The sequence below is a fragment of the Rattus norvegicus genome, chromosome 5 (genome assembly GCF_036323735.1).
Source record: "Rattus norvegicus strain BN/NHsdMcwi chromosome 5, GRCr8, whole genome shotgun sequence".
NCBI classification, from domain to species: domain Eukaryota; kingdom Metazoa; phylum Chordata; class Mammalia; order Rodentia; family Muridae; genus Rattus; species Rattus norvegicus.
Window position 1 is genome coordinate 34,351,188 of NC_086023.1, and position 72,089 is coordinate 34,423,276.

General features: G+C 41.9%; 1 pseudogene; it reads right to left on the reverse strand.

The window, feature by feature from the left end:
- Positions 1-41,852: 41,852 nt before the first annotated feature.
- Positions 41,853-50,848, reverse strand: Gabpb2-ps1 (GA binding protein transcription factor subunit beta 2, pseudogene 1; annotated as a pseudogene).
- Positions 50,849-72,089: the final 21,241 nt, after the last annotated feature.

Sequence of the window (72,089 nt, forward strand, 5' to 3'; positions counted from 1 at the left end):
ATATTCTACACATGCAACAAATTAGAACATTTATATTTTTAGTGGTTTGGCTCTGAATCAAGATGTTGTTAAGTTTGGAGACATACACATGTAAGACTTGCTATATCTATCTATATAATTTATATGTATACAATATACATATACACATATTTATGTGTAGAATAGTCTCTCAGTCCCTCTGACATTATAGTAGTGGTGCCTGATTCCGGGAGGCCGAGTGACAGGAAAGAGCTATTAGCCTTTAGAATTACCAACATCTGATTTTACATGATGACTCCTAGCTAATGAATCATGGGAACTGATGTCTCTGAGTCCCTGTTTCATATCTGGGAAATGGCATTTATCTGATGGTCACTGAAGCACCGTAGCCCCCCCAGCATTCTGGGACGTTATCTGTCCATGGGCAAGTGAGGCTTGCAGATTCATCTGTCCTTGGGCAAGTGGGGTTTATGGTTTAGAAAGAGAAAGTAGTAAAACTGAACATGGACGACAGAGCGGACTTGGTCAAGAAGAGGAGAGGGGTAGGAAGCAGCAAGAAATAAAGGCAGAGATGATACCGGCAAGGAAGACCAAGGAGGGGCAAGAAAAAGAGGGCAAAAGAACACATGGCTGGGATAGTAGGTTTTATAAAGGAAGGAGAAGCTGGGGCAGGAATGGCAGGGAGCTGGAGAAGTAGAGGTTAGGGAGGAGGTGAGGAGAGCCAGGTACTTGAGGGGCTGAGGAGGTCTGGAGGCCAGGAAGTGCTTTGGTATGCTAATAGACACTACTGTAGCCATGTTCCTTCTGACAGTCATAAACAAATGGCTGCTTTGGTAGAAGGAAACAATCACCAGAATTTTGGGGAGTGGAATTTACTTTGGATCTGATAGCTGTCCTCCAAGCCTCATGTTCTCTTTTCCTTTAATGGTTATTGTATCCATTGCCCTATGTGTATGTACATACATCTTCTTAAACCTGCTCAGTTCATCTGATGTTATTTGCATTGAAACATGACAGGCAGCCTTAACCTTATGGCCTGCTGTATCCTAGTCAATTAATGACACTTCCTGAGACTGCTTGGACCTGTGTAATAATTCACCCATAACTCTCGAGTGGTGGCTAAAGAAGCTTCGTATGAAGACGGGCAGGCATCCGGTTGCCCTGGAACGCCTGTGAAAGCCTAGTGGCCTGCAGGTGAGAGAAGAGTAAGATAAAGATGTTCCTGCTTTCTGCTTTAGAAAACTTGCTTATTGTTGTGGGACTGGAATAAAGTGGTCTTTATATTACAACACAACAGGAAAGAGTAACACAAAGAGTAAAACAATTTTCTTGTCCAACTATGGGTCCCCTAGACAATTGTAATGTGCACCTTGATGCCCACTTTTATAAACCCGCCTTTAGCTCCCTTCAGCATGGCCACTGTTTGGCTCTAAGGCTTTGGTCCTTCTGTTACAAGCAAGAATAGATTTGTTTAATCTAAATGTGAATCAAATCTATCTGCTGAATCCAGAATGACCTTGGCAGGGATAGACTGCTTTCGTTCCCTGGTACAGGGCCAACAGGAATGGGCCTTTATGAGTGTTGATGGCTGCTGTGGGTATGAGGCTTATTTGTATAATAATAAACGTTTTTTTCCATGTCTTTCCAAGGAATGTCCTCCCTGTTAAACATTAATGACTCCATGACAATCAGAAACAGCATGAGTGTAGAAGGCAAAAGTGTGACTATGTCTCAGAAAATGGCAAATGCTGGAATCTTCAGGTCAGCTCCTATGACTGCATAAAAGAACTGCATAGGGCCCAGATGGAATGCTAAGGCCTAGACAACAGTTACTTGCCTGGCCTATCATTATAAGGAAACTTCCTCATATGTTTCTTTTGTTACTAGGAAACTTTCTAATGCCAAAATTGATTACATATTCTGTTATGTTCTGTGCCTTGGAAACCAGTCACAATAAAAGTCAATAGAACTGTTTGTATAGTTACACACAGTAAGCTTGGACCTGAACCAACCACCCAACAGCACTTCCTATACCTAGGTATACACTTTTATGGTATAAGTTGCCCCTGCCCAACATAAGAGAGACATCTGCCCCAATATAAGAAACTATTTGAAAGAAGACTTCCATTTTGAGTAATGGTCAAGTAGAGTTTAAGTTCCCAAGATCTCCCTTCCTGGGAACTGACATCCTATTTGGCAGAAAGAGACATGTATGTGGGTAACTGACATTCTGGTTGCCAAGTTAAGACATGAATGTTAGACAAGTCCCATTCTGGTAGACAAGATAGGACATGAATATTAGACAAAGCAAGTTCCCTGTCACAGTGAATACCCCAAACAATGGGAGCAAGAGAAATACAACAAAGACATATTCCTAAAGATATCCACCTATCCCCATGTCCTGATTGGTGGACTAACTTGCACAGGTGTTTTTTAATTTGGGGCTTAAAAACCCTGTAGAATCTTAACTCAATGTCATGGTTTAGTTCCTGAATCTGGACCATAGCTCTAGTCAACCAGTCCTAGGGCATGTGTTCAGTAATTATCTCTGCCTGATAACAATCAGCATCTGTGTGGTTTGTGAGACAATTCCTGGATTCCAACAACATGTTAATAAAAAACCTGGTTTTTTGGTTTGTATGAGATGAACTAGGAGAAAGTGATAGCAGTTCTTTTTGAGAATTTTTTTTCTCTGTTGAGAGCTGAGCTGTTTGAAAATCTCTGGAGAACAAAACAGCTCTTCAAGAATTTTTTCTAACAGGATTTCTGACTTTGATTGGGAAATTCATGGAGAGCAAAGCATAGCTCTGTTAGATTTTTTTTCCCAATTGCTTCTTTGACTTTTGGCTAAGATCAAGTGCAGAATTTTTTCCAAGAATGACCAAGACCTTGGTCAGAAATCCCAAGAATGACTCAGAAAGCTGACACAGCTCCTTTAGAACACTTTCTAGCAGCTACCCAGAGAAGGCTGCCTGGAGAGCGAACACAGCAGCTCTTTATAGTTTCTTCTGGCTTTCTGATTTTGATCGGAGAACCCAAGAATTCGTTCAGACTTTTTCTAACAGGATTTTTGACATGGTCGGAAGATCCAAGAATTTTTTATAGCAGCTTTTCTAACTTTGGTCAGAAAACATATGAGTTAAAAGCCAGAGCTCTTTCAATCAGAGAGTTTTAACAACAACAATAACAATAAAAACAACAACAACAAAAGTTGTCTAAAGCAGAGAAAAACACAGAGTGAGACCAATCTAAAAAGCCATCTCAGCACAACATAGGCCACCAGTTTGGACCACGATTTGACTTTGTAAGATCCCTGGCCCTCAGTCAGTGGTATTTACTTTTAGACACCCCCCTCCCCCAGTGAGACACCAAGGTGCAGATCAATGCAAAAGTAAGAGGTTTATTTTCCAGCGCACTGGGATTGACCCTCAATTAGTCCCTCGAGGTGAATGACTAGAAGGCGATCGGGAATGGCTATAACAAGCAATTTTTATACTTTTTAGGGGTACCTGTTGCATCAGCAAGGTTACAGTTTAAACTTATTGGCTAAACATATTAACTTTTAAATTTATTGACTAGCAAGCATGGGCAGATCATGATATGCATTTGAACTCTATTTGGAACTTTCCAGAGAGTCAGGCGACTATCAGTAGGTACATTCTGTGGTTTTCTAAGAATTTTCCTGCTCTTTCCCAGAACTGTGGGTCAAGAATGGAACTTGGCCTAGCCTTGACCAATGGAGGGTGGTTATAAGGCTGGTGAAAGCCCCTAGGGTCCTTCATTCCACTCCCCAACCTTTTTGTGTGTGTGTGAGCTCCAATCATCGACCTCTTCTTTCTTGGTAATAAGGCTCTGCTAGCTTATATTCTTCCTTTCCTAATCTTAGGGATTCATATTGTTGCCTTAAAACCATCAGCTGCGGGGTTGGGGATTTAGCTCAGTGGTAGAGCGCTTGCCTAGGAAGCACAAGGCCCTGGGTTCGGTCCCCAGCTCCGAAAAAAAGAACCAAAAAAAAAAAAATCAGCTGCACAGTACTTATTCTATCTTTTACAAAGACGATCAGCTTGTTAAAAATGCAGGCATAAAAGGTTAGCACGAGCAGCAAAATAAAAATGGGACCCAATAAAGTATAGATTAGTGTTGTCATCCACGGGGAGGAATTAAACCGAGATTCAAACCAACTTTGTTTCTGGTCTTTCTCTCTCCCTTCCATTTGGCTAGCCCTTCCCTACTAACCTTGGCCATGGAATCCTAAACCAACCCAAAATGGTCTATGTAAAAAGAACATTTTTCATTGAGGGCAGCGCACAGTCCTCTCTGTTGAAGGAACAGTAAATCTAACCCTCTTCTATTCTGTAGGGCCACTTCTGACAGAGACTTCTGTAGGTGGGAGATCGCTGTTTTGATTCTCTCAATGTCCAGATCTATAGCAACCCTAAGGTTCTGGAATTGGTGACCTTGAAGCACCAAGGAAAAGGTGCCAGCCACTCCCAGCCCCAAGAGCTACAACACTGTGAGAACCATGGAAGGTTCCCTTCTTTTTCAATGGAGGGTACTGTCCCATCTATCTAGAAGCTCTCCATAGGGGTGGTAAATAAGCCTTCGGATCAATTGGACCAGTACACAGAAATCAGAGGACTGGTTCAGGATGTTAGAGTGCACACAAGGAGCCAATCCTAGGGCACAAGCCCACCATCCATATTGTGGGGCAGGAGTAGACAAAAGAGTCACTAGTGGCTATGACTTGTGAATATTGGTGGAGGTAGGTTGGTGGGACCTTACACACAAAGCCCTGCCCCTGTTACAGTCAGTAACTTTTGACAGCTTGATCTTTTGCTGTCATCAGCACAGTGAGGCATTTGTTGATGAGGTTATGGAACCATTGAAGGCTATTCCTTCATAATATGGTGGGGCCACAGCATAGCAAATCCAAAAGGAATAGGTAGTGTTAAGGTGGGGTGCTAAATCCTGAGGGTTGTTGATATCCCTCCCATTGGCTCTTAGTGAGTCTGGCCTATGATTCCTTCTCACTGTGATCAGATCCCATGAAGAGATAGGTCTCCAACATGTGCTTCCCAATGTTTCACACCTCCAAGTAGCACAGAAAAAGTGATTGACCCTCCTACACTGATAGGCCTGCTGCTGGCTTCTCCCATTTCCGGGCACACATATATGGGTATTTCTTGCAGGTGTCTGCACCCTAAGCCCCACTCTCCAAAGTCACCTCTGGGACATGGTTTAGATTCACAAGTCCCTCATCCCCCACATTTGGGTAATCCCTCCCCCTGTATCTCTAGGGTCTGGATATCCCCGGAGTCAAGGCACACTGCTAACTTACAGAGATCAAAGATCAGGGATAAGGTGTTCCTCTGTAGTGGACCAAGCTATATGCCCAGTGGCTGAGTCAAGGGAGTGGGGAGGGGTGTCCCATACAGGATCTTGAAGGGAGTTATATTAAAATGATGGGTATTTCTGACCATAAGCAATGCCATGGAAAGGAAGCACCACCCAGTCTGCGCCAGTCTCTAAGGACGATTTGGTTAAGGTCTTCTTCAGGGTCTGATTCATCCTTTCTACCTGCTCTGAACTTTGGGGATTGTATGCACAATGGAGTTTGCAATCTGTTCCCAGAAATTTAGCCACTCCCTGGCTTGCCTGAGACATGGAGGCTGGCCCGTTATCTGAGCTGATGATTTTAGGCATGCCAAATCTAGTATCTTCTTCATAACCACCCGGGCAGTTTCTCTCTTTGGTGGGATAGGGCTTCTACCCATCCAGACAAAGTATCTACAAAGGCTGGCAATACTTACAGCCATATTTTTCCCGGTCTGACTTCAGTAAAATCAACTTCCCAAAATACTCCAGGGTGATTATTCCTTAGCCTTTTTCCTGATGGTGCCTTAGTAGGATAGGCATTTACCTTCTGACAAGCCTCACAATTTCTAGCTATCATGTCTGCTAGTTTTCCTAGATTAAGAAAACAAAAAACAACCCCACCCCCAAAAAACCAAAAAACCAAAAACCTACACCTGACCCCTTGATCACCTGTCCTAGTTTTCTACTTCCAAGGTGGAGTATATCTGTGTATTTGTGTAAACAGTTCAAGGGCCTGATGTTCTGGTAGAGTGGTTTTTGCCTCCAGTGTCTTCCAATGTTCTCTTGTTTAAATAGTTAGTGGGACACACTTTAATCAGCTTAAGCTCATGACCAGTATACCCAGGTGGTGACCAACAATTTCTCAAGGTCCAATCTGGATGGTTTGTCAAGAGGATAGTCTTTATTTCCTTCATTGCTACTTCCCTTGCCACTGGGTCTGCCAGGCAGTTAGTTCCCACTAGCTATGGGGTCCTCACCCTTCTGATGCCCAGAGCAATGGATGATACTCACTTTTGCCAATTTAAAAAGGGCCTGTAGTAGGGCAAATATCTCTGGTTTGTTCTTGATGATCTTGCCTTCTGAGGTTAGGAGTCCCCATTGTTGATAAGTGACCCAGTGCATGTGTGCAGTTGTGAAGGCATACCTCTGTCTGTGTAGATACTAATCCTCTTTCCAGTCCTGAGGTCCAATGCCTTGGTGAGGATGATAGTCCTGAGTACCAGGCTTCTTTACAGGCAACAGAGGTGTGTTCCAAGCAGAGTGGCACTTGCACAGGACTCCCAGTTGTAGCAGCCTGTCAATGTGAGGCTTAATACCTTCTCATGCCTGCTGTGACATCGGGTACAGGCACACCAAGTCAGGATCTTAAACCCCACATATATAGGGGCCTGTAGACATGCATGTCCTAGCCCAGTTGTTTCAGTCCAAGCAAGAGGGAACTTTGTCAGCCACCAAGCAATATCCTCTGTCTTTTGGGTTTTGGTCTCAAACAATTTGTATCTGTCCTAATAGTAAGTACCTGGACATGTTTTCCAGTGGGCCCCATGAACTGAGGGCCCTCAGGAAGGAAGTGGATCTGAGCCCCCATCTTGGAGAGCAAATCTCTCCTGAGCAAGAGATAGGGGCAGTCAGGGATGACCATGAAGGAGTTGGGTACATCCTATGCCCAGGTCCACAATTCTTCTGGTAGTCCATGAATATTGTTTAGTCCCAGTGGCCCCTTGGACCCATGGTTTTGTTTGTTTTGCTCTCTGGAGATGGGCCCATCAGCTTGTAGGAGGACTGAGTATTGGTGAGTTTTGCTTCCACTTTCAAGGTTACTCTGGGCATGGGAAGGGGGTCCAAACTCAATTCTCCCTAGTCACTGTCTTCCCCCATTGCTAATACCTTTGCCTTTTGGGGCACTCTCGGGCCCAATGGCCCTTCTCCTTGCAATGTGTGCACTGGTTCTTTTAAAGGGGTTTTTCTGTCTTTCTTTGGTTGGAGTCTGTCTCTCTGCTTCCCCTAACTACTGTAGCCAAGAGTCTCTGTAAATTCCTTTCCTGTTGCTTTTCTTTTTTATCTTCTTCCTTTCTCTTTCTCTGCTCCTCCTCCTCTGTTTCCCTGTTATGATAGACCTTCTTAGCAACCTGCACTAAACCCCCCAACAGTTTATCCTGTAGTCCTTCTAGCCTCTGAAGCTTTTTCCTGATATCTCTACTAGTCTGGTCTATAAAAGTCATAGTCACAGTAGATCTGTGCTCCTTGCTGCTGGGGGTCACAGGGTGTATATGGCAAATGCCTCCATGAGCCACTCTAGAAAGGCAGCAGGTGACTCATCTGATCCCTGTCTAACCTCATGTACCTTGGTCAAATTTGTGGACCACTGTGCAGCTGCCTTGAGACCTGACTACTGAACCTGGCTGTAGACCTAAAGGTGCTCCTTACCTTTGGCTAAATTAAAGTCCCAGTAAGGTTCAGTTAAAGGGAATCCTGCATCAGTGAATGCTGGGTTTTCCAAGGGAACCCCCATGTCCGAGGGCACATTCTTTCAGGCCTCATTGAGGATTCTTTTTCTCTCCTCAGTAGTCAAGAGGACCCTCATAAGCTGTTGTATATCATCCCAGGAGGACTGATGGTTAAACAGGACAGTTTTTTTTTGGGGGGGGGGGGTTCTACTGATTTTTTTTCATCTTTCTTAACTTGGGTATTTCTTATTTACATTTCGATTGTTATTCCCTTTCCCGGTTTCCAGGCCAACATCCCCCTACCCCCCCTCCCCTTCTATATGGGTGTTCCCCTCCCCATCCTCCCCCCATTACCGCCCAACAATCATGTTCACTGGGAGTTCAGTCTTAGCCGGACCAAGGGCTTCCCCTTCCACTGGTGCTCTTACTAGGCTATTCATTGCTACCTATGAGGTCAGAGTCCAGGGTCAGTCCATGTATAGTCTTTGGGTAGTGGCTTAGTCTCTGGAAGCTCTGGTTGCTTGTCATTGTTGTTCATATGGGGTCTCGAGCCCCTTCAAGCTCTTTCAGTCCTTTCTCAGATTCCTGCAACGGGGGTCCCGTTCTCAGTTCACTGGTTTAATGATGGCATTCACCTATGTATTTGCTGTATTCTGGGTGTGTCTCTCAGGAGACATCTACATCCGGTTCCCGTCGGCCTGCACTTCTTTGCTTCATCCATCTTATCTAATTTGGTGGCTGTATATGTATGGGCCACATGTGGGGCAGGCTCTGAATGGGTATTCGTTCTGCCTCTGTTCTAAACTTTGCCTCCCTATTCCCTCCCAAGGGTATTTTTGCTCCCCTTTTAAAGAAGGAGTGAGGCATTCGAATTTTGGTCATCCTTCTTGAGTTTCATGTGTTCTGTGGATCTGGGGTAATTCGAGCATTTGGGCTAATATCCACTTATCAATGAATGCATACCATGTGTGTTTTTCTGTGATGGGGTTACCTCACTCAGGATATTTTCCAGTTCCATCCGTTTGCATATTAATTTCATAAAGCCATTGTTTTGAGTAATATTCCATTGTGTAGATGTACCACATTTTCTGTATCCATTCCTGTTTTGAAGGGCATCTGGGTTCTTTCCAGCTTGTGGCTATTATAAATAAGGCTGCTATGAACATAGTGGAGCATGTGTCTTTGTTATATGTTGGGGCATCTTTTGGGTATATGCCCAAGAGAGGTATAGCTGGGTCCTCAGGTAGTTCAATGTCCAATTTTCTGAGAAACCTCCAAACTGATTTCCAGAATGTTTTGATCTTAGCCATTCTCACTGGTGTGAGGTGAAATCTCAGGGTTGTTTTGATTTGCATTTCCCTTATGACTAAAGATGTTGAACATTTCCTTAGGTGTTTCTCAACCATTCAGCATTCCTCAGCTGTGAAGTCTTTGTTTAGTTCTGAACCCCGTTTTTTTTAACAGGGTTATTTGTCTCCCTGCAGTCTAACTTCTTGAGTTCTTTGTACATTTTGGATATAAGCCCTCTATCAGTTGTAGGATTGGTAAAGATCTTTTCCCAATCTGTTGGTTGGCGTTTTGTCCTAAGAACAGTGTCTTTTGCCTTACAGAAGCTTTGCAGTTTTATGAGATCCCATTTGTCGATTCTTGATCTTAGAGCGTAAGCCATTGGTGTTTTGTTCAGGAAATTTTCTCCAGTGCCCATGCGTTCAAGATTCTTCCCCACTTTTTCTTCTATTAGTTTGAGTGTATCTGGTTTTGAAGAAGATCTCAGAAGATGGAAAGATCTCTCATGCTCATGGATTGGCAGGATTAATATAGTAAAAATGGCCATTTTACCGAAAGCAGTCTACAGATTCAATGCAATCCCCATCAAAATACCAATCCAATTCTTCAGAGAGTTAGACAGAACAATTTGTAAATTCATCTCTAGTTCCTGCTTCTTCTGTGCTCTGAAGACAGATCCTTCTCAGTCAAAACCAAGAGCCTTACTAAGAAGAATAAAGTAAAAATGCTACTTGCAAGCAAAATACTGTGTTTTCTGTCAGCTGCCATCTTGTCCTGCCACGGCTTCTCCCCTCTCTTTGTCTTCTCCTAAACAGGACAATTTTAAAGAGATTAATCAAACCCTTGGGATTATCTGAGAAAGGGGGATGATGAGACTTCCAATTGTACAGGTCAGCAGATGAGAATGGCCAATATTACATAGCCTGATTGCCCTCATCATCTAGAGGCCTACATACCCTCAGTGGGAGAGCCACTGCGGTATCAGGAGAGGTAGCTTTCCAACTTTGGGTCCCCATGGAAGAACCAGGATGTTGGAGGTCTCCTCACACTCTTTCATCTTGTAAAGGAGGGGTACAATGGCTCTGGTCCTGGTCTCAGTCCCATACATGCCGAGGATCCTAGGACTGGTGCTGGCACTGGTGGGGCCGTGGGGACAAGGGTACGGGGATATGGAGAAGAAGAATTTTGGAGCAACAGATTTGCTGTTGAAGGGTCTTGGAGGATTGACTTCTCAGGTCCGGATCCCTCCTCCCGTGTTGCATTTTTCTTGACAGCCAGAACCTGTGAGGTGGGTCTCAGGGAAAGAAAGACTTTTATCCACAAGAGGAGGGTGGGGTCCTCCACTAGATCTTCCCAGGTAACTACTAGGGCACTTGGTCTGGGTGCATGAGGAATCCTGGCCTAAAGACTGTTTCCTTTACTGCTTTGATCATCTGCAAGTCGAAGGTCCCTACCAGTGGCCACCCTACTCCAAAGGTGGGTCACTTGGAGGAGCACAGAGTAACTAACTTGCCTTTCTTTATTACTACTGACCAGTTTTCTCCTCTTTCCCTAACTTCCCTCCAGTGGTTAACTAGGATGTTTAACAGGGTAGATTCAGTCTGTCCCATGTGCAAAAATAACACCAGTCCAAGTCCAAAAACATAGAGAAAGAGAATCAACTCACACTCTGCCCCTGTATAGGCATAGAACCATAGGTTTAGCAAGACTGCATGAGCTCCTGCCGATACTGTGTCTTGCCATTTCCAAAGGGAGTGGAGTCTTTCCGACTTCTTCCGGGGGCCTGAAGCATCCTCTAGACTCCCCATGGTCACGGCATTAAGGCACGGCAGGTCTGCCTGCTGCAATTGACTACACCAGACTAGAGGCTTTCCAGTTGACATCATGCACAAGTGCCAAAAGTGAAAGCAAAAGGCACCTGTCGCTGCGCTTGGTCTTTTCCCTCCGATCAGTCTGTAGTCTCTGGGGGAAGGGGGGGTGTCCTCTTTGAATTATGGACAAGCCCCCAGATGTAAAACATCTCTCCAACCTGACCCTCAGTCAGTGGTATTTACTTCAAGACACCTCCAAGTGAGACACCGAGACACAGATCTATGCAAAAGCAAGAGATTTATTTTCGGGCACATCGGGATGGACCCTCAGTTCATTCCTCAAAGTGAGTGACTAGTAGGAGGTCCCAAATGTCTATTACAACAGTTTTTATACTTTTTAGAGGTACAGGTTACATCAGCAAGGTTACAGTTCAAACTTATTAGCTAAGCATATTGACCTTTAAATCTATTAGCTAGCAAGCATGGAAAGATCATGACACACATTTGAACTCTATCTGGGACCAGAGGGTCAGGCGACTATCAATCAGTATACCCTGTGTTTTTTTTTTTCGAGAATGTTCCTGCTCCTTCTGTGAACTGTGGATGGAGAATGGAACTTGACCTTTCCTTGATCAGAGGTGGGTGGGTGTAAAGGCCCTGGTGTCCTTCAACTTCAAGGTGTTTGTTTTCACTGCTTCTCTCAGGAACCCCTTTCCAAGCCAAGGTAGATTTGAATGCTTGCATGTATGTTTTTTAGGGCTTACCATTTGACACTGGACAACCACTAGTTTGCTAGCAATGTAATCCCTAAGAACAATCTATAAACACTTGTCCTTATACCCACAGATAAATGCCATCTTCACCTCTCAACAAGGAAACTACTCTTTACAACAGAGAGACTACTACAGAAAGCCACAGCCAGTAGAAACGCAGAGTTGTGGAACCCAGTCCCAAGGGATACATCCACAAAACATGTCTGCTCCTAAGTCTTAGGGAAGGTTGCAGAAGAAGGGATGGAAAGGCTGTAAGAATCAGAGGATCTGGGAGTTTGCTGTAGATTTTGTCACTTGATAATGTCTGGCCAGTTCATTTAAGAGCTTCCACACAATTACATATAAATCTAGCTTGCTGTATACAACAATAGGTTGTTTCATATAAGAAAGGATTACGTGGATGAATTATATCAAAGGGGGCTGAGTATGTAGCCCAGTAGTGTGCCTTTGTAGCTTTTATGAAGCCTGAGCCCAATCTCAGCACTGAGTAAGCTAGGATTGCTGATAAATGTTTATAATCTCAGCACTAGGGAGGTGAAGGCAGATAAGTTCAAGGCCATCTTTAGCTACATAGTGAAGTTTTGAGGCCAGCCTGAAAGATGTGAGAGTCACTCAAAAGCAAAAGTGTTGAAAGATCTCCATTTGATTACCGTGATGTAGACAGGACAGTGCTTCTGTTCTGAGAGGTTGGTGAAGAAGACCTTGGAAGTGGTAAATTCTCCAGCATAGGACAAGAGAACAACGATAGGGTTAGACTGAACATCTGGCTACTCGTTGCTTGTGTCATCCCAGTGCACAGTAGGTCTTCTCCAGGGCAACTGAACAAATATTTAGAAAAAGTTTAGAAAACGGTTAGAAAAACTATCTAGTAACCATTTTACTTTACTGAGCGTTTGGATTCTGGAAGTAAGTTCAACACACTTCCCCCTTTATAGGGGAGTCACTTGTTTAAGAATTGAAAACAATGGCCAAAAAGCTAATGCCCTGACAATCTACATTGTCTTTACCATAACAGGTGCATGGAACCAAGCGTGCACACGTTTCTTCCTGTTAGTAGGATGATCTAAAATGTCTTCTGTACTCTAATCCTTTCCTTTCTTTTTTGCCTCCTAAAACAAAGAGTAGATGATGAGTTATGGAAGTAGCAGCCAAATGCCTCTTTCCTGAAGTAATCCTCTCATGCCTCCCAACTGCAACGCCTGACAGTGTCTCTTCTGTATCTCCATGGCATAGGTCCTTCATAGAGAAAAGTTTCAATAAATTTAGCAAAGACTCAGGTTGATTACAGCCACGCACTGTGTTACGTGCTTGATAAGGTGCAGATGAAATCGATTGTATAAAACGTCAACTGTTATCCTTGAGTAACTCTATCCACCTGTTAATTATGTTCGTCCTCCCTGCAAACTGACTCTGCTAGACTGCATTTTGCTTAATCTAAATAAAAGCCTCTTTTCTGTATCTTTACTGTGTGTTAGGTCTGAAGAAAAGAAAGCATTAGACCATTAGTCACCTTGATGAATAGTTTTTGCATAATAGTTAATTTAATTTGGGAACACAACTCCCAACAAGTGGGACACAGCGGTGTTTCCAATGTGCCATGCCATGCTCCCAGCTCGCCACTATATGTAATATTGCCAAAATTCCTCAATTTCCATGTCCCCTTCTACAGTTTCAGTTACCTGTCCCTAACCAGAGTCCTGTTGTCCTTCTGAGGCTGCCACTTTGCCAGGTCTGTTTACACTACACGGGGGTTTTTACATTTGTCAGCTAGTAGTAGTTAGATGGGCTGCAGAGTACAAGCAGTGCACTGGCTACAGTCAAGTAACATTTGTTTTTGCAGTCATCACTTTAAAACACAATGCAACTGCTGGCTGGAGAGGACACGGGGCTCTCAGATAAGTGGTGGAGAAACCAGGAATGTTAATCAATCGTACTGTGTGTGTCTACTCAGTGGAGGACATGAATACCTGTTTTCCACCCACAATGTGGACGCCATCCACCGTATAGGTGGGCTGTCCTTCCTCAAGTAATCCCTCATATTAAGTGTCACTCCAAGGCTTCTTTCCTTGGCTCTGCCAAGTTGACCATTACAATAACTTTCAATGTTTAGACTGTTAGTCTGTTTAGTTCCTTACCCCACCCACAAACCTCACACCCTCTTCCTGACTCCGATCAGTCCATGTGCCCCTGGAGGAGTACCAGGTGGACACTGGCAAATAGTAACTAGACTCTAGAATTTCAAGAAGTATCTGTGCCAAGACAAGCACAGAATAAGAAAGCGTAAGAGATAACAGGACAAGCACAGACATCCGAAACCTTGGAAATGTGGCTGTGCTGGTTAGTTTTTTGTCACCTTTTTTTTTCTTTTTTTTCAGAGCTGAGAATCGAACCCATGGCCTTGCGCTTGCTAGGCAAGCACTCTACCACTGAGCTAAATCCCCAACCCCAGTTTTTTGTCACCTTGACGTAAGCCAGAGTCATCTGAAAGGAGAGAAGCTCAACTGAGAAAATATCTCCGTGAGATCCAGCTCTGAGACATTTTCTTAATTAGTGATTAATGGGGAGGTAGGGCCCAGCCCATTTGGGGTGATGCCAACCCTGGACTGGTGGTCTTGGGGTTCTAGAAGACAGCAGGATGAACAAGCCAGGGATAGCCAGCCAGTAAGCAGCATGGTCCATGGCCTCTGCATCAGTTCCTGATTCCAGGTTCCTGCCCTGTTTGAGTTCCTGTCCTGACTCCCTTCCATTTTAAGCTGCAATGTGGAACTGTAAACAGAATAAACCCTTTCTCTCCAACTTGCTTTTTGGTCAGGGTATTTTGTGGAAGCAATAGAAGCCTTAACTAAGTGGCTCACTGTTTGACCAGAGACAAAATTGGGCTCAGGCAGGACTGATTGCCCTTGCTCCCCTCTCCACAGCACAAACACATGCATTCCCTATAAAGCCTGAGGGCTGGATCGGAATGTAGGGCAGATTTTTTAGGGTATTAGTCCATTGTTTTCTCGCTGCTAGCTCTCTGAATACAGCACAGCTTAAAGACTCAATTTCTGTCTCTTCTCAATGGTGATTTGAGGAGTGAAGCGTTATGAGCGCTCTGGTGTTCTGCTGACTGTGATAGCCTCCGGACTCGCTAGTAACTTCCTGAATTATGGAGAAGCCAAGGAGTCCAGGAGTCACAGTGTCACAATTGCTGCCTAGACTTGCCGGGGCCTGGAGTTCTGGGCTGGAAACCTCCCCTGCAGCCATCATGTGATTTTGCTTGGAGATTTTCCCTGTCCTGGTTCTCTCCTGGCACCATCTATCACTCTCATCTAACAAATTGAATTGCCGACTCTCTGATTCGGTTTCTGGGTTAAGGCTTGTTTGACCTCTGTCCTAAAGTGCTTTCTGTGTAGTTCTCAGTCCTGGCTATAGGCTGTGTGACCTCTTTGTTAAAGATGCCAGCCTATTCTGTTTTCTCTGTTTTATTTTATAACTCTTATTGATGCAATGGGTGTCACAGCCCGTAGTCCTGATGACAGCCCCTTGGAATATATTCTGAAAATTGGTATGATTATATTATACTTCTATAAGGAAAAAATTTCATCTGTTTGGTATCTCTTACCCCCATGTATTTTGTGTTTGAAATGGCGGTTATGGATTAACATATAAAGATTTTTTTCACTCTTTGTATTTTCTCTTCTTTTTCTCTTATATAAGATGGTTCATTGCTTAATGTCACTGATAGTTCTGTCATTTTGGCCTGCCCTGGCTGGATTGTAACATTCTGTAAGTTTCAGACTGCTGTAAGCCAAGGGAAAAAAAAACTAAGCAAATTGGGCTCTTGGGAGGCAGAGGCGGGAGGACAGACCTCTGTGAGTTTGAGGACAACCTGGTTTATATGGTGAGGTCTAGGACATTCAGAACTACATAAAAAAAGAAAAACAAGACAACAAACAAACAAAAACAATACAGAATGTGGTGGAGTTGGGCAGAAGACACCAGATACCTACCAGCCTTGTGGCCCACCCAAAGTAGGATTCCCCCCCCCCGCCCCCACACACACCATGTGCAAGCATGTTCTGTGACAGAGACAGCAGAGAAAGAGAAGCAGAACAGTTGAGTATCAGGAGAGTCAGAAGGTGAGGAGGGTGAAGAGGAATAGCTTGCTGTGAGTAGCCTGCCCTGCCATCTGAGGCCATGGTGACATCCTGGCCTGTGCTGCCACGGCAGGCCATGTCTCTCTCTGTGGCCATGCAGTAGCAGTGGTATGTAGTGACATCATGGTTCATATTACCACTAAAGGCCTTGTAGATGTTCCTGATCTGTGCTGCTGTCTGGGACCATGTAGATGTCCAAGATGTTCAGAGATGGCCCTGTCCCTCACTGGCTGTAGCACTCTGAAGAGCTGGCCCCACCCTTCATCAGCTGAAACCAGGAGAATGGGCCCTGTACTTTGCCTAGGTAGCAGGGTAGAGCTCACCCTGGTATCGTGAGCACAAGAGAGCTGGCCCTACCACGAGTCTACTGTTTGGTCGTATGGTTGAGGGACAGATGCCTCTCCCCATCTCATTCCTTGGCTGCAGGCAATAGAGCTGACTCAGAAGTCATAAGAGTGAGAGACCTGGACCTGCCCTATGCAGGCTGCGACACTCAGGAGAGCAGGCTCACATCTCACCTGGGAAGTACAGTAGAGCTGGCTCTGATAGCTTGGGCACAAGTGAGCTGATCTGCAAGGGCATGAAATTAGGGGACTCTGACTCTTGCTTGCTGTGGCATTTGGTGAGTTAGCTAGAGCAGTGCTGGAGAGCTGTCCAGGCTGACCAACTTAGCTACTGCCCAGGATCAGATCCAGGGCTTGGAGTTGTCCCACCCCAACATCTTACCTCATCTGTGAACTGCTGGAGCATTCAAAGGGGCCCGTTCTGTGGGTCCAAAATTGCAGGATCTCCATGATTGATGGCAATAACAGAATATCCAAGAGGTATCCCAGTGATGCTTCAGTATTGATAATGTAGCAGAAGCCTGGAACCAGACCACTGCAATGAACATATACAAGTAAAGATGTGTGGACAAAAGGGTATATACTCTGGGGCGCACTGTGACACATTACAGCTTCCACAGTGACAGTCTATTTTGTTTACTTTATTTTTGTTTTTTCTTTGGGCTAGGGTTACAAGGGCAGAGGACAGATATGAAGGGAATGGCAGATGAGGGGGGTTGGGGCGCATGATGTGAAATTCATAAAGAATTAATAAAAAGTTTTAAAAACCTCCAAGCAGCAATAAAGCCTGACTGGGATGACAATGGAGAAGTGCCTTATAACTTGACAGTTTGTGAAAAGGTGGCCTCAATTCTTGGCGTGGCGTCATAAATATGACTTGGATTCAGCTCTTGTTCAATAAGTTGATAAACTTGTTTATTTTATTACTGTGTCTCATCTCATTAAGGAGGGAATAAAATGAAAAAAGGAATCACTGTGTAGGAAAGATAAGTATAAGGAGACAATATAAGGATATAAGCGGGTGCATCTTGGGTAGGGCAAATTAAAAATAAAATAAAATAAAATACTTTTTTTAATAATGAAGGGTTTGGTTTGGTAAAATAAGATTTCGTTCCAAGGCAAACATGACTAGATTTTTCCAAAACAGAAAAAGAAAGGTGAGAGAAGAATCAGAACCCTTAGGTCTATTGCAGAAGATCCAAGTAAATCACAAAGGGTTTATGGGGGATCAATCACGAAGGTGGTATATGCATGGTAGCTAAAGGTTAAAGGTTATCAGAACTAAAAGGGTCAAAGTTCAACATGCTGACGCTAAAATGTAGTCCTCTGTTTAAAGTCCGTGAAAGTCTCTTAAGATTCCGTGTGAAATTTCTGAACTTCTACAATGTTTTATACCAGACAATTTTTTTTTAATGAAAATATGAGGAAGCATATATATATATATGTTGGCTACATAGAAAGTGTTTGCAGGAGGGAGTGTCATACAGGAGCAGGAAGCTATGGAAGACATGATGCCTGTTCTCAACTTCGATATCACCTTTCCTGAGAAGAAAGTAGTTTTCAAGGTTCTGCCAAAGAAAAGAATTAAAATAAAAGAATCATTTCTAAAGCAGAAAATCCAAGTCACTGACAGAGTCATTCAGTAAGAGAAGAGGCTGCCTTAACGTGTGGTAGGACTCCCTGTGGGCCATGAGACGTTTATTACCACGGTAGGTGAACGCTCTTGTCCAACGAGTGTCCAGGAAAACAGAGGGACCAGAGAGGACAAAAGCAAATTTGTGTCGGTAAGAGGTAGACAACCCTTTCCAAGTGACTGCCAGAGTCAAGAATCTGCCATTTTATCGGTGTCCACATTTCCATTAAGATACGCAGATTAGCGACAGTGTTTCCTGACTCTCCCCACCGGAAGTAGGTGTAACACGGGGAAATCGCTCTTGTTGTGCTTTGTATCTTCTTCCCTAGGCCTGAAGCTTCAAAGGTTGTATATGCAATTGTCTTATTTTCTTAATTTTTATTTACAGGCTCCTTCAGCTCAGTTCTTATGAGATCTAGAATACCCCTGTACTTTACAAAATCCCTTAGCTCCCCACAAATTAACAAAGATTTGTCGTCGTTGCTGTCGTTTTTTTTTTTTTTTTTTTTGGAGCTGGGGATCGAACCCAGGGCCTTGCGCTTCCTAGGCAAGCGCTCTACCACTGAGCTAAATCCCCAACCCCGTTGCTGTCGTTTTTTAATATCTCATCTAATCGTTTTAAAAGCACAGCCCCGATATGCCACAATAACTTGTGGGTAGGAATAGTGGTGACGAATAGACGTCTCCCTTGGTTTTCTGTTGCTTGGCTTTTAGCACATGTTTCTTAAGTAACAAGTCTATGAATGGTTCACATAATAAAGTTATTACAGAGGTAAGATGGTGGCTTGCTCCAGGCCAGCTCTTGTCTCTGTTGTCACTGCCTTGTCTGCTCTGCACGACGCTTTGATCTTTATCCAATTCTCTGTTCATTTTGTGACCGCTGCAAGGAGTGCCAACCTCTTTGAACCTGCATTCAAAGACATGTTTGTGTCATTTTGACACTGGCGCCACAGAGATCAAGGGGTTTATACTTGTCCTAAATACAACAAAAAACAAGTGAACTCATAAATTCAGTCACTTCTATTTTCTGAGGAAAATACGATTGTGTGTGTGTGTGTGTGTGTGTGTGTGTGTGTGTGTGTGTGTGTAGGCTTTTTATACACATTGCAATGGGATACAAACTGCAGTTTTGATCAGCAGTGGCCTGCATGCCTTTAGAACACAAATTAAGCATTGAGCACCCTCTAGTGACAAGAATATGGATACATTTAAAAGCAGTATGGCTTGCACATCTTTTGCGTCCAATTATTTTTAATGTTATTTCATTTTGTTTTACACAAGAGAAGGTCTTTATGGAGGCAGAAATCTTGAGTTCCAGGACCACGTACTGAGACCTCATACATTTCTTTCTCCTGCTCTAAATTTCTAGTTTAATAGCTTTGTGATTGTAAAGGGATACTTTTATTAATGTTTGTTGATTTAAGCTTGTAAAATGAGTTGTCTTGTACCCTGGTAAGGTCTACACTGTAGGCTGTTTCAAGTGCATTAGGACTGTATATTTTGCTGTTGGCGAGTGGAGCAGTCTGTATATGCCTGTTAGGTCCATTTATTTTAAAGTATACTTTCAGTCCGATGTTTCCTTTTACTTTCTCTATCCGGATGGTCTTCTCAGTGTCTCCTATTGTTAATTTAATATAATGAACGCCTCCTTTCTGATAGTTTAATATTTATGTTATGTGCTTAGTTGCACTGATGTTGAACGCATACATTTATAATATTGTTCTTCCTGACACACTCCTTTATCATTTTGTAATGACCTTCTTTTACCTCATTTTTTAAAGCTTTGATTTTTTTTAAAGATTTATTTATTTTAGTTATAGAGTACAATGTTGCTGTCTTCAGACACACCAGAAGAGGGCATCAGATCCAAATACAGATAGTTGTGAGCCACCATGTGGTTGCTGGGAGTTAAACTCAATCTCTGGAAGAGCAATCAGTGCTCTTAACCGCTGAGCCATCTCTCCAGCTCCTAAAGCTTTGATTTGCACATATTTTTACATGTTATGTATATTGGTAACCTTATTCTTTTCCTCCTTGTCATACCTTTAAAAAAGATTTTTTTAAATATTTATTGTGTTTGTTTTATATAGTGAGTACATGGTTGCTTTCTTCGGATCCAATGGATGAGGTTATCAGATCCCATTGCAGATGGTTGTGAGTCACCATGTGGCTGCAGGGAATTGAACTCAGGACCTCTGGAAGAGCAGTCAGTGCTCTTAACCGCTGAGCCAATTCTCCAGCGCCCCTTACCCACATCATACCTTTTAAGATTCAGTTTAAATATCATTCCATCAATGTATTAGCTACTTTTCTTTTTTTACTGAGACAAAATACATGACAGAAGCAACTTGAGAGAAGAAGGAGTTGCTCTGGCTCATGGTTTTAGAGGATCTCTGCACATAATAGCAGGGAAGGCTTAGTGGAGCATGTCGTAAGGTTTTTTTTTTTTTTTTGGAACCGACTAAGAAGCAGAGACAGCAGCCTGTACCAGAAATGGGTATAACTTCAAAGCCTCATTCCCATTTTCACCAGCTGAGATCCAGTCTTTGGAATAATTGCACATGCTGGGAACATGTAGAAGATATTTATGACTCAAACCTGTACCATTCTGCCACAAGTGCCCGGGAGATCTGTGTCATCTCATGCAAAGTACATTCGGTGCAACTTTAAGAGTCCCTGTACTCTTAACAGTGTCATCACGATTCAGAAGACTAAATCGTGTTTATAATCATGTTTGTCATCAGACTCAAGAGATCTTTTAGCTGTGTAAAAGCTAAAAAGCTGTAAAAGCTCTGTAAAGCAAAACACCAAAACCAAAACCAAAACCAAAACCAAGCTACACTGTACTCATATAAATAAAATTTAATAAAAAAAATTAAAAAAAAACAAAACCAAAACCTAAACCAAAACCAAAACCAATGAATAGCTTTCTTTCTCAGTGTGTAGAACAAGTGGTCCTTATGTTCCAGAGAGTCGCCATTCTCACCTGAAACCTCATGAGTACACTCTTTACTCTTCATATTCCCACCAGCATTCTGATCTTCCAAACCCCCACTGGGCTTCCCTATTAAGCTCTGCTTAGAGTCTGCTAGTGTTTCTCTAGCCCACACCTCCAAACATTTTTCTTGCAAACCAGTTCCAGGGCCCAGGGCTCACAGCTTTACAGCAGCAAGAACCCTAACTCCTGGAAACAATTTTGTGTATTTGTTACTGTTGTGTTTTATAAAATGGGAGGAGCACTTCAGCCGGCCCTGCTAAGGTGAAACCCTGAACAATCAAGCCATGCAACAGGCCTAATATGAAAGAAAGTTTATTTGGGACCTGGAAGAGGGCATAGAGACAGAAAAGGGAGGGGGACAGAGATGGACAGAAAGAGGAGAGAGGAAGAGAGAAAGAAGGGAGGAGGCCAGGTGGGAATGTGGGGAAGACAGAGAGAGCTCTGGAGACAGTAGATGGAGAGAGAGAGAGAGAGAGAGAGAGAGAGAGAGAGAGAGAGAGAGAGAGAGAGAGAGAGAGATGCAGAGACACAGAGAGAAGCCAAACAGCCCTTCTTACAGCGAGCCAGGTTCCTACCTGGCTCTTGCTCGGTAACTGTTAGGCAGAGCCTAGATGAAGTGCCAATATTCCTCCATTTGGGTTTAATTAAAAAAGAGGAACTAGAAAGAAGGGATGGTGGGGGCAGAAATGGGGTCATCATGTTCTTTAAGTACTACCTGCTGACTTTGAGGTGACTGTTGTGTCTTTTGAGAACCTAAGAAAATTGGGATGGGGATGCTGGTTCAAATCCTGGGAGAGCTGGCTGTTTGATTGCTGTCCAGGGTCTGTGGAACCATCTGTGGCTAGGAAAGTGCAGGTCCAGTAGAGAAGTGTTTGTGAAGGTGCTTTTGTGACCGGATGCTGGATTGCTGTTTGCCATGAGTTGTCTCAATATTCAGGCTGCCCACACATTCCACAAATCTCTGACTTTAATATCCCTAATGGGCCCAGATACTTCTAAAATTATAATAGAATAGGATTATTTTTAAAATGTACCCTTGCATAGTCTACCACTTAAAATTAAGATTGCTAAAAATTGCCACTTCTTATTGATGAATATACACAAAGAAAATTTATCTTTAAAATTTAATGTGACAATTTTTGCTTTTTTGACTTGTACCAAGATTTATATTTGCCTTTTGGTTTCCCCTTTCTCACAAATCTGAAAGAATTCTTTTTCAAGTCGACCTTAAGTGACCGCGAATGGGAATTAGAGAACCGTTTCTAGACTTTTCCATTTCAGATGGAAGTTAGCTACAGACCGGACATCTGTCATGGAGACGCGTGTGAATCATCATTCATTTTGGTGGTCTAAGAACTCTAATGTCAGAAACTCGAAGTGAGGTTAAAGGTCTTCCCACCTTCATTTGTGACCTTTTCTGGTTATTATTGTCATTCAAATATTATCAAGGACGCAAAGTATGGGGGTGGAGAAAAGCCATAAGAACAAACAGAGAAAATTTATAGCCAGGTAAAATGTAAACTAGAAAGCTTGGAACTGGAGCAGGGATGCTAAATGCACCATTAGCTGTCTCAGAGTTGAGTATGATCCCATGAGTACTTTATTGCCTGTCAGACAGAGATGTGATTTCTCCAACGCTCTATTTTCAGCATTTAGTGGAGAATTGTTTCCAGGTATAAAACAGTTAAATTATACTTGAAAAGCAATGCTCTCAGAAGATACAAGAAGATATCAATGAACACGTATTATCTATCAGTGGTGCTGGGAATACGTCGAAAGACCTCAAATGAGAGCGAGCACATAAGTGACTGTTGCTTAAACTGCACTGTGTGGGGGGACTTGTTTATACCTGACATCACCGAGACTTCTCAACTGCCCCACGAGGTGACAATTATTTTCACTTTACAGGTATTGTAGCTGAGATCCCAAAACAATTATGTAATTGGTCCAGGGTGCCCAGCTGCCAAATGACACAACTGGACAACAAATCTCCCGGAGTTTCAAGTCACAAGTCTTTCTCTCCTTCACCTCTTGTGGATCACCAGTGACTTCCTTGAGTAACATTTTACTGAATGTTTTCAGCATGCTGCGACTGCAGTGGGTTCTGTGGAAACCCTGATGTGCAAGAGTGACTTTAAAGATGGGAAGTCACCAGGCAGCCTTGAAGCAGTGTGATACCTGCTGGGATCTGCCAGTGTAAGAGCTTAGACAACTACAAGGCAGTGTGACATCTACTGATATGAGCCAAGGTAGGCCCTTAGAGAAGGGACTGGCTAAGAAACCCTTCCCCCTTCTATAACTTCTTTGAACTCTGAAAATCATATAGGGATCCAGCTAAGTGCAGGCGAGGCAATGACTCTCCCAGCCAGAGGAAGCATGATGTGTGTCATAAATCTACGCTTTTCCGCATTTGCCCATCACTGTAGTCTCTAACCATCCTTTCACAGTTTGGCAGTACTTAGTAACCAAGAAAAACTCCCATATCATTCTTAAGTGAATTAAGCTTTTTCTTATAGATCCTTTTATTTTTAATTAAAAAATAATAATTTTAGGGGCTGGAGAGATGGCTCAGCAGTTCAGGTGGCTCACCTCATTGGCTGTTCTTTCAAGAGGTCCTGAGTTGAATTCCCAGCAACCACATGGTGGTTCACAACCATCTATAATGGAATCTGATGCTCTCTTCTGGCATTCAGGTATATGTACACATAGAGCACTCATCTATAAAATAAATCTGAAAAAAACCTTATTGATTTACTTATTTTATGTTTATATGTATCAGTGTCTTACCTGCATGCATGTGTACCTGTTTATGCCTATGGATGGCTGTGCCCAGGTCTTTTGAAAGAAAAGCAAATGTTCTTAATCATTGAGCTATCTCTCCAGCCCCTCCCTGATGCTCTTAAAGACAGGCTTTATGTTAATTGTCATTGCTTAATTACCATTTAGTAAATGTTGAGAATCTATTGCTTAGTTTCTGCTGCTTTCGGCAATAAGAAGAGGTTATTCTTTAAGAAGCTTACAGTTTATAGGGAAAAGACAAACACAAAATTTGTACACGTGGCGTACGTTTCTCTTAGCTTATTTTTCTGCCAGTCGGTCACTGGTAGGATATAACTGTCATCATACAATGTTATGAAATAATTTATTAACTGGCTTGCTCACATCGAGCATGCCATGTGGCTGGCCTTGCCGGGTCTACCAGCCCAAAGCCTGCTCACGGAAGGAAGTGAAGTAACTGAGGCCTCACTTGTGCTTCAGGGATTCATGCTGACTTGCAGTGATCATGGCTTCCCCTTTTTAAAAGGCCATGGATTATTTTAAGTGTTTAACATCTTCCCTTCATTCTAGGGACTAAACCCAGAGCCCAGCACAAGCTAGGCAGGTGTCCTATAACTGAGCTAATCCGGGCTTCAAACTTAAATAATCTTAGAAATCTCTCGTAGTGTTCAACACCCATCTTTTTTTTTTATTAACTTGAGTATTTCTTTTTTTTTGATGTCTTTTTTCTTTCCTTTTTTTTTCTTTCTTTCTTTCTTTCTTTTTTTTTAATTTTTTTTAATTTATTTAATACGTAATAATAATTCTTTGGTTTCCGGGTAAACATCCCCCTCCCTGCTCCCCTCCTTATGGGTGTTCCCCTCCCAACCATCCCCCCATTGCCGCCCTCCCCCCAACAGTCTAGTTCACTGGGGGTTCAGTCTTAGCAGGACCCAGGGCTTCCCCTTCCACTGGTGCTCTTACTAGGATATTCATTGCTACCTATGAGGTCAGAGTCTAGGGTCACTCCATGTATAGTCTTTAGGTAGTGGCTTAGTCCCTGGAAGCTCTGGTTGCTTGGCATTGTTGTACATATGGGGTCTCGAGCCCCTTCAAGATCTTCCAGTTCTTTCTCTGATTCCTTCAACGGGGGTCCTATTCTCAGTTTAGTGGTTTGCTGCTGGCATTCGCCTCTGTATTTGCTGTATTCTGGCTGTGTCTCTCAGGAGAGATCTACATCCGGCTCCTGTCGGTCTGCACTTCTTTGCTTCATCCATCTTGTCTAATTGGGTGGCTGTGTATGTATGGGCCACATGTGGGGCAGGCTCTGAATGGGAGTTCCTTCAGTCTCTGTTTTAATCTTTGCCTCTCTCTTCCCTGCCAAGGGTATTCTTGTTCCCCTTTTAGAGAAGGAGTGAAGCATTCACATTTTGATCATCCGTCTCGAGTTTCATTTGTTCTAGGCATCTAGGGTAATTCAAGCATTTGGGCTAATAGCCACTTATCAGTGAGCGCATACCATGTATGTCTTTCTGTGTTTGGGTTAGCTCACTCAGGATGATATTTTCCAGTTCCAACCATTTGCCTACGAATTTCATAAAGCCGTTGTTTTTGATAGCTGAGTAATATTCCATTGTGTAGATGTACCATATTTTCTGTATCCATTCCTCTGTTGAAGGGCATCTGGGTTCTTTCCAGCTTCTGGCTATTATAAATAAGGCTGCGATGAACATAGTGGAGCACGTGCCTTTTGTATATGTTGGGGCATCTTTTGGGTATATGCCCAAGAGAGGTATAGCTGGATCCTCAGGCAGTTCAATGTCCAATTTTCTGAGGAACCTCCAGACTGATTTCCAGAATGGTTGTACCAGTCTGCAATCCCACCAACAATGGAGGAGTGTTCCTCTTTCTCCGCATCCTCGCCAGCATCTGCTGTCACCTGAGTTTTTGATCTTAGCCATTCTCACTGGTGTGAGGTGAAATCTCAGGGTTGTTTTGATTTGCATTTCCCTTATGACTAAAGATGTTGAACATTTCTTTAGGTGTTTCTCAGCCATTCGGCATTCCTCAGCTGTGAATTCTTTGTTTAGCTCTGAACCCCATTTTTTAATAGGGTTATTTGTCTCCCTGCGGTCTAACTTCTTGAGTTCTTTGTATATTTTGGATATAAGGCCTCTATCTGTTGTAGGATTGGTAAAGATCTTTTCCCAATCTGTTGGTTGCCGATTTGTCCTAACCACGGTGTCCTTTGCCTTACAGAAGATTTGCAGTTTTATGAGATCCCATTTGTCGATTCTTGATCTTAGAGCATAAGCCATTGGTGTTTTGTTCAGGAAATTTTTTCCAGTGCCCATGTGTTCCAGATGCTTCCCTAGTTTTTCTTCTATTAGTTTGAGTGTATCAGGTTTGATGTGGAGGTCCTTGATCCACTTGGACTTAAGCTTTGTACAGGGTGATAAGCATGGATCGATCTGCATTCTTCTACATGTTGACCTCCAGTTGAACCAGCACCATTTGCTGAAAATGCTATCTTTTTTCCATTGGATGGTTTTGGCTCCTTTGTCAAAAATCAAGTGACCATAGGTGTGTGGGTTCATTTCTGGGTCTTCAATTCTATTCCATTGGTCTATCTGTCTGTCTCTGTACCAATACCATGCAGTTTTTATCACTATTGCTCTGTAATACTGCTTGAGTTCAGGGATAGTGATTCCCCCTGAAGTCCTTTTATTGTTGAGGATAGTTTTAGCTATCCTGGGTTTTTTGTTATTCCAGATGAATTTGCAAATTGTTCTGTCTAACTCTTTGAAGAATTGGATTGGTATTTTGATGGGGATTGCATTGAATCTGTAGATTGCTTTTGGTAAAATGGCCATTTTTACTATATTAATCCTGCCAATCCATGAGCATGGGAGATCTTTCCATCTTCTGAGGTCTTCTTCAATTTCTTTCATCAGTGTATTGAAGTTCTTATTGTACAGATCTTTTACTTGCTTGGTTAAAGTCACACCGAGGTACTTTATATTATTTGGGTCTATTATGAAGGGTGTCGTTTCCCTAATTTCTTTCTCGGCTTGTTTCTTTTTTGTGTAGAGGAAAGCTACTGATTTATTTGAGTTAATTTTGTACCCAGCCACTTTGCTGAAGTTGTTTATCAGCTTTAGTAGTTCTCTGGTGGAACTTTTGGGATCACTTAAATAAACTATCATATCATCTGCAAATAGTGATATTTTGACTTCTTCTTTTCCGATCTGTATCCCCTTGACCTCCTTTTGTTGTCTGATTGCTCTGGCTAGAACTTCAAGAACTATATTGAATAAGTAGGGAGAGAGTGGGCAGCCTTGTCTAGTCCCTGATTTTAGTGGGATTGCTTCAAGTTTCTCTCCATTTAGTTTAATGCTAGCAACTGGTTTGCTGTATATGGCTTTTACTATGTTTAGGTATGGGCCTTGAATTCCTATTCTTTCCAGGACTTTTATCATGAAGGGGTGTTGAATTTTGTCAAATGCTTTCTCAGCATCTAATGAAATGATCATGTGGTTTTGTTCTTTCAGTTTGTTTATATAATGGATCACGTTGATGGTTTTCCATACATTAAACCATCCCTGCATGCCTGGGATGAAGCCTACTTGATCATGGTGGATGATTGTTTTGATGTGCTCTTGGATTCAGTTTGCCAAAATTTTATTGAGTATTTTTGCGTCGATATTCATAAGGGAAATTGGTCTGAAGTTCTCTTTCTTTGTTGTGTCTTTGTGTGGTTTAGGTATAAGAGTAATTGTGGCTTCATAGAAGGAATTCGGGAGTGATCCATCTGTTTCAATTTTGTGGAATAGTTTGGATAATATTGGTATGAGATCTTCTTAAGGTTTGATAGAATTCTGCACTAAACCCGTCTGGACCTGGGCTCTTTTTGGTTGGGAGACCTTTAATGACTGCTTCTATTTCCTTAGGAGTTATGGGGTTGTTTAACTGGTTTATCTGTTCCTGATTTAACTTCGGTACCTGATATTTGTCTAGGAAATTGTCCATTTCCTGTAGATTTTCAAGTTTTGTTGAATATAGGTTTTTGTAGTAAGATCTGATGATTTTTTTAATTTCCTCTGAATCTGTAGTTATGTCTCCCTTTTCATTTCTGATTTTGTTAATTCGGACACACTCTCTGTGTCCTCTCGTTAGTGTGGCTAAGGGTTTATCTATCTTGTTGATTTTCTCAAAGAACCAACTTTTGGTTCTGTTGATTCTTTCTATGGTCCTTTTTGTTTCTACTTGGTTGATTTCAGCTCTGAGTTTGATTATTTCCCGCCTTCTACTCTTCCTGGGTGTATTTGCTTCTTTTTGTTCTAGAGCTTTTAGGTGTGCTGTCAAGCTGCTGACATATGCTCTTTCCTGTTTCTTTCTGCAGGCACTCAGCGCTATGAGTTTTCCTCTTAGCACAGCTTTCATTGTGTCCCATAAGTTTGGGTATGTTGTACCTTCATTTTCATTAAATTCTAAAAAGTTTTTAATTTCTTTCTTTATTTCTTCCTTGACTAGGTTATCATTGAGTAGAGCATTGTTCAATTTCCATGTATATGTGGGCATTCTTCCCTTATTGTTATTGAAGACCAGTTTTAGGCCGTGGTGGTCTGATAGCACGCATGGGATTATTTCTATCTTTCTGTACCTGTTGAGGCCCGTTTTTTGACCAATTATATGGTCAATTTTGGAGAAAGTACCATGAGGAGCTGAGAAGAAGGTATATCCTTTTGCTTTAGGATAGAATGTTCTATAAATATCTGTTAAGTCCATTTGGCTCATGACTTCTCTTAGTCTGTCTACGTCTCTGTGTAATTTCTGTTTCCATGATCTGTCCATTGATGAGAGTGGGGTGTTGAAATCTCCCACTATTATTGTGTGAGGTGCAATGTGTGTTTTGAGCTTTAGTAAGGTTTCTTTTACGTATGTAGGTGCCCTTGTATTTGGGGCCTAGATATTTAGGATTGAGAGTTCATCTTGGTTGATTTTTCCTTTGATGAATATGAAGTGTCCTTCCTTATCTTTTTTGATGACTTTTAATTGAAAATTGATTTTATTTGATATTAGAATGGCTACTCCAGCTTGCTTCTTCTAACCATTTGCTTGGAAAGTTGTTTTCCAGCCTTTCACCCTGAGGTAGTGTCTGTCTTTGTCTCTGAGGTGTGTTTCCTGTAGGCAGCAGAATGCAGGGTCCTCGTTGCGTATCCAGTTTCTTAATCTATGTCTTTTTATTGGGGAGTTGAGGCCATTGATGTTGAGAGATATTAAGGAATAGTGATTATTACTTGCTGTTATATTCATATTTGGATGTGAGGTTATGTTTGTGTGCTTTTCTTCTCTTTGTTTTGTTGCCAAGATGATTAGTTTCTTGCTTCTTCTAGGGTATAGCTTGCCTCCTTATGTTGGGCTTTACCCTTTATTATCCTTTGTAGTGCTGGATTTGTAGAAAGATATTGTGTAAATTTGGTTTTGTCATGGAATATCTTGGTTTCTCCATCTATGTTAATTGAGAGTTTTGCAGGATACAGTAACCTGGGCTGGCACTTGTGTTCTCTTAGGGTCTGTATGACATCTATCCAGGATCTTCTGGCCTTCATAGTTTCTGGCGAAAAGTCTGGTGTGATTCTGATAGGTCTGCCTTTATATGTTACTTGACCTTTTTCCCTTAATGCTTTTAATATTCTTTCTTTATTTTGTGCGTTTGGTGTTTTGACTATTATGTGACGGGAGGTGTTTCTTTTCTGGTCCAATCTATTTGGAGTTCCGTAGGCTTCTTGTATGCCTATGGGTATCTCTTTTTTTAGGTTAGGGAAGTTTTCTTCTATGATTTTGTTGAAGATATTTACTGGTCCTTTGAGCTGGGAGTCTTCACTCTCTTCTATACCTATTATCCTTAGGTTTGATCTTCTCATTGAGTCCTGGATTTCCTGTATGTTTTGGACCAGTAGCTTTTTCTGCTTTACATTATCTTTGACAGTTGAGTCAATGATTTCTATGGAATCTTCTGCTCCTGAGATTCTCTCTTCCATCTCTTGTATTCTGTTGGTGAGGCTTCTATCTACAGCTCCTTGTCTCTTCTTTTAATTTTCTATATCCAGGGTTGTTTCCATGTATTCTTTCTTGATTGCTTCTATTTCCATTTTTAATTCCTTCAACTGTTTGATTGTGTTTTCCTGGAATTCTTTCAGGGATTTTTGTGACTCTTCTCTCTAGGCTTCTACTTGTTCTCTAAGGGAGTTCTTCACGTCTTTCTTGAAAGCCTCTAGCATCATGATCAAATATGATTTTGAAACTAGATCTTGCTTTTCTGGTGTGTTTGGATATTCCATGTTTATTTTGGTGGGAGAATTGGGCTCCGATGATGCCATGTAGTCTTGGTTTCTGTTGCTTGGGTTCCTGCGCTTGCCTCCTGCCATCAGATTATCTCTAGTGTTACTTTGTTCTGCTATTTCTGACAGTAGCTAGACTGTCCTATAAGCCTGTGTGTCAGGAGTGCTGTAGACCTGTTTTCCTGTTTTCTTTCAGCCAGTTATGGGGACAGAGTGTTCTGCTTTCGGGCTTGTAGTTTTTCCTCTCTACAGGTCTTTAGCTGTTCCTGTGGGCCTGTGTCTTGAGTTCACCAGGCAGGTCACTTGCAGGGGAAAAGTTGGTCCTACCTGAGGTTCTGAGGCTCAAGTGTGCTCGTGGGGTACTGCCTAAGACCTCTCCGCGGCGGCAGCAACTGAGGAGATCTGCGCCGCTCTTTCCGGGAGCCTCCGTGCACCAGGGTTCCAGATGGCGTTTGGTGTTTTCCTCTGGCGTCTGGATGTGCGCAGAGTGCAGTCTCTTCTGGTTTCCCAGGCGTGTCTGCCTCTCTGTAGGTTTAGCTCTCCCTCCCACGGGATTTGGGTGCAGAGAACTGTTTATCCGGTCTGTTTCCTTCAGGTTCCAGGGGTGTCTCAGGCGCAGGGGTCCTGCCGCTCCTGGGCCCTCCCCTACGGGAACCCAGAGGCCTTATACAGTTTCCTCTTGGGCCAGGGATGTGGGCAGGGGTGGACAGTGTTGGTGGTCTCCTCCGCTCTGCAGCCTCAGGAGTGCCCACCTGACCAGGCGGTGAGGTCTCTCTCCCACGGGGTTTGGGAGCAGAGCGAGTATTTCTTATTTACATTTTGAGTGTTATTCCCTTTCCCGGTTTCCGGGCAAACATCCCCCTAATCCCTTCCCCTCCCCTTCTTTATGGGTGTTCCCTTCCCTATCCTCCCCCCATTGCCACCCTCCCCCCAACAATCACGTTCACTGGGGGTTCAACACCCATCTTTATTCTGCTTTTATAGGTTCAGAAAGTCCAACTCCTCAGAAAGTCTACAGATACTAAATCTACTTATCTTGGCACTTTAAGTGGTGATCTGTGTTGTATTTCTGCAGTGTTCAGTTCTCCTTTTTGGTGCTTTTCATTTCTCCTTCATGGTTGGTTGATTGTAGAGGACACAAGTTACAGAGAGCCGTAGAGAAGTCAATCAGTATTGTTAAACACCACCCCCCCCAACATAATATTTGTATTGATTATTTGGGAATTCCACATAATGCACCTGATTGCATTTGCTTCTCAGTCCTCACAGGTCTACCTCCCCGAACCTTGTGACACCCCTCATTTCCCTCACCCCCCCCAAAAAAAAACAACAAAAAAACCCGAAGAAAAATAAAAACAAGAAAACAAAAGTCCAATTTGTGTTGCCCATGTACTCACTGAAGCAGGGTCAAACACCCAGTAGCCAGTCCCTTAAAGAAAACTGAGCCCTTCCCCAACATACTCCCACCAGAGCCATAAATTGTGGAGAGCTACACTTCAACATACTTATCACAAAATTTAAGAGTTCTCTTTGATGACTTCCTTTCAAGGCTGTTGCTGTTTTGGGGAGGTGGGGTTAGGGGTTGTCACAGAAGCCTTCTCTTAACTGTGAGTCTGCAGTCATTGATACCACTGCAAAAACAAACAAACAACAACAAAAACAAACACACCTTCCTTGCAATTTACAAGCAGCAGCAGCGCAGATCACAGACATCCACAGCCCTCTTCAGTGACAGTACAGAACACTAAAGCATGGGCATTAACATGGGCCTCTGATGCAGCGTGACCCACCAACTAATAGCTATTGGAAGCAACATAGGACAAGGACATCAGCACAGCCTCTGAGGCAACATGGGTCATGGACCCCAGGTTGGTCCCCAGTGGCAGCCTGGACCAGCCCCGTAGACATCCACATGGTCTCCAGAGGCAGCACAGACAACAGACATCCCAGTTTACATATTGACGTGAGGTGACTACAAAATTCTGTTGGGAAAATATTTTACTTTCAAAGTTCTTTTTTAGGGTATAGACTTGGGGTTCATTTAGCCATTATGTACCAGCATCAAGATGGCCCATGAAGTTCTCAAGATTTTCCAAAAACCCCTTTAAATTTTATAAAATGTATTAGGTTTATTTTCTTCAATTTACCTCCTCTGCCATATCTGTAGGATTTAGGAAGAAGGGTGAATGTACATAATGACAACTTTAGTGGGAAATTACAGAAGCAATTATCAGTGAGCTCTATGGTGGCTCTCAGGAGCCTCATTCAGAGAATTGTTCCTAGAAGAGGATTCCTTCCCTGTTCTTTCATGAGAACAGCCAGTGTTCATTTCTTTTGCACTTCTCCCATTCTTTGTTATTTATTTTAGGTTGTGATAAGTTATTTCTCTGCTGGTGAAATGAGACAATTAGAGTCAGGTTAGGGTATATAAAGGCAGCTATTCTCGAGCTGGTTTACTGGTCCCTCCTAAGGACAGAGGACAGGGAAGTGGCCAAGAAAGTCGCCATGGAGAGGGGGCCAAGGGAATGGGGAAGTGAAAGAGAAAAAGAGCATGCTCCAGGAGGGAGAGAGAAAATACAGAGAGAGGGAGGGAGGGAGACACCAGAATGTCTGGATTATATAGATAGGAAAGAGCTTCTGGGGAAGGAGAAGCCCAGGCTATGGGCTTGAATGTTCATGGCAGAGGGCACAGTATGCCCTGTAACATGTAGAGACTGGAGGATGCTAGGAGAACCTAGAGGCCAGGTCTGCTTTGGTATGTAAAATATGCACCTCAGTTGTCAGTCTTGGGTCTGAATCCCAACAGGTTAACAAGAGCATTTGTGGCTGATGTGGGTAATTCCTTTTAGAGCTCTTTACTTTAATAATGAAAACAACTAAATGGCCTTGTCTTTTCTCAGCTACCAACAGGACTTCAATTCCTTCTAAACACATATTTTATCTTTTGAGTCTTGGAACTTTCCACTAGAGATCTTTTCTTAATAGAAAAGAAGCATTTTAGATGTAGTAAACAAAGACAATTAAAAGAAACATTTTGCAACTCAATTTTTCCTCCTATTAAATACTGTATTACCATCACTAACAATAGGGAACTCCCTTTGTCTACTGTCTCCAACCTTGAAGGGTTCTTCACGAGTCAAAGGTCATTCACAGCTTGGCCTTGTTGGTATTTTTCAATGGTCTGTCCACGAATCTCAATGTACTCTTGATTTTACTCCTTTCCTTCAAGTTTTTGTGAATGTGCTTTGAAACATTAAAGGTTTTGAAATTGCTCCCTAAAAAATGCCGATAGCGCAAGCACGTTTACGTAGACAAGGAACTAAATGTCACGGTGTGAGTGCAGTTTGGTAGCAAATTCCAAAGAATGTGTCGGGGAGGCAACTCATGATCAATCATAGCTCCCACTGCTGAGGAGTCACGGCCGGCGGCTATGTGGGAACTCTTCTCAATTAAAAGACACACCCCAGTCTAGACCAGCGACTTCCTTCTGCATTGATCACCTACCCAGTGCTCACTGGTTGCAGCGCTCTTTCAGATAAGCTACTGTGCTTCCATTTTCTTCTTATTAACCTATTTTAAAGGAAGGAGAAGAGACTCCATTTTTAGGCACAGAAGAAAGAGCTGGGAGAGGAGAACTGGTGTGACGGTTGGGTGGGAACAGGCAGCAAGTACACTTTTATTTTTACATTGATGTGAACCGTCCAAGACAGATAAATCCATGTTCACAGAAAGTGCAAAGGTGGTCGGGGGGGACCAGAGTGAGGGAAGAATAGAGGGCAATGGACTAGTAGCCTTCTTTCAGGCTGCATGGTAACTAGAGGTGATGGTTACACAACATTGTGAATAAGCTGATAGCAACTTGTTACAAAGAACTGTCCACACACCGATAGTGACTTCATTCTTACGCAGAGCTGTGACTATGCTGATGGTGACTTGATTGTTGACTTTGAAATGCTCACTGTGTCTCTGCCCCACAGTTACCTGGCAACAGCCAGGTATGCCTGACTCACTATGAAAGGGGATGCTTGCCCCCTCCTCTCTCTTTTGCTTTTGCCTTCTTGCTCCCACTCTCTCCCCAATTCCTTTCCCCCTCTCTCCCCATTTCCTCCCCCCTTTCTCCACATACTCATGGCTGGTCTCTACTTCTCTCTTCTCTCGTCTCTCGTCTCTCCTCTCTCTCTTTCTCTCTCTCTCTCTCCCTCTCCCTCTCCCTCTCCCTCTCTCTCCCCCTTTCTCTGTCTCTACTACCCTCCTGACTCCCCTCTCCATGCTGTGAATAAACGCTATTCTATACTATACCATTGTGTGGCTGGTCCCTCAGGGGGAAGGGATGCCTCAGCATGGGCTCACAGAGGCAACCCCTTCTCTCATACCTGACTACACTTCCATAGAGCACATCCTCCCTCTCTTTATCTTTTTACAAACACGTCTCTTACAGAGAACCACAGTTTAACTTTTAGCACCCATATTGGGTGGCTTACAAGCACCCGTCACTCCAACAGTCTCTGCAGACACAGAAGCTCTTTACAGGAGTTTTCATTAACCACATCATGGGTGGGGGGAGTGCGGTGGAAATCCCTTCTCTGGCATAGATCAAGAAACAGGCAGCAGACGGTTGAAGCAGACTCCTACCCTGTTGAAGAGTATAACCTGTAAACGGCTTGAGGCTTGCTTGAAACCTATTCTCTCAAATCAGCACCATAGCCCATGGATCAAGAGCTCAAATACATGAACCTCTGGAGAACATCTCACATATAAACCACAGCATAATGAGGTGGCTTTTTTCTAGGTTCCTCATGGTGCTTTGGGCAACTCTTCTGTTTTCTTCCTTCAGTAACCAGTTAGCCTCAAACCATGTCCACTCCCAGGCTTTTCCTCTAAGTGCACGTGATCTTAGAGAAAAGAGTGGTGTCAAGCTACCACACTTCCTCCATCACTGATATTCCGCAACATCGTCGTCTCCTCTCTTCCATTTCACATCACAGAAAGGACCTTTTATATCTTTCTGAGTCAGAACCCAAGTTGATGTCTTCATATGAGGTCTTGAACAGGCTTGTTTTATTTCCTTCTAAAGGCTGTATTTGGACTTATGAATTATGGTTACATTTAATACTCTTTAATAGTTCTCATCCTGTGTTTCATAAGCCCTTTGATCCAAATGACCCTTTCACAGGGGTCCAATATCAAATATCTTGCAAATCACATGCTTATGATTCATAAAACTATTAAATTAAGTTATGACATGCAACAAAAATAACGTTATGGTTCCACAAAACGAGGACCTGTATTAAAGGGTCATAGTACTAGGAAGGTTGAAAACCACTGCACTTTAATCTGTAAGGATAGAAATTTTAGGAAAATCCAGATAGCAAGGAAGGCCTGGGCAAAGGTCACATCACTAGACACAGCTGGATCTTTGAAGACCCAATTCTAATGCTTGTTTCTGTGCGCTATAATGCCATGGATGTGGAGCTTGGTTCAAGAACAGCCTTTATGGCAAACACTTAGGTTACTTAGAAATGTAATGGAGCACGACAAAAGCTCGCATCATGTTATTCTGCTGAAATGTTGAAGTTCCTCATTAAAGGGATCTGCTGGATGACAGTTGAAAGGTTGGATGATTCACCATAATTGTTTATAGATTTTTTTCAAAGAAAGATGTTAGGAACTTCCACAGAAATTTCTCTTTTTCTGTAAGTCTTTTATTTTATCTCCTAATCTTTTTATTTCTCTCTCTCTCTCTCTCTCTCTCTCTCTCTCTCTCTCTCTCTCTCTCTCCCTCCCTCCCTCCCTCCCTCCCTCCCTCCCTCCCTCTCTCTCTCTCTCTATCTCTCTGTGTGTGTGTGTGTGTGTGTGTGTGTGTGTGTGTGTGTTTGTGTTCTCATCTATCAGTAAGAGATACTCACTCAAGAAACAAAGTTGATGCCTGCTGACAAACTCAGTGGGGACTTTTGGCCTGTATATACTTGGTCACATATGTATATGCATTCTCTCTGTCTCTCTCTTTTCTTCTCTATCTCTCTCTTCTCTTCTCTTCTCTTCTCTTCTCTTCTCTTCTCTTCTCTTCTCTTCTCTCCTCTCCTCTCCTCTCCTCTCCTCTTCTCTTCTCTTTTCTTCTCGTCTTTTTTTTCCCAGAGAAAGGTAGCCAGGCTGTCCTGGAACTCTCTATAGAACTCTCTATGGCCTCCAATTCAGGACTCAGCTCCTCTTCCTCCAGAGTACCGGAATTAAAGGCACATGCCAACACATCTGACTTTTCTTTGCAAATTTTCATGTCTGTGATTTTCTAGCATCAGTGAGGACACGCGGTTGCATTTCTGTGTTTTCAGTCTTATTAATAAAACAATATATACACAGATTCCAGAGGAAATCTAAGGAGAATTTATTAGAGATTAAGAGAACACAGGAGGGCAGGCAAGCTGGAAACCTCAGCAGCTGCCTGGACAAAAGAGAGAGAGAGAGAGAAGGCCATGCCTTTGCAGTGGAGGCTGGCAAGGGGTGGTGTAGCAAAAGTGGAACTGGCAGAACTAGTGAGAAGTCCCCAAATGTCAGAGAAAGCATGCCCAAGCTTTGGCCAATAGCCAAAAAAGAAAGGAAAAACAAAGGGCATGAAGGTTGTGAAAGACTCAGAAGAATGGTCAGGCTGCATGGCAGGAGGCTTGCAGTTTCGCCTCACCAGAAACTTGGAGAGCATGGTGGTGGTAGTGGCGGGGCTTCTGATAAGGAAAAGTGTATTGTTTCATACGGAGATGCTCATTCTTTCCATTGTCTTAGCATGGCTCAAGGAAAGGAAGGTTTCCTGAGAGGAGGATGAAGGAAATCAAAGGCTTTAACAGTCCATTAAGTTTTAGACAGCACTGCCCTGGTATTGGTATCTGGAATAAGTCAACTAAGATGGTAGGAACCAGATGTTCAGGGAACTGTGAGTCAGCAGTAAACATGACTATGATATAACTTATAATAGAACCATTTCAGATAAAATGCCATTTTTATATGACCCTGTATATATAAATATGTTCTTGAGAGCAGGGATGAGGGTCAGGATCTGAAGTGAGTAAAGTACGGCTCCTTTGTATTTTCACTAATTTCCTAGCCTCTCAAATCTCTCTTCCCAATGACTTTAGAACTCAGACTAGTCATGGTGGTAGATATTCAACCAGGTGATTGATAGGTTCGTCTGGATTAACTAAGATTTTGTTCTCCACCCAGGATATGAGTTAGAACCTTGATTCTGTTCTTTTTGAACAGGAAAAACTAGCTTTGTCTTACTGGGCCTGAGAAAAGCCCAGACACCTTCACCTTTTCATATGGTAATTTATAGCAAAGATGGTGTTTACCTTTCTAGTTTTACCTGGGAAACCTGAGGTGGGGTTTAAGCCCTCAACTTCTAAGGCTACTGTAACACTATGAAGTCATTTGGTGGGTAATGAATCTTCATCTACGAGGGAAAGGGGGAAGTTCTGAATTGTTCTGGAAGCATTGCTAAACACACTGAGATGTATGTGCCTAGACTTTGAAGGGAAGTGAAAGGGGAAATCCTTTCATTTTACAAACTAGGCGTTTGCTCTCTTTGACTGGTTGCTCTCCCCTGACTAATAGTGCAATAGGAAAAGAGGCGGCTTTTAGATTTATTATTAGAAAGTTTTTATAAATATAAAAGCCTCTTTAAAAAAAAAAGGGCACACAGACTCCCAAGAAATACACAGGACAGAGACATTCCTCTTCCCAGTAACCAGATGGTTATGTCAGTGTGGGGTGGGAATAGCATTAAGTAGAGGGCATACAGGGTGAGCCTCAAGGAAGAACAGAGAACAGAAAGAGAAATTACAGCCACCAGGAGCCCGCTCTTTTGGTCCTACTCCTTATCCTGGTTAGTTTTATTTTCCCACTCAGTGGGAGGTACTTACAGGTATAACCAGCGTGTTCCACATTACTGCTTAGCCATACCTTGTATGTCAGTGATTAAAAAAACACAAAACAAAATAATGAACTTAGACATTTAATTTTGCTCCTGTCGTGAGTCTGAGCTGATCATGACATATAAGAGGACCCTAAACACAGGCTGGAAGACATGACTCAAATGCCTGCAGGTAACCCCTAGGCCTGAAATCTTTCACTTGATCTGCACCTGACCTTGAAAAGCACTGAGTGACTGTGAAACTAAAATGTATTCCCTTCTATCCTCAGTTATCTGCCTAGAAGTAGATTGGGATTAGTAGTAGCATTTTTCTTTCCAGTTTAGCAGCATAGAGTACAAATAGCTCGATAAACAAGAGGCAGCCGGAGGGCTTGCTGGTCTTCATGGAATTCACTGACTGCCCTAATGAAGCACGATGCTGGGAGAGCTAAGTAAGGTCATATTTGCAAGGTGAGTGAGGTGAGCTACAAACCCCCACCACACAAGTAGAAAAGCTTCCAGTAAGCTTGGCAGTGGGCTCAGTGACCGTTCTGTGTGAGGCAAGAGCATCAGGCCATCTCAGTACTTCTAAAGTTTATGCACTAAGAGTTGATGAGTTGACACAAAGCTGTCGAGTGTCCACAGATTCTGAAAGCACAGGCGCGAGAGGAAATTCCAGATTTATTATTCGAGTTCATTCCATTACCTCATCTGTTCTCTTCACAAGCTGTCATTTGTTCGTTCCCTTCCTTCCTGTCTTATATGATATGCTGGTTTTTTTTCTGCCCTCCTACTCTATAAAGAATTCAGGATCTTTGGTAAGTTTCCTAATGGAACGTTTAGTCTTTAAAAAGAAAAGAAAAGAAAAAGTAAGAAAGGAAAGATCACGAATAGCCCTTTTGTGTTTTCTACTGTTCCACATGCTGGTCTAGTGTTCCAAGCCACAGTTGAATAAAAATAATAAATAGAAAATTCAAAAGATAAGAAATTTCAAGTGTTAAATTGTCTACCCTCCTCTTCCCCCTCCTCCTCCTCCTCCTCCTCCCCCTCCTCTTCTTCTTCTTTTTTAGAAAGTGATAAAATCCAAAGTCTTCCCATTCTGTACTACCTGAAACACAACTCTTCCTTTTGTCCAGCACTCTCATGTTGTGATCCAGTCTGACACTCTTCAATCACCATGTTGCTTAGCAGATTAACTGTTGAGGTATTGAAGTTCATACACTCAAAAACCCCTTGTTTTTTACTTAACACTTGCCCCAAAGTATAAGTTGAGTGATCCTAGTCATTCTAGCTATTGCTCAAAGAAGGCAGAGTGTGGGTTTTGTTTGTTTGTTTTTTGTTCATTTTGGTTGATTTCTCTTTTGGTATTTTGTTTTAAAGTTTTATTTATTTTTATATGTTGGGTGTTTTTTCTGTATGTATGTCTGTGTACCTTGTGAATGCTGGGTGCCCACAGAAGCCAGTAGAGGGTGTTGGACCAACTGGAACTGGAGTTGCAGAAGGTCGTGAGACACCCAATGAGTCAGCCCCTCTGGAAGAGCAGCTACTGCTCTTACTTGCTGAGCTGTCTCTCCAACCCCAAAGTGCTTCTTTTAAATGAAGATGTGAAATTGAAAGTTTGCAATTTCACAAAGAAAGAAATTATATGCTGAAGATGAAAGATCCACTTTTAAGATTATGAAGAAAAAAAAAGCCACACTGCTGTAACTTATTGTTAGCTTTTGCTCTTCGTCTTATACTTTGCATGTTTATACATTCTATCTTACTCCACATATGAATACACAGAAAAAAGTAGATAGATATGAGCTATTAACAGTTTTAGGCACCCACTATAGGTCATAGAACACAGTCATCATAAATAGAGGAGACTACTGTACTATAAACATTATTTTATGTTATATTTTTTCAGATAATGAACATTGTGTTTTATAGGTATATGATTTTTGAAAGCTACAGGATTTTCCATCAAGTTGGACATATTTTTGCTACTATTTTTGTTGTTACAAATGAAGTCATAGAAACATTCCCGCACTTCATCATTTCATTTCTGTTTTTGTTTGTTTGTTTTGTTTTGTTTTTGACACATGGTCTCACTTTTTAATCCTTGACTCACCTGGGTCTTGCTGGCTGTGGATTTAGAGCCGTCTGCTTGGCTCTAATTCTGGTATGCTGGGATTGAAGGGATGTGCTACCGTGCCTGGAAAACTTTTTAATTATACATTCCTATATATGTAAATAAAACATATGGATAAATCACTTTTTAAAAAAGTTATTAAAAGGTATTCCTTTTATTTAAAAATAGCAAAATATAACAGCTGTTGGTGGGGGCAACTTGAGGTCAGCAGTGAGGTTGGAGAGCTGACAGGGATATTGAGGCACACAGAGGGCGCTAATTGGGACCAAACTCCATAAAAAGTTGTTTTTTTCTAATTTAAATAAAAAATTGTTGCCTCAAAAATGTAATGCCTATAATACTAAAGAACATAAAAATGTACTATTTTTAAATTGATGTGACCCAAATTGTAGGGAGTGGTTCTGATGCTCTGATTGGGAACCTGAGTGTGAGCTCTGAAGATCCTGTTCTCCAACTGGTTCTTGATCGATCAATGAATATACTAGTGGCCAATGGCTGAACAGAAGAGGTGGGACTTCTAGTTTTTCCAAAGGCAGGCTAACAGGTGAAGGGGGAGTGGAGAAAAGATTTCAGTGCCATGCTTCAGAGGGAGAAAGAGCCATTAGCCATGTGAGATCTCGGGCAAGTGACTGGGCCGCTTCTCCAACTGGGCCTGGGGTAGCAGGCAGGAGATTAGAGACCAACTGAGCTGAGGGCAGATTTAGGAGGCTGAACTAGGATTAAAGGTAACTGAGCAACTATAGTTGAGGGCAGATTGAGGACGTTGAGCTGGGAGTGAAAAGAAGGGTGTGATAGCTGAGATAGGCTTAGGACAGCCCGGCCATGGAGATAAGCATATTGAAAATAAGCTAATGTGTGTGTGTGTGTGTGTGTGTGTGTGTGTGTGTGTGTGTGTGTGTGTTTTACCTGTGGCTCTATTTAAAGCAGGGTAGTAAAAACTACATGTTACATCAAATATCAATGATCTTAAGGGAAGAAGGGTTTATATCTGCTCATTTTCAGAGGTCGCAGTCAGGATGACTGGGTATGTGTTTGAGATTCCACTATGGGAGCAAGGAGCACAGGGAGAGAATAGCTATAACAATGGTTTTCTCCATTGTTTCCTTTGGTCCTGTCCAGTACCAAGCCTACAGAAGGTACTATCAACATTTGTGGTCAGCCATTTCATCTTTGGTCAATTTTCTCCAAAAATGCCTTATAGACTTAATATGTTAATCATAACATAAATATGTTAATCATATAATCGACAACTTAATATAGAAAGGGAGCAGAAGATATAAGAGCTTATGAACTGAAAGATGCTTTCTTCAATACAGTGCCTCATGAATACCAAGGCCTATTGAAACAAACATGCAAAAATGTTATTTGAGTTATGCAAATGAAAATTATATATATATATTTCTATGTATAAACAACCATAAGGTACATAGCCATGTTTACTGTATTATAAAAAGATAGTGGTTACAGTATAGTTCTTCGTGGATTCCTACTTATATCTTAATCAATTTAGCCTTCTGCATTCGAACTCTGGCCTTGCTCTGACCCAGAAAAACCCTTAGACTACTCCTGTATATCACATGCAACATGCTTGCTTACTGTCATTTATCCATGTATCCAATCAATACTGGCAAACCATTTACGCGCTGAGACACAGTCGTGTCTAATTTGTTTTCACTGCGTTTCATTGAGTAGCAGATCACTCAAAACAAGTAAGTAGACATTTTAATGTTGGTCAAACATACTAGGAGAAAGTAGAACAGGAAGATAGGATGCACTTAGCTTAGCTTTGGGTAGTGGGGCGTAGGGCTGCTTTCATAATAAGGTTATAAGGAAGGGTTTCTCAGAGCATTGGACTAAGGCCTAAATGCTGAACACTCCTTCAAAATGTCCAGGCTGACACACAAGGGTTGTTTGTTTGTTTGTTTGTTTGTTTTCCTTCCTCCTTAAATTGTAAAGGCCATGAACTTGGAAAAATTGCCAGAAGCAATTGCTTAGACATAACGAGCATTATGAATGATGCTAAGAGCCCACGACAATTACTATTTTTGAAAAAGGAGATCATATTTGTAGGTCGTTAGAGGATGAAATGATGCGATTCACTTTTTTTTTTAATGTGGAAAGTTATTTAATTGTAAAATAGAAAATGAGGCCAGAGTACAGTCTGGAGGGTAACTGGTTCTTTATACAGATAAGCTAGAGGAGCCTGGGGGTTGGGTGGGGGCAAACATTTTCATAAAGCAATGAAACAAAACAAAAATAATAAGAGCTCGAAGTTACATTTTACAAAAGAGAGTGGAATAGTCTGTCAAATAAATGTTCATACATTTCGGAATTGACAATACTGTGAGAGTCGCAGCACAAGCCTGGAGTGCTCACAGGGAATAGCAAAAGTTATGTTAGCATACCTATAGCATCACCGAGTACAAAAGGCCCTGCTCTACATACAAAAGCAATTTTCCATAAGAATAATTTCTTAGGGGGAGGGGAGTAAGTCCACTAAATATTTCAGAAACCTAAATGCACTGATTTTGCCAAAAACATTATCTTAAAATCCAGCGCCTCAAAGTGCTTGTGTGGAAGTCATGATGGAAGGAAGGCACAGAGCAGTCTCACATCCTCACACTGCAATTGCCAGAAAAGCAACACAAGTGCAGATTGAGTTCTCTTGCAAGTTGCTCCAAGAACATCGTCATGGTTGCCAGTAAAACCAGTCTCGAGCTTACTCACTTTCAATGACCGACAAAATGACAGCAGTGCCTTTGTTTTTTCTTGGTAACGTTCATCATCTTTGTGAGAAACATACCTAAGCAAGTGGTGCGTTTTAATATCATAAAACATGCAGAATATGTACAAACAAAATTTTAATAATATTGGCTTCTTATACATGTAAATCTGCTTGAGTGTAGCTGAAATTGAACAAATATAACATTTCTACTCCTTAAAAAATGTTCTCAGAGAACCTGAAACAACTTAAAAGCTGTACAAAAGTTCCTGGGAGAAATCTCTTTGCAGAGTTTTCCCAGCATTAGTCCACCATAATTGTCACACATTTGGTCCAATCTACAACGATCACGCTTAAAACTTCTGTTTCTGAGAAATTGAGTCTGTACCCAAATCAAAAAGAATTCCACATAACAGTGGCATATGTGGCTTTTGGATCTCTTTATCAACTCATTTATAGCTGTAAAGAAGCAACCAAAAAAAAAAAAAACAAAAAAACCACTATTTACAGAATCCAGTTTTAAATACATTTCACAAGTTCTGAAGTTTTATATTATAAGAATTGAGAGCTCACGGCTTAAGTCCCATTATCAACCTGTAGTGCTTTCCATTATTCTGTATTCCCGCAGAAGACTGCATTCTTTCTGGACAAAAGGTAAAAGCAGGGGTTGGGGATTTGGCTCAGTAGTAGAGCGCTTGCCTAGGAAGCGCAAGGCCCTGGGTTCGGTCCCCAGCTCCGAAAAAAAGAAATTAAAAAAAAAAAAAAAAAAGGTAAAAGCAAACTGGTGTTCATGGCGACTTAACGGCTTCTTTGACGGTCTGGGGTTGTTATGGGCTCTAGTTTCTGCCTGTAGGCCTCTGCCTCCCCTTCCTTCTTAAGCAGCTGCTGTCCGTACTTCTGGGCCTCTCGGTTGGCTTCATCTAGCTGTTTCTGAAGCGACTCTCTCTCTCTTCAATTTCTGCAGACTCCACCCGGTTCTCAGTTATTTCCATACACTTAGCCAGTGGCTCTTCAGTGATGACAGTTTCTTTAGCAATGTCTGCGGCTGGCACTGTCAATACTCGCTGTCCATCAGACATGGTCACCATGATGCGATGACCCATCCTACTGGTAAGAATGGAGTGCAGGTTTCCCAGCTGGATTCCATCTGTGACTATCGTGATGACTTGCTGACTCCCTGAGCTAACTTCTTGCTGAATTGCACCATCCACAGATTCTGGCGCAACCACTTCCTCTGTGGCCACTACTGGAGATTCTGAAGAATTGGACAATGGGACGGATGCTTCAGTTAAGGCAGCTAATGTAGCTAGTACTGACGTAGAGGAGTTTCCAAATTGAACAGCAGATCCTCCTGTTTCATCTGTAAGGTTCACCACCCCTCCGGGTCCAGTGATGAACTGTGGCGAGGCAGCATGTATTGTCACAGTGTCAGGTGTTGATCTGGTTCTGCATAGCAATCTGTAATACCTCTGCTAAATCTTCATTTCCGTTGTCTATTGAAATATCAAATGCAGTTTTACAAAATTTACTCTGCGTATGTTCATCGGCACCATATTTGATTAAAAGCTCCACCACTTCTTGATGATTCTGTTCTGTCGCCCAATGCACAGCTGTCATCTTCAACGTATCCTTTGCACTGGCGTCAGCACCATGCTTAAGCACAACCTCTACTATACTGGCATGGCCCTCGGAAGCTGCCATGTGCAGTGGTGTGTCCGGTCCGCTTTGGTCCTGGCATCTGTACTTACACAGGCTTGGAGAAGCACCTCTGTGGTAGAGTAATGCCCATACTGTGCAGGCAGATGAAGGGGAGAAGTTCCCAGCCAGACTGTGGTAAAAGGAGCTCCATTTGCCACCAAAATATGGACTTCGTCATCTTGGCCTGCGTATGCCGCTTCCGAAAGCTTCTTCCCAAGTCTACCAGGGACATCTGGAAAAGCTTCCAGGAGTGGCAGCAGGGGAGCAGCAGGAGGAGGTGCCGGACCGAGGCACCTCGGAGCCCGCAGGGCTGACACACCCCACCACACACAGAGCGCTTCGCTGCACAGGGCCTGGCTCACTTTTTAAAAGACCAAGTGCTGTGTATGTTATCCAAAATTAACCTCCACCTCACTGCCTAACAGCTAAGTTTAAGCTATCCATTCCATTTCTAATACCGTTTCCTACGAGGTGTCTCATTAGCTATCCTTTTGCTCTCTTTCCCTGACCGTAGCAACAACTTCTATTCACTAAAACTCAGTGAACCCATCCATCGTCGTTCTGGAAGGTCTTCTGATCCTCAGTGCTGAATGCTCCCCTCCGTGTACTCTGGATTGTAACTGTGGTTAGGTTCTCTCTTTGTAGAGAAGTTTTCTAGAACGCCAGAAGCAAAAGAAAAATATATAACTGTACACGTTTGTATATACACCCGAATGTGTGTATGTGTGCATGAGTGTATGAATTATGAAGGGGATTTATTGGAATGGCATAGATGACATAAGTTTAGAAGCTTGACTATTCCAAAAACTGTTAGTATGCAGCCCGGAAACAGAGAACTCAGCTGCCGCTCAGTCTAGGCAACTGGGAGCCCCAGCAATCAGTCTCTGTTGGAGGCCTCAGTTTCTAAGAGAGTAGTTGGTGTTGAATGAATGTTGACTGGCTGAAGGAGGGGTAGCTTATACACTCATGGCTGGTGGGAGCAGGGGCAGGCCCACTTGCTCAGGAGGAAGGAAGCTTGCGTGCCTGTGCTGACTTCCTCATACTACTCACGGTCCAATGTTTTGTGTTTGAGCTGTGAGCTCATTGGATGGCGCCACTCACATTCAAGGCAGTTGCTTGCTTCCGTTGTCTCACATGTTAATACTCTCTGGGAACTTCCCCCAACTCACCCTAGAGGTTCATCTCACCAGTCCTAGGTATCTCTTATTCTAGACGAGTTGATAACCAAAGCCAGCATCACACTCTCCATTTAACACAATTCTGTCCTGCTCTTACTTAATCGTCAGTGAGTATGTTAGATGGTTATACACGTCTGTCCTCACCCACACCCTGCTGTCAGCGTATACCCTAACTTTCATACAACTTTGAACCTGATTCCCACAGAGGTAGGCAGAACTCTCTCTGAGTTCAAGTCCAGCTTAGTCTACATATCAAGTTTTAGGGGTAGTCAGGGCTATGTAGTGAAACCTCATCTCACAAAACAAAAACAACTCCCTCCAAAAACCCCAGATCTCACAAGATGATAAATTATTGTGTCTGAGAATCCAAAAACCAAAATCCACTGATATTTAAAACAAAGACAAGCTAGAGCACCAGAAGAAAAATATGAATTTCTTCCACTGATAATATTTGCGGAAATAAGTGTTTTTCAATAAAATTCAATTTTAAAGATTTATAGAAATTAATCTTAATATGTGAAAAGCTAGTTATCACAAAACCAAATCTTTCAAATAATTGCTAATAGCACTTTATGTTTCATTTATTTGATAATGATATTAAAACATAAATATAAATAAATAAAAATAAATTTTCATCATTCAGACTTGGAATCACAAAAAGCGCCCAAACTTATTGAAATAAGAATTGTCATACTTTCCCCCCCTTTATTCTTATTTTTAAATATGTGGGCATCTAAAATATGATTTAATTAAATGCACGTGTGTACTATTTTGTGGTTAAAAGGAGTAAACTAAATGCCTGAAGATAAAAATGAACTTTTCTGTACCCACTTCAGTTTCCATACACTCAAATTCTTAAGAGCAAAAAAAAAAAAAAAAAAGAATCAGAAAGTGTAATGCTGTGAGACCAAGTATGAAGGCAGGAGAAAAAAAAAATTCAAGCATACTCACTGAAGAAAGTGATTATTAATATGGCCAAACTGTAATTAAGGTTACAAACCTAAGGCTCTTGCAACCCTAATTATAAAAGCATCTTTTACTCACTTAATGTAGTTGTCATCCTGGTGGCTTACTGCTAAGCAAACTCACCCTTTCTAGTTCTTTCTGCACCATGGCTGGCTGGTTTCACTCAGTTCTGGCTCAAACTCCTCTGCAAGCTGACTGATTCAATCTGGCTTCTCTCAGCCTCTCACTGAATTGCTCTGTTTGGTCTTAAACTAACTCTGGCAATTTTCTCTAATCTTCTGGCTTTTTATTCTCTGGCTTCAAATGCTTATGCATGAATTCACTAACGAACTCAACTCCACTGCATTATGATCAATCAATCCACTCAACTCAATTGACTGATGCTCTCTCTGTACTGTTCTTAAATAGCTTCCCTTTCCTGTGCTGTTCTCATGAGAGTTGGGTGTTTCCTATCTCTGACTCACTTTGTCAAATCTTCCTCTAATTTGTCACTTTGTCTGCTGCCCCTCAATTAGATGTCATTTTCAAACATGTTTGCCTCTTTCCACAAACTAGTTTTACCTTAAAGGCTGAGCACATGTCTGTATTCCAGCCAGAGGGATTAAAGATGTGTGGCCTGTCTGCATTCCACCTAAATCGCACAGACCTAGTTCTTTGCATGTGACCTCTTGCCAGAGCAGCCCTATGTGTGAATTAAAATTCCTCTGCATCTAATAGCAACTCAGAAGAGCAGAACTGGCCTTGCTTCCTACTTGCCCATCAAAAAGGGAAGACTGTAGAGAATCTGAGCTTCGGTGTTGGTTTGGACTCCATATCTTGCTCATTTCTAACGACTTCGGATCCAGACTGTTGGGTCTTGCACAGACTTCCAAAGTTTAAAGATGCACTCCTTTTGGGCTAATGAGCTATTTCACTAGTGAGGGTGCTGGCTGCTGAGTCTCGCAGTCTGAGTTTGGTCCTGGAACCTACAGGGTGGAAGGAGAGAACTGACTTCTGAAAGTTGTTTTCACCTCTGTGAGATGGCACACGCATACACACACACGCACATGCTTGAGAGTATGAGCTCTCACTGAATACAGTGTAGTTAAGGAAAACACACATACAAGTTACATCTCTTTTATTTTAAAATTACACATAAAACCAAAACGTTTCCAGGTACATGAATACACAGCACGAATAGGTCAGAACAGGATAATTCTAAGTCAATAATAGTTTCATAAGACACACATCAGATTTACTTGCATTGAACAGAAGAACAGAGCTTGGTGGGAATTGTCCCACGTGGCCAATGCTCTAATTGTAGAAGATGTGCCCTTCTCTTGAGCCTGGCAAATGCATATGAAGACCATGTTCTACAGATACTAGCCAGATATTCTGTAAATGTTGTGGCTGTACTTTTCTCCTTAAAGTAGGACCGATATTTTCTTCTGTTTGCCACTTCCTTTGGTCACTTACTAGGAGTAAGGGCAAAGGTGTGGTAAGGGCAGACAGAATAGCATGCTACAACAGAAGATGTAATGGAACCAAAAAAAGGAGAAGAACCAAAAGGAATTGGAAAAAAAGGGGAGTTTAGCAGAGAGTTCGCAGAAGCTGGAATCAGAGGACATATGAGTAGATGTGAGCACAGTCACGGGTAGGCATGTGGTCTTGGATAAATCCCCATGAAAGTCCCTGAACAGCAACCAGTCTTCACAGAGTATGTTACAGTAAGTTAAACAGCCTGAGTAAGGCTAGTTGGTTTTTTTTTTTTCTTCAATAAAGGTAGAGTGGCCTCAAATGATTTTGAGAATTGTTCTTCACTGCTCTTCGTGATTCTGAAGTAGAAACGGCAGCTTAAAATCACCCTGCAAGCAGCCCATCTCCTCATACCGTCTTTTGTCTCTGCAAGCTTTCTACCTGCTCACTGTTATTCTAGCAAATTGCAGAAGCACTGTCGTGCTCGGTCAGGGAACTGGCCGTGGGCAGACTGAGAAAGTGAGGTCTGCAAACATAGTGTTAGCGAGGCAGGTGTGCACAGCCAGCTTCTTGGTGCTCATTGTTTGGCTCCGTGCCCGTTGTGTTGGTCCTGTCAGCACTTCCGCACGTTAATATGTGGTTATGTGATTATCCTGACTGACAGCCTTGTGAGGCACGTGACCTGATGGAGCCGTTGCTTGGTTTCTCACATCCCAGAGAAGGCTGAGCCTCTCAGTGTGGCTTGTGTTCAGGCAGAGCTAGTCAAAGATAAAAGTGGTAGAATAAAAAAGTCCCCATTTAACCATTTGAAATCCCTGAAATGCCTTCTTCATGAAAAACAAGAACAAGAAGTCATCAAGGTGTGTGGCTGTTAGTTATGAATAAACACGGAAGTCAGAAGCTACTGTTTTCTTCTTGTGTAGCTTTGATGACGTCTAGTCCCCTCCTCCCGTCGCATATATAATTGATAAGTTCAATTTACTAATACAAAATGTGGCCAGTGTAATAGGATGTGGACATTGAACATAGTTTAGTATCTTACTGCTAAGTTTCTGAGGGGGGGATAAATAGGAAACAAAACAAACAAACAAATCGGAAAGTTTTCGGGAGAATTGAGAATGGTGGGGCAAGCCTTGAATTCCAGTACTCTTGATGGCAGAGGCAGGCAAATCTCAGAGTTCTAAGCTATCCAGGGAGTTCCAGGACAGCCAGGGCAACATAAGAAGCCATGTCTTGAAAAACAAAAAAACAAAAACAAAACAAAAAACCCAAAAAAACAAAAAACCAAAACAAACAAACAAACAAAAAACCAAACCAAAGTTATTGAGAACCTACGGTTTACTTTAGCACTATCTAAAGTGAAATGAAGTGGACCCAAGGCTGTTTAAGACACTGATAAATTATACAGACAATGGCAACCCTCGGCCCATGATGATAATATTGATGTAGAAAAGTATCAGTGAATTCCAAGGTATTGAATGACAACAAACATAAGTGTATTACACCACAATACCATATATGTTGCAAATATTTAGCTAGATTGACTTTCTCTTAAATACCACACGCTACATTCATAAAGGAACATCAAACCACAATGTGTTGACATGTTGGACCTCAAAAATGTTTCTTCCTTTTTTCTTCCTTCATTTTACTGAGAGTTAGAATTTACTTATTTTAAAGGCTAAACTTTCCATGGTGAGGAGGAGGAGGAGGAGGAGGAGGATGAGGAGGAGGATGATGATGATGATGATGATGACGACGGTGTTTTTATGGTACGTGGGTGGGAAAATGTGGAGGTCAGAGGACAAGGTGGCTCTTTTCTTCCTTGGTGGGATCTATAAATAAAACTCAGGCCACCAGGTTGGTACAATGCTCTAATTTCATTCCTATTGTGTTGATAAAACACCATGACAAAAGCAAGAAACAAATTTATTTTAGCCTACAGTTCCAGATGACACGCCATCATTGTAAGGAAGTTAAGACAGGAACTTCAAGTAGCTGGTCATATTATACCTTCAGTCGACAGTAGAGAGAAATGAGTGTACACAGGCTCAGGAATCAGAGATAAATCAGAGTTTCTTTCTCATACAGTCCAAGGCCCCAAATCAGGGAATGATATTGCCCACATTACAAAAAACAATATAATTAATACAATCTCCCGCAGACATGCCCACAGGTCATGCCAATAGAGTGAAGTCCCTCGTTGAGACTCACATGATTCTAGTTGCTGACAAGTTGACAGTTAACCATCACAATCTTACCCACTGAGACACTTCAGCAGCCCTAGAATTTATTTATAATACTTTATTATAAAACTAGGAACTTAGGGATCAAATCTAGGGATATCCAATCCGAAATGTTTCCAACTGTAGAAGTAAACATTTATAAGAGAAACAGGAGTGCAATCGCTCCTAGATTTAGGACATTATGTATGTGGTGGCAAATTGTGGTGGTCTACATCAAGTACCTTGGAAGAGGAAACCTCAATTGAGGAATCGCCTCCCTCACACTGGTGAGTAAGCCTGACTGTGGAGAATCTTCTTGACTGTTAATTGATGCGTGGGGGCCTAGCCCACTGTGGGTGGTGCCACTGTTAGGCAAGTGGTCCTGGGTTATATAAGAAAGAGCATCCTCCTGGATGGGAGCTCCAAGGCAGTGTTCCCCTGTAGTCTCTGCTTTAGTTCCTGTTTCCAGATTCCTACTGATTCTTGTGAATTGATTCTGTTTCCAGCTACTTTGCTGAAGGAATTTATCACCTGCAAGAGTTCCCAGTGGAATTTTTAGAGTCACTTATGTATACTACCATATCATCAGCAAATAAAGATACTTTGACTTCTTACTTTCTAATTCATATTTCCTTGATCTCTTTTCAGTTGTTGTATTGCTGTACTGTAAAAGGTCCAAGCCCATTTCTGGGTTTGAAAACTCACCAATCCCCACCAGTCCCTGGTGCCAAAACATCACCAGTCCCTGAGCTCAAAAATCCTACCAGTGTCTACCCTGGAAATCTCTACCTGGAAAACTCAGCCAAAAAGAAACCCTATATAACGCCTGTCTCCTGTTCACTTCCCTGTTGCTGCTTGCCTGAGCAGAAACAGCCACCCTCTTGTCTCCCTTCCAATTAACCTCTAGTGTGCAGTTTGTTTGTGCAGTGTGACTTTGTGGTATTTCTTGGCTTCTGGCTGCCAGGATACCTCTCCTCTCAGAGCTACAACACATCCTCTGGTGAGACCTTTCTCGTCAGAGCTGCAACACTTCCATAGAGGAAGTCTTTCTCCTCAGAGATGTAACGCTAGCAGTTGCTCTTGTGGTCAGTTTTGGAGACAGTTCCACATGTCCAGAGAAGTATACTCTTTTGTGTTTGCTTTAGCCTGTCCACTGTAGCCTATAGTATGTTATGATGGATGAGGCATGTAACCAAGAAAGGTACTCCTCTCATTGTGGTCACGAAGAAGACACTGGGTATGCAATGTTCCTCTCAAGGGTATACTTTCAAGGGTATACTCTTGGAATTCCTCCCATAGCTCTACCTCTTAAAGGTCCCATCATATCCTACTGCTACTATATGCTGGGAATCAAGCTTTCAAGACACAGGCCTTTGGGAAGCATCTATTCAAACTGTAGTAGTTTGCCAAATTCCACTGTACTCACACATTTAGTCTTTATGAGGCTCCTGTCAACCTAGAACAAAAAGGGATGGATTTTTTTCCCTTACGAAAATTTTCTGTAGAAAGGTTCAGTAGGATGCCTCAGACTTAACACAGCAACAGTGTTATTTTTTGGGAGAGGAGGGCCTTTCTAGAATGATGTCACAAGCCGCATTAGTCAGTCAATCTGTGGCAGACACACTGGGAATGACCAAAGAAATAGCCAAGGTACATTCCTAAGAATAACAAAAAACAATGTGAGAGATCTCACATTGTTGGAAAGTTTCAAAAGTAGCCCAGGAATACAAATATATGTAGACGAGAATTCTTATGGTCAAACGGGAGATTTTACCTAGAGTTCAGAGATGCTTTGCCAGGGTTTCTTCCCCGCCCTCATTTTTCTTTCTACTCCATTAAAAATTGTCATCCTGAAATATAAGTAATTGGTATCATCTTTGTTTTGAAAAAAGTCAACTATATTCAGTTTCTCTCAGTTTTCCGTTATAAAAAAGGAAAATCATCCCCTTATTCTTGCTGGGCAATGAGCAAAATCCTGACCCAAATGCAGTATCGCGGGCAGGATTCTGACCTCTGTGATCTGTGCCCTATCGTTAGGTCCATGAACATGAATTTCTCACATCTGATGAAAATGTTGAATTGGAGTAATTACGGTTGTGAATGGGTTAATGGTTGCTGACTTTAATATAAAGATATATTCCCTGAGTCCTCTAATGAAGAGGCAGGAGACAGGGGAAGTGAGACGTGCATTCTGTCTGACTTTATTGGCCTTGAACTTAGAACAAGGGCATAAGAAGCCAATGAGTGTAGCTAGTCTATGGAACTTGGCTGAACCCTCAGCTGTAATCAATGCAAAAAAAATGACCTTGGTCTTATGACTTTAAGGAATGAAATTCGAAAGTCCAAAAGCGAGCAAGCAGGCACGAACTCTCCTTCACACCTGCAAAGGAATATAGCCCAATGACACCAGCATTTTATCTCCATAAGTTGTCCATTAGACTTCTAATCTGTAGAAACATGAGGTGATAAATTCATGCTGTCTTAAACTGCTAAGGTTTGGTAACTCTCTAAGGGGAAGGAAAAAAAAAGCAATAACATTCACAAAACCCAGCCTTTACTCACTGACTCGAGGCTCCCTTACTCACTGACTCTAGGCTCCCTTAGTATACTTTTCCTGGCAAGGGCACCAGTTCTTCCCCAGAACCCTGAAGACACAGAGTCATCTCCTAGCCCTTGCCTTCCCAGACTTGGTTCAGCAAGGACTGAGAAGTGACTGTGTGGCATTGTGGTTTTGGGCTCTGGAGCGGAAAGAAGTACTTTAGCTTGTGGTTTCAAGGAAGCTTGAGGCAAATACATTTGAGAGTCACAGAGGGAAACCTTGCTCCAGAGGAGCAGGAAGAGCAGTTCCAGAGTTTCCAAGGTGTAGACTCAGGAAAGATTTGAGGGAATTAGTAAGTGAAGGAATAACTTCAAGATGGTATCGTGGAGTGTCTGAGTTAGGGTTTCTATGCTGTGCGGAGACATCATGACCACAGCAACTCTTATGAAGGACAACATTTAATTGGGCCTGGCTTACAGTTTCACAGGTTTATGTCATTATAATCTTGGTAGGAAGCATAGCATCACACAGGCAGACATGGTGCTGGAGGAGTTGAGAATTCTATACCTTTATCTGAAGGTACCCTGGAGGAAACTGGATTTTTTTCCACGCTGGGCATAGATTGAGCCAAACCTATTCAAACTATCACAAAGAATTAACTACATGAAGTGGGTGGGGAATGGATGAGGACACCAGTGGTTACAGTATGTGCAAAGGCCTGGCATGTTATTGCCCCCTGCTTGCTTACACTCACTTGTATTTCATTTCTTAAAAATCCAATGTACATACTAGGCAATACTTTTTAAAGAAACTAAAACCTATATTCCGTTCTAGTTTCTACTCACTACTTTGGCTTCAGCTCGTAGGCCCTGGACCTGATTCACCATCTTGTTGATCTTTTAAACATTTGATACTCATCTCCCTTTAAGCTCTAATTCCATTTTCAGAATTCCTCTCTTAAACCTTCACCTGATAGGCTCCCTCTCTTCACTGAGTAAATCTATAAGGGTCAGTCACAGAAGTAGGGTAACCTAACCATTTATTAAATCCAAAGTAGCTTCATCTTCCCGTAATCCTTCTGAAACCCATCACTGTGCTTTGGTTTTGTTTGTATCATGAATCACTATCTGATGGCATTCTATTCTTTTAAACCCATCTATTTATTTCTTATTTTGTTTTTCATTATTGTCTTCTTACACTAGATCTTGAACCCACTGAAGACAGCGAATCCAACATTTTCATTGTGTTTCCCTCTAGAATATTTGCTCATTGATGTTAGGCTTTACTAGTAATTTCTAGAAGGAACCAGTTTAAGATTTATCATTACATCTGGAACAAGTCAAGAAATACAACAATGCAGAGAAAACTTCTTGGGGCAATTATATGTGGTTTACCCTTATTAGAATGTACCCAGGATGTCAGTAAAGCTACTTAACTCTTTCTTCCTCTGCAACCCCATGGGAGATTTCTGCAGTAGTTTCCAGTGGAAAAAAACTGTAATTTCTTTGAAATTACAGCAGACTAGACTGTCGTAGTTGTAGAGTATTTCATGACTGATGGAAAGAATTTGAATACATAAGGTATGCGTAGTTACCCTCTGATAGGGTAGCAATGCCCACGTGAGTTTTGTTAACCACAGGCTAATAACAACAACAACAACAACGACGACAAAAAGAAGTCAGGAATGGTTTACTTTTGTTGGAGTCATTGGGCAGTGAGGTTTCATAGAAACAAAATATTCTAAGCTATTTGCCATCATCTTTGGTTAGTATCCAGAACTTGATAGTTAGACCCTAGTGTTGAAGATACCATATACTTGAATCATAGAACACAAAGATATTATGTGGTATTCTCCTGGAAGCTTCATCCCTATTAGATAGCTTTCATAATGCTGTACCACAGAACCAGAGGAGATGCGTAATTAGCAATCTTACTCAGATGTAAATTCAGAAAACTAAAGTGACTAACAGTGCTGGCAAGATATGCCCGTTGGTGCAATAGTGACATGAACATTGTGGGCTAACCAATCACTTTGTGATTTGATTTAAGATCCTTTCCATGGTATGGAACCCATACACGGCACAGTTTTCATGGCTAAATAACCTGTAGCTAGGTCAGCCATCGACCCTGGGGGAGAACTCTAATAATACTATAACTAATACTCTAAAAAGAATCAACCACTAATGACTTATTGCTATGCACACAGTGTTTTTTCTCAAACTTTATTAGAGAAACTCTTTTTTCTTGAAGTAGAATATAACTCATGGAGGCTCATAATTGGCCAATATGCAGAGAATAAGAGAAACAGGGATATCTATATCACATCCCACTCTCAGAGCCTCACAGATTCTTCAAAAGAGAATGAAAGAAAGATTGTTAGTGCCAGAAGAAATGAACAACTAAAAGAAAATCATTGTCTCATTGTCTGGACACAGTAGTGCAATTGCACATATAAACTCACTGTGTTTGTGGCAGTGCAGGATCTGTGTAAAGTCAAGACAGAAAAGTCCTAGCATAGAGGGTGAATGGTGGACATGAAGTTACACTCCTAGGTGAAAAGCTGTTGACAACCACCTGCTTCTCAGAGAGACCCAATCAGTTTTCCTTAAGGATGTGGTGCTTGGTACCCTAGTGACTGGCCACAGACTCAATAGCATGTTGGCAACAATAATTGGATTCAGTAGGCTTACAAAAAATAAAGACATGAAGTTGGGTGGTGAAGAATGGGAAATGAATCTGGAAGGAGTTAGGGGAGGGGTGTGTGAATCAAACCAGCATAAGTACAGAAAGTTCTCAAAGAATTAATAGAAATTAAAGGACGTTCATTACAATTCATTTTTGTTGCATTTCTTCTACACTAACACATTACATAAATCTATTTTTGTTTTTAAAGTTCAATGAATATTTAAAGAAGCATTTTTGCATATTTTTCATGGACTACAAGTAAACTTACAGCAAAATGCAAATTTCCATGCATGCAGACATACAAAAATTTTCTCTGAGTCTCTGGAAGCAGTCTGCATTTATCATGGTTAAAAAGGACTTTCATGGAGACCAGACATGCCCTATGAATTGCCACCGCAAGTGCATTGGACAGAATGTTGACAGAAGGAAATTGCAGTGGGGGTTGGGGTTTGTGGGAAGTACAGAAAATGGTACAGTTCTTATTCTATCTTGCTCAGATAAAAATTAAGGTGTAACAGCCTAGAAAACAGTAATTTCCCCTGTGAAAATCTAGGGCATGATATTATTAACTTTATCTTAACAAGTCACATCAAAGTATAATGGAATATGGAATTGCTAATGGGATATCATTTCTGATTACCAAAGTACAGAAAGGTAAATCAATATTTTACCCAATGTATTTATCTCTTTTGTGTACACTCAGAGCTCCCGACCACATAAGTCACACTTACATCATTTAACCACATTATAAATCAGTAAAGCTGATATCATGCTTTTTAAAAAATAGCCAAAGTTATATAGACACAAATTCATTAGCAATACATTTAGAAACACCAAAAGGAAAAGTGTGATCCAGTCAGTCATCTTATGTGGTTTGAAACTCATAGTTACAAACTTCCTTCTAGGGAAACCCCAGGCATATTCTTCGGTCCCTGCTAATTTGAATAGGACATGAGCTGAGTCAGATGACAACCTGTGCACACAGCAGAACATCTGACTAGTTAATGTAGACCTGTCTTAAAAACTTGACCTTAGCGTAAGGTGTGATCTTGATGTCATTGGAAAGCACTGACCATTGTGTCTAGTTGCTCAGGGTTGCTCTATGAGTTAATACCATTGGACAAATAGAGTGGACTAAATCTAATGTTTGTGTATCCAGAAGAAGTAATGTGGATGTGCTGGCATGTGCTTCTTATTTGTTAGCTTCTTATGGTGTCTTTTATGAGTATTAGCACTTTGTTATAAGGTAACTCCATTTGTACACTTTTTAATATATGTGTATGTATGTATTTTAAAAAGCTTTTATGGTAGTCTGTTTTCATAGAACTTTTTTCCTCTGACTCTGTCTCTGTCTCCCTCTCCATCCCTCCTTCCCTCCCTGCCTTCTCTTTCTCCATGAGACGAAGTTCTCTGTGTAGCACCAGTTGTACTGGAAGCTGCTCTGTAGACCAGGCTGGCCTCAACCTCAGAGATTTGCCTGCCTCTGCCTTCTGAGTGCTGGGGCTAAAGGCATGTGTCACTACTATCTAGATCCATAAGACATTTTCAAAAAATTCTTTAGTGTTATTTATCCATTCACATATTCCCTCCTCCTTTCTTCCTTCTCACACCCACCCCTATTAACACTTCTTCTTCCATTATTCCCCTTTAACCCCTTATACCACTGCATTCTGTCCTCCTCCCTTTGAAAGCCATGGTCTCACAGACCATTACTATATTCCTTAACACTGTGGGCAACACAAATGAAATATTCATATCTCAAGATTCAAAGCTAACATCCAAATTTGAGATAAAACACATAATCTTTGTATTTCTGAGTCTGGTTACCTTATTTATGGATTTCATAATTTTGTTCACTTGATAGCAAATAAAATTCCATTCTGTAAATGATGTTCCACATTTTCGTTATTCTTGCTTACCCTCCAGAATTTCATGGTTAGACCCTATTGCCCAAGAAAACACATACTTGAATCACAGAACATGTAGAAATTAACTCAACACTCTCCTGGAAGTTTTAATTCTACTGGCTAGTTTCCACAGTGCACAGTACCAGAGAAGAAAAATAATCAACAGTCTTATCCAACTATGAACCATGAAAGTTACACTAATGACTGTCCTCTGTCCTCCCAAGAGATGCCCATTAGTATAATAGCAGCATGACTATTGTAGGGGTCACCAATCACTTTCAGATTGAATTTAAGGTTCATTCCATGGCATAGAACTCACACTTGACACCATTCTCAGGGCCAGGAACCCACTGCTAGACAGATCACAGGACCTGGGGCAAAATTACTATTAATACTCTATCAGAGAGAATAGTATTAAATCTATTCTTTATGACTTATTGTTATGCCAATGGTAGTGCTTCGCCCAAACTTCACCAGGAAATCCTTGCAGTAGAAGGTGATGACAACAGAGACTCATAGTCTTTGGACAAGATGCAAAGAATAAGAGATTACAGAGTGCTTACCTCCAAACCCAACACATATATTACATTCCTTCTCTCACAAGGATCAGAGATCACTGTGGAAGAGGGAGGTAGAAAGACTGCAAGTTTCATAGTGGATGGTTCAAGGAAACAATTGCCTGGATACAGCAAGGAGGTTGCAATTTTGAATTTGCAGTGTTTGTGATAGTATTCAGTAGTAAGCTGTGTAAGCTTAAGCAGGCAAAATCCGGCATGGAGAGGGAAGGCGAGCATAGAATCACACCCCTAGACAAGAGCTATTGGTAGCTGATAGCTGCTGGGCAAGGGAGTCAGTTTTCTTTGGAGTGTGGGCCCTGATAGGTTGTTCATGCTGGCCACAGATCCAGGAGTGCATGGGCAACACAAATTGAGCTCGGTGAGCTTAAAAAATAATGAGGACATAATGTTGGGTGGGTAGAGAAGAGGGGAGTTTGATCTGACAGATTTGGGGGAAGATGAATATAACTCTCAAATAATTAAAAATATAGTCTGGATTCTCTATTTAGGGAGAAGAGGTTCGGAGAGTTTGGTTGTAGTTTGTGTTAGAAATTAAAAGAAAAAGAAAAGGAGACATGTTTTTGAAAAATATGTATTATATTATTTTGTGTGTATATGTGTGCTCATACACATGATGCATGCACATGTGTGTGTGTGTGTGTGTGTGTGTGTGTGTGAGAGAGAGAGAGAGAGAGAGAGAGAGAGAGAGAGAGAGAGAGAGAGAGAGAGAGATGTGGGTGGGGGGACACAGATGCCACAATGGGCATATGAAAATCCAAATATAATTTTCAGAATTGATTATCTCCATCCATGTTGTTGAGGCAGAGTGTCCGTCCCACTTTTGTTTCTGCTGCACTAAATATTCAGTTATATCTGTGCTTTGAGTTTCTGTATGGATGTCCTTTCTCTGCCTGCCATCTCACAGCAAGAGATCTGGGAATATAGCTGCAAGCCACCTTATCTGGCTTTTGACATAGAATTCAGGAATAGAAGTCAGGTTGTCAGTCCTGTATAGCAAGTGTTTTAACCCACTAAGCCAGCTTGTCAGCCAGAGAGAAGACTTTTCAGATAGAAAATGGTTGAGGTGATGAAGGATCATTTTTTTTCCCAGTGCAAAGAAAGCGGTAGTAACATCCTCAGAAATCTGCAGACTTTTCTTACAAGGAAAATGATATATTGGTGTTCTGGTCTTCTTCTGGGAGCTTTCTGCTCAGCCTTAGTCTTTCTACCTGGACTTGACTATTGATTAGAAAATCAAGTGTTGGTGTTAAGAGTATCGGTAGCAGTGGTGAGGAGGTACACAATAAGAGAGGAGAAATAATCTCCTGGTTCTTACGTTTATTGACTTTTGGATAGACACTGATGTATCTCAGTGCACTTTCTATGGCCTCTCTGTTCATCTCCCAGATCCATTTTCATAATATTAGATAATATTTACCTGGCATCTACAGCCTGATGACTTCCCTGACTCAGCCTCATTTGCTCACATCTTGTCCTGCATAGTTTGAACTTCTCGTGGCAATTTCATGCTCAGCACTTCTTAAAACAAAACTCTTGATGTTTTCACCTCTTATCTGGCTAATCCCACTCTTTTCTATCTCAAAAACCGGTAGTATTATTCACCTGCATTTTACTGCTAAAACCTTAGGCCTCATGTTAACAGCATCTTTTTTTCTCACTCTATATTTTCATAGCCAATGCACAGGCAAAATGTGTGCTGTTCTGTCCCCAAAATGTACTTGGACTCTGCCAGTTGCCATTTTCACCATCAGGAAGTTTTCCCAATCAGCAGGAACTAGACCTCTGCACTAGATGGCCGCCTCAAGCATCTTCCTCAGTTTCCCTCTGATGGCTGATATGTACACACAGCAGCTCTTGAGATGTTTCCCAAATCCTCGTACAATCTCTTGTCTAGAAGCCCTCCACATGCCACCTTTTCTCATAGGGATTATGTAAGAGACCTTTTCCTCTTCGGTAAAGCCTCATTGTCTTTCTCGCCCACCTTCTCTTGTTTCTTTTCTATTCCACTTACATTCACCCTCCAAATATTTTGAGACAGAGCCTCATTTTATAGACAGACTGGCTTTGAACTTAGGGAACAGCCTTCTGCTGTTTTCTGAATGCTGAGATCCCACTGGCCTCCATTTTCAGATAGTATCATTTCTTTAAAACTTTAAAATCGGAGGTTATATTTACTCTCTCAGGATGATGAACAGGTCATATAGTATGGACGTTGTATCTCACTTGGGGTTCAGTCTGTGACTTGCCTTTATGAGGTCTTCCCTGATTACTCTGCTTAATGTAAATCTCTCAATTAGTCCCTTCACCATCCTCACCCACTGGCCATCAAAGATCTGATAACAAGTTATAATTATTTTGTATGTTGACTATTTACCTCACTATAATGGGAGGTTCCTAAAGACAGAGGTACCTTTCCTGGTTGCCACTGAAGCCCAGGGCTCAGCAATAAATAAGAGGTGACCATAACAACTTCACTTTATACAAAAGAATAAGTTATAGAACTTGTTTTTCAGCATAGCAATTTTGGTGACTTTTCTAACACCTGCACATTCTCACTATGCTGTGCCTATACAAGCAATATATAGCTATTGCTTTATTACAGTAGTAAGAGCCTTATACAATTATACAAAAACTTTCACAAACAGAAACATTTTAATTAGCACTATCGGTTCACAAATTATACTAATTTGAATCGAAAATACAGACTACTCTTACATCCTGTTTAAGAATATAGCTTGCTTGATGCAGTATTATGGCTGATACAGCTTAATGGGAAAGCACTTGCATAGAATGTATGAAGAACTGAGTTTCAACACTTAAAAGAAAGCAGGGCTATGTCTATGGTTCTGACTGTGATACTGACTCCAGGACAACTTAAATGTTCCCTTTTTTTGGCTAACTAGTGTACTTGTCTATTACAAAACAAATGTTTATTTACTGTAGGAAAACTTAAGGTAGCTTAAAATGTTAAAGTAAAATTATCAATATCTCAACACCTAGAGATCATTATTATTATTTTGTATATTCTATGTATAGAGCATTCATAACCTAAAATGTTTTACTAAATATAGTAATATAACATATTCTACCCACATGTTAATGACACTAAGCAATTCTATAATTCATGTTAGTGTTGAATACATGTTCTGTTTAACTTACTTAACAATTGTCAAGAAATACCATAGATACACGTTTGTGGAAAATGATCTACTAAACTTTAATTTTTTTTAAATATTTGTGATTTTATTTTTAATCATATGTAAATGTGTTTGTCTTTGTATATGCATAGGAGTACAGGTGCCCACAGAGGACAAAAGAGAGTGACGGATTTCCTGGAGCTCCAATTACAGGCAGCTGTGAGTCTTTCCATGTGGTGTTGGGTACTAAACTCCTTTGCAAGAGCAAGAGGCTTTCCTAACTACCTTTCTAGTACCTCTGCCAGCTTTGACAGTTACTGTAACTGAGAAATGTTTCCTGTTCTAAAGGGTTTATGGTTTAATGAGGGATATAGACCAATAGAAAGCAACTGTAAGGTAAAGAGTTCAAATTGTAACCAGGCGGATTTATTAGGTTTTATTGGTACAATGAGTTCAGTAACTTAAGAGTGTAGGCTTATCCTTGTCTACTTCTGGAGGTAGAAAGCACCATGCTGATTTTGTTGGGCTAATTAACGTCAAGGTGTTTGCCACACTGGCTCCTCCCATGTTTGAGAAGAAATCAGTTTCTCTCTTTCAACTTTCAGAGCTGCATCCTTTGGCTCTTGGCTCCTTCTTACATCTTTTTTTTTTTTTTTTATTAACTTGAGTATTTCTTATATACATTTCGAGTGTTATTCCCTTTCCCAGTTTCCGGGCAAACATCCCCCTCCCCCCTCCCCTTTCTTATCGGTGTTCCCCTCCCCACCCTCCCCCCATTGTCCCCCTCCCCCCAACAGTCTAGTTCACTGGGGGTTCAGTCTTAGCAGGACCCAGGGCTTCCCCTTCCACTGGTGCTCTTACTAGGATATTCATTGCTACCTATGAGGTCAGAGTCCAGGGTCAGTCCATGTATAGTCTTTAGGTAGTGGCTTAGTCCCTGGAAGCTCTGGTTGCTTGGCATTGTTGTACATATGGGGTCTCGAGCCCCTTCAAGCTCTTCCAGTTCTTTCTCTGATTCCTTCAACGGGGGTCCTATTCTCAGTTCAGTGGTTTGCTGCTGGTATTCGCCTCTGTATTTGCTGTATTCTGGCTGTGTCTCTCAGGAGCGATCTACATCCGGCTCCTGTCGGTCTACACTTCTTTGCTTCATCCATCTTGTCTAATTGGATGGCTGTATATGCATGGGCCACATGTGGGGCAGACTCTGAATGGGTGTTCCTTCAGTCTCTGTTTTAATCTTTGCCTCTCTCTTCCCTGCCAAGGGTATTCTTGTTCCCCTTTTAAAGAAGGAGTGAACCATTCACATTTTGATCATCTGTCTTGAGTTTCATTTGTTCTAGGCATTTAGGGTAATTCAAGCATTTGGGCTAATAGCCACTTATCAGTGAGTGCATACCATGTATGTCTTTCTGTGTTTGGGTTAGCTCACTCAGGATGATATTTTCCAGTTCCAGCCATTTGCCTACGAATTTCATAAAGTCGTTGTTTTTTTTTTTTTTTTTTTTTTTATTAACTTGAGTATTTCTTATATACATTTCGAGTGTTATTCCCTTTCCCGGTTTCCGGGCAAACATCCCCCTCCCCCCTCCCCTTCCTTATGGGTGTTCCCCGCCCAACCCTCCCCCCATTGCCGCCCTCCCCCCCATAGACTAGTTCACTGGGGGTTCAGTCTTAGCAGGACTCAGGGCTTCCCCTTCCACTGGTGCTCTTACTAGGATATTCATTGCTACCTATGGGGTCAGAGTCCAGGGTCAGTCCATGTATAGTCTTTAGGTAGTGGCTTAGTCCCTGGAAGCTCTGGTTGCTTGGCATTGTTGTACTTTTGGGGTCTCTAGCCCCTTCAAGCTCTTCCAGCGGTCTAACTTCTTGAGTTCTTTGTATATTTTGGATATAAGGCCTCTATCTGTTGTAGGATTGGTAAAGATCTTTTCCCAATCTGTTGGTTGCCGTTTTGTCCTAACCACAGTGTCCTTTGCCTTACAGAAGCTTTGCAGTTTTATGAGATCCCATTTGTCGATTCTTGATCTTAGAGCGTAAGCCATTGGTGTTTTGTTCAGGAAATTTTTTCCAGTGCCCATGTGTTCCAGATGCTTCCCTAGTTTTTCTTCTATTAGTTTGAGTGTGTCTGGTTTGATGTGGAGGTCCTTGATCCACTTGGACTTAAGCTTTGTACAGGCTGATAAGCATGGATCGATCTGCATTCTTCTACATGTTGCCCTCCAGTTGAACCAGCACCATTTGCTGAAAATGCTATCTTTTTTCCATTGGATGGTTTTGGCTCCTTTGTCAAAAATCAAGTGACCATAGGTGTGTGGGTTCATTTCTGGGTCTTCAATTCTATTCCATTGGTCTATCTGTCTGTCTCTGTACCAATACCATGCAGTTTTTATCACTATTGCTCTGTAATACTGCTTGAGTTCAGGGATAGTGATTCCCCCTGAAGTCCTTTTATTGCTGAGGATAGCTTTAGCTATCCTGGGTTTTTTGTTATTCCAGATGAATTTGCAAATTGTTCTGTCTAACTCTTTGAAGAATTGGATTGGTATTTTGATGGGGATTGCATTGAATCTGTAGATTGCTTTTGGTAAAATGGCCATTTTTACTATATTAATCCTGCCAATCCATGAGCATGGGAGATCTTTCCGTCTTCTGAGGTCTTCTTCAATTTCTTTCCTCAGTGTATTGAAGTTCTTATTGTACAGATCTTTTACTTGCTTGGTTAAAGTCACACCGAGGTACTTTATATTATTTGGGTCTATTATGAAGGGTGTCGTTTCCCTAATTTCTTTCTCGGCTTGTTTCTCTTTTGTATAGAGGAAGGCAACTGATTTATTTGAGTTAATTTTATACCCAGCCACTTTGCTGAAGTTGTTTATCAGCTTTAGTAGTTCTCTGGTGGAACTTTTGGGATCACTTAAATATACTATCATGTCATCTGCAAATAGTGATATTTTGACCTCTTCTTTTCCGATCTGTATCCCCTTGGTCTCCTTTTGTTGTGTGATTGCTCTGGCTAGAACTTCAAGAACTATATTGAATAAGTAGGGAGAGAGTGGGCAGCCTTGTCTAGTCCCTGATTTTAGTGGGATTGCTTCAAGTTTCTCTCCATTTAGTTTAATGTTAGCAACTGGTTTGCTGTATATGGCTTTTACTATGTTTAGGTATGGGCCTTGAATTCCTATTCTTTCCAGGACTTTTATCATGAAGGGGTGTTGAATTTTGTCAAATGCTTTCTCAGCATCTAATGAAATGATCATGTGGTTCTGTTCTTTCAGTTTGTTTATATAATGGATCACGTTGATGGTTTTCCGTATATTAAACCATCCCTGCATGCCTGGGATGAAGCCTACTTGATCATGGTGGATGATTGTTTTGATGTGCTCTTGAATTCGGTTTGCCAGAATTTTATTGAGTATTTTTGCGTCGATATTCATAAGGGAAATTGGTCTGAAGTTCTCTTTCTTTGTTGTGTCTTTGTGTGGTTTAGGTATAAGAGTAATTGTGGCTTCATAGAAGGAATTCGGTACGGCTCCATCGGTTTCAATTTTGTGGAATAGTTTGGATAATATTGGTATGAGGTCTTCTATGAAGGTTTGATAGAATTCTGCACTAAACCCGTCTGGACCTGGGCTCTTTTTGGTTGGGAGACCTTTAATGACTGCTTCTATTTCCTTAGGAGTTATGGGTTTGTTTAACTGGTTTATCTGTTCCTGATTTAACTTCGATACCTGGTATCTGTCTAGGAAATTGTCCATTTCCTGAAGATTTTCAAGTTTTGTTGAATATAGGTTTTTATAGTAAGATCTGATGATTTTTTGAATTTCCTCTGAATCTGTAGTTATGTCTCCCTTTTCATTTCTGATTTTGTTAATTTGGACGCACTCTCTGTGTCCTCTCGTTAGTCTGGCTAAGGGTTTATCTATCTTGTTGATTTTCTCAAAGAACCAACTTTTGGTTCTGTTGATTCTTTCTATGGTCCTTTTTGTTTCTACTTGGTTGATTTCAGCTCTGAGTTTGATTATTTCCTGCCTTCTACTCCTCCTGGGTGTATTTGCTTCTTTTTGTTCTAGAGCTTTTAGGTGTGCTGTCAAGCTGCTGACATATGCTCTTTCCTGTTTCTTTCTGCAGGCACTCAGCGCTATGAGTTTTCCTCTTAGCACAGCTTTCATTGTGTCCCATACGTTTGAGTATGTTGTATCTTCATTTTCATTAAATTCTAAAAAGTTTTTAATTTCTTTCTTTATTTCTTCCTTGACCAGGTTATCATTGAGTAGAGCATTGTTCAATTTCCAAGTATATGTGGGCATTCTTCCCTTATTGTTATTGAAGACCAGTTTTAGCCCGTGGTGGTCCGATAGCACGCATGGGATTATTTCTATCTTTCTGTACCTGTTGAGGCCCGTTTTTTGACCAACTATATGGTCAGTTTTGGAGAAAGTACCATGAGGAGCTGAGAAGAAGGTATATCCTTTTGCTTTAGGATAGAATGTTCTATAAATATCCGTTAAGTCCATTTGGCTCATGACTTCTCTTAGTCTGTCGACATCACTGTTTAATTTCTGTTTCCATGATCTGTCCATTGATGAGAGTGGGGTGTTGAAATCTCCCATTATTATTGTGTGAGGTGCAATGTGTGTTTTGAGCTTTAGTAAGGTTTCTTTTACGTATGTAGGTGCCCTTGTATTTGGGGCATAGATATTTAGGATTGAGAGTTCATCTTGGTGGATTTTTCCTTTGATGAATATGAAGTGTCCTTCCTTATCTTTTTTGATGACTTTTAGTTGGAAATTGATTTTATTTGATATTAGAATGGCTACTCCAGCTTGCTTCTTCTGACCATTTGCTTGGAAAGTTGTTTTCCAGCCTTTCACTCTGAGGTAGTGTCTGTCTTTGTCTCTGAGGTGTGTTTCCTGTAGGCAGCAGAATGCAGGGTCCTCGTTGCATATCCAGTTTGTTAATCTATGTCTTTTTATTGGGGAGTTGAGGCCATTGATATTGAGAGATATTAAGGAATAGTGATTATTGTTTCCCTTTATATTCATATTTGGATGTGAGGTTATGTTTGTGTGCTTTCATTCTCTTTGTTTTGTTGCCAAGACGATTAGTTTCTTGCTTCTTCTAGGGTATAGCTTGCCTCCTTATGTTGGGCTTTACCATTTATTATCCTTTGTAGTGCTGGATTTGTGGAAAGATATTGTGTAAATTTGGTTTTGTCATGGAATATCTTGGTTTCTCCATTAATGTTAATTGAGAGTTTTGCTGGATACAGTAACCTGGGCTGGCATTTGTGTTCTCTTAGGGTCTGTATGACATCAGTCCAGGATCTTCTGGCCTTCATAGTTTCTGGCGAGAAGTCTGGTGTGATTCTGATAGGTCTCCCTTTATATGTTAGTTGACCTTTTTCCCTTACTGCTTTTAATATTCTTTCTTTATTTTGTGCGTTTGGTGTTTTGACAATTATGTGACGGGAGGTGTTTCTTTTCTGGTCCAATATTTGGAGTTCTGTAGGCTTCTTGTATGTCTATGGGTATCTCTTTTTTTAGGTTAGGGAAGTTTTCTTCTATGATTTTGTTGAAGATATTTACTGGTCCTTTGAGCTGGGAGTCTTCACTCTCTTCTATACCTATTATCCTTAGGTTTGATCTTCTCATTGAGTCCTGGATTTCCTGTATGTTTTGGACCAGTAGCTTTTTCCGCTTTACATTATCTTTGACAGTTGAGTCAATGATTTCTATGGAATCTTCTGCTCCTGAGATTCTCTCTTCCATCTCTTGTATTCTGTTGGTGAAGCTTGTATGTACAGCTCCTTGTCTCTTCTTTTGGTTTTCTATATCCAGGGTTGTTTCCATGTGTTCTTTCTTGATTGCTTCTATTTCCATTTTTAATTCCTTCAACTGTTTGATTGTGTTTTCCTGGAATTCTTTCAGGGATTTTTGTGTCTCCTCTCTATGGGCTTCTACTTGTTTATTTATGTTTTCCTGGAATTCTTTCAGGGATTTTTGCGATTCTTTCAGGCATTTTTGCGATTCCTCTCTGTAGGCTTCTACTTGTTCTCTAAGGGAGTTCTTCATGTCTTTCTTGAAGTCCTCCAGCATCATGATCAAATATGATTTTGAAACTAGATCTTGCTTTTCTGGTGTGTTTGGATATTCCGTGTTTGCTTTGGTGGGAGAATTGGGCTCCGATGATGCCATGTAGTCTTGGTTTCTGTTGCTTGTGTTCCTGCGCTTGCCTCTCGCCATCAGATTATCTCTATTGTTACTTTGTTCTGCTATTTCTGACAGTGGCTAGACTGTCCTATAAGCCTGTGTGTCAGGAGTGCTGTAGACCTGTTTTCCTCTCTTTCAGTCAGTTATGGGGACAGAGTGTTCTGCTTTCGGGCGTGTAGTTTTTCCTCTCTACAGGTCTTCAGCTGTTCCTGTGGGCCTGTGTCTTGAGTTCACCAGGCAGCTTTCTTGCAGCAGAAAAGTTGGTCTTACCTGTGGTCCCGAGGCTCAAGTTTGCTCGTGGGGTGCTGCCCGCGGGCTCTCTGCAGCGCCAGCAACCAGGAAGACCTGTGCCGCCGTTTCCCGGAGCTTCAGTGTACCAGGGTTCCAGATGGTCTTTGGCTTTTTCCTCTGGCGTCCGAGATGTGTGTGCAGGGAGTAGTCTCTTCTGGTTTCCCAGGCTTGTCTGCCTCTCTGAAGGTTTAGCTCTCCCTCCCACGGGATTTGGGTGCAGAGAACTGTTTATCCGGTCTGTTTCTTTCAGGTTCCGGCGGTGTCTCAGGCAGGGGTCCTGCCGCTCCTGGGCCCTCCCCCACGGGAGCCCAGAGGCCTTATACAGTTTCCTCTTGGGCCAGGGATGTGGGCAGGGGTGGGCAGTGTTGGTGGTCTCCTCCGCTCTGCAGCCTCAGGAGTGCCCACCTGACCAGGCGTTTGGGTCTCTCTCTCACCGGGTCTGGGAGCAGAGAGCTGCTGCGGGCCGGGATCCGCGGGTGTGGGACTTCCGGTAAACACAGAACGTGCCCGGTCCTAGAGAAATTCTGCTTCCGTGTGTCCCAAGCTCACCAGGCAGCTTTCTTGTAGCAGAAAATATGGTCTTACCTGTGGTCCCGAGGCTCCAAAGTCGTTGTTTTTGATAGCTGAGTAATATTCCATTGTGTAGATGTACCACATTTTCTGTATCCATTCCTCTGTTGAAGGGCATCTGGGTTCTTTCCAGCTTCTGGATATTATAAATAAGGCTGCAATGAACATAGTGGAGCACGTGTCTTTTTTTTATATGTTGGGGCATCTTTTGGGTATATGCCCAAGAGAGGTATAGCTGGATCCTCAGGCAGTTCAATGTCCAATTTTCTGAGGATCCTCCAGACTCATTTCCAGAATGGTTGTACCAGTTTGCAATCCCACCAACAATGGAGGAGTGTTCCTCTTTCTCCACATCCTCGCCAGCATCTGTTGTCCCCTGAGTTTTTGATCTTAGCCATTCTCACTGGTGTGAGGTGAAATCTCAGGGTTGTTTTGATTTGCATTTCCCTTATGACTAAAGATGTTGAACATTTCTTTAGGTGTTTCTCCGCCATTCGGCATTCCTCAGCTGTGAATTCTTTGTTTAGCTCTGAGCCCCATTTTTTAATAGGGTTATTTGTTTCCCTGTGGTCTAACTTCTTGAGTTCTTTGTATACTTTGGATATAAGGCCTCTATCTGTTGTAGGATTGGTAAAGATCTTTTCCCAATCTGTTGGTTGCCGTTTTGTCCTAACCACAGTGTCCTGCTGCGGGCCCGGGATCCGCGGGCGTGGGACCTCCGGCAAACACAGGACGTGCCTGGTCCTAGATGAACTCTGCCTCTGTGTGTCCCGATCTCACCAGGCAGCTCTCTTGCAGCAGACAAGTTGGTCTTACCTGTGGTCCCGAGGCTCAAGTTTGCTCGCGGGGTGCTGCCCAAGGGCTCTCTGCGGTGGCAGCAACCAGGAAGACCTGTGCCTCCTTCTTACATCTTAAAGGGAGAGTAACATCTCCAAATGTCTCTGACATTCTGAACCACACGTTCCTCTGCTCTGCAATACAATCTCCCTCTCAGTTCTGCTATAGCCATTTGTGATTCCATTTACGGTCTTCTCCTGAGATCCAGGCTGATCTCCCTATCTCAAGAGCCTCCACTTGAATCACATCTATAAAACCGTTTTAGTCACCTGTGGTGGCCTTTACGGGTTCCCAGGGTTAGACTGAGATGCTGTCATTACTGAGTAAACTCTATCCGTAGAGACTTACAACCCAGGTCAGCACGGTCGGCTCAATGGAAGACTTGGAAGGTCAGAACTTACAGATATAACGTGAAAGGGAAAGAGAATATTAAGGTCGTAGAACTCCCAGGAATCTGAGGCATAGAGGACAGCAGATAGCCTGAGTAAATCAAGTCCAGTAGAAATGAGAAAAAGACCAAGGAAAGCAGAAGCCAGAATTTGGAGATCTTTGGTTTTTGTGTTCTGGGGGAAGAACCATGACAGAGTGTTAACAAAGGGAGAGATAGACATCACTGTTGTCCCTGGATCTAGTGACTAAATTGTATTAGGAAAACACGCATATTTTTGAAGTATCAGGAAATATTACATTATAAAAATATCTAGACTAAGATAGACATGGTTTGTACCTACATTTATTGAATGTATTTCGTGAGAATTAGGCTGATAGACAAAACCAAATATTTACATCCAGAGGTATAGCATTGAAAGAACACATAGAATGATATTAGAGAGTAACTGGAAACTGCTCAGCTGTTGTCCAGGGACATCCTTTCAGAGGACACAGGATTGAGATGAGAACTGAGGAGTAAGGAGTGAGGAGAAGGATCCGATAAACATCCACTTACGAAAGGAAGAGCGATGGCACCAGCGAGCCTCAGAGGAACAAGGGAGGAGGTGATAGGGGTTGAGTTTGGCGAAATCAGCCCTCTCAGGCTTCACGGACCATGAGAAGCCACCGAACTGTATTATGCCAGTGGATGACTTGGATGGATTTACATTTGAAATGCCAGGTCGCTGGTAAAGAGATGCTGTCTGTCAGCCATAGGGAAGAGCAACAGGGATGGAGACGATTGCGGAATGAGAGAGGTGCTTTGGAGATAGAATGGACAGCACCGGGGAATTTATGGGTATGAATGATGGGGGGTTTTAAACGCAGTCCCAATCAAAAGCAGAGGGTGGGTCAGAAGAGTCAAATTTGTCTGTTGGTGGTGATGCTGTTCTCTGGGAAAAGAAACATGAGAAGCAAGCTGTTTCGGATGTATGTGATGGCGAGGAATGTCAAGGTCAGCTTTAGAATGTGGAGTTTCCTGTGGAGCTGTCACATAGGCCGGTCTAGAGGGAAGTGTCTTTGCAGTTTAAGACAAAGGGCTGACTTTGGCAGCCACAGGTGTCTCGGTGGTTATTAGGACCTTTATGTCGGATGAGCTTGGTCAGGGAAACAGAAGGACCATCCTGAACTTGAACTAGGAAAGATACCTGAAGTCCATGACCAAGGGAGAACCACAGTGTTGGAGGAAAGTGCAGGGGTTGGTGGTGTGCTCCGTCCCTGTGAAACCACTAGCTAAGGAGGGAGTGTCCAGCCGCATCACATGAGAGCAGGTTTGGAAAGCTTCCTAGGTTTAGGAACAAAGAGGATGTGTTAGTCATTTAGGGCAAGAACAGTTTCAGGGGAGTGGCTCAGACAGCAGATTGAATGGCTGAGCACTGAGTGAGGGAGAGACTAACTAGGGTGATGGAAAAATGAGATCTTACGCAGACAGCATCCCCAAGATGTCTGACCACAATACAGGGAGGTACTGATAAGGCAGTAAGTTGATATGGACTCGTGCAAGAGAATTTGTTTAAATTCACTGACATTGAAAATGTTCTTAGTCTTAGACTCAAGGTGGTCAATTCCTAGGTATGTTTCCAAATACTTTAAGCTTTCTAAAGAATATTCATATGCTTATTAGTGTAGTTTTTAAATATAATTTTTATTTTTAAGAGTTTCATATATGCACACTGACTCCTTGCACACTGGCCTTTTTGCCTCTCTACTACCTTTGTTCACCTCCCCTCATCTTCACAGACCTCTTTCTCATATTTATATCTATTTATCTTTTTTTGTACATACAATTTTATTTGCTGACTCTTTACTCACTTGAATTAATACGTTTTCCCCTAAAACAAAAGGTTCTGCTTTTGAAGTCATGTACACATGTATGTTATTTTGTGTGTATGGGTGTTTTGTTTCCATGCACATTTGTGTACTATGAATGCCTACTGCCGGTGGGGGTGGTAGATCCCTTAGAACTAGAATTACAGATGGTTGGGAGCCACCATGTGGTGCTGGGAATCTAACCCTGGTCTCGTGAGAAAGTGCTTTTAACTACTGAGTCATCACTCCAGCCCCTTTATTTTATGTCCTGCATGATTAACCTGAGCCACCTGTGTGGCTGTCCCTCACAGCCCAGTATGCTGAACAGTGGATATACAACTAAAGTCAGTGACACCCACTTCCTAGAATTTATTGATGGCCAGTAGTGGAGAGGGAAAGGTAGAACACCATGAGGCCTCTACACTCCTTGACTCATTGTTGAAAGACCTGTTTGTGGAGCCCGGCTCAGGGACCTACAGTTGATGTGTTAATAATTAAAGTGGATACACACAGTCCAGGGAATAAAGTTGTATAGCCCTTTCCTGTAGTCTAGCTCTTACATATCTCTTACTCTGTGTTCTAAAATGTTTCCTGAGCCTGAGAGGGTTTGGTAAAAGTGACATGTTCAGGGCTGGGCTTTGTCTTGGGTTGTATTGTTTAGTTTGTTTTACTTTATTTGGTAGCTATGTCTTATTCCATGTGGTTCAAGAACATTCAAGTAAGAACTGAAATAGAACCAGATGTTAAGGACTTGTCTTTAAGCATCATAGCCAGTGATGCTACATTTATCTATGATCTCTCCAATATAAAACCACATCCACATCTTGGTGGCCACCAAGTCCTTCATTCAGCACAGCATCTTCAACGGTGAGGGTTTGAAGCTACCCATTTTAGCACTTTGAATTCCTTTTTATTCTGACTAGAGTACCCATTCG